At 44.8% G+C, this 70724-nt stretch overlaps 4 protein-coding genes and 1 long non-coding RNA gene across 7 annotated transcripts; 3 read left to right on the top strand and 2 right to left on the bottom strand.

Moving 5' to 3' along the window:
- The first annotated feature begins 28714 nt into the window (after positions 1 to 28714).
- Positions 28715 to 32723, top strand: LOC109784534 (uncharacterized). Of its 2 annotated transcripts, XM_073498306.1 has the most exons (4): positions 28715 to 28948; positions 30027 to 31769; positions 31866 to 32009; positions 32089 to 32723. In XM_073498306.1, the coding sequence occupies exons 2-4, from the start codon at positions 31014 to 31016 to the stop codon at positions 32422 to 32424; spliced, it is 1236 nt and encodes a 411-aa protein (XP_073354407.1). In that variant the 5' UTR covers positions 28715 to 28948; positions 30027 to 31013; the 3' UTR covers positions 32425 to 32723. The 2 variants fall into 2 exon arrangements, with proteins under 2 accessions (XP_073354407.1, XP_020198725.1); XM_020343136.4 differs by lacking the exon at positions 30027 to 31769 and having other exon boundaries at positions 28732 to 28948.
- Positions 32724 to 35354: 2631 nt separating this feature from the next.
- Positions 35355 to 36425, bottom strand: LOC141023081 (uncharacterized). Its single transcript, XM_073499390.1, has one exon. The coding sequence runs from the start codon at positions 36423 to 36425 to the stop codon at positions 35355 to 35357; it is 1071 nt and encodes a 356-aa protein (XP_073355491.1).
- A 2806-nt stretch (positions 36426 to 39231) lies between these two features.
- On the bottom strand, positions 39232 to 42231 carry LOC109784531 (uncharacterized). Its single transcript, XR_002237894.4, has 6 exons — positions 42070 to 42231; positions 40912 to 41124; positions 40687 to 40802; positions 40016 to 40143; positions 39751 to 39896; positions 39232 to 39616 (listed from the first exon to the last, which is right to left on the bottom strand). It is a non-coding gene; the product is annotated as an uncharacterized lncRNA (long non-coding RNA).
- Positions 42232 to 46409: 4178 nt separating this feature from the next.
- Positions 46410 to 49897, top strand: LOC109784529 (uncharacterized). The gene is made up of 4 exons (XM_020343130.4): positions 46410 to 46504; positions 47975 to 49063; positions 49158 to 49301; positions 49390 to 49897. The coding sequence occupies exons 2-4, from the start codon at positions 47975 to 47977 to the stop codon at positions 49720 to 49722; spliced, it is 1566 nt and encodes a 521-aa protein (XP_020198719.1). The 5' UTR covers positions 46410 to 46504; the 3' UTR covers positions 49723 to 49897.
- Positions 49898 to 50898: 1001 nt separating this feature from the next.
- Positions 50899 to 57873, top strand: LOC109784533 (casein kinase 1-like protein HD16). 2 transcript variants are annotated; one of them, XM_020343134.4, is made up of 17 exons: positions 50899 to 51143; positions 51843 to 52301; positions 53132 to 53257; positions 53341 to 53414; positions 53495 to 53564; positions 53650 to 53705; positions 53784 to 53855; positions 53964 to 54058; positions 54237 to 54303; positions 54387 to 54516; positions 54605 to 54820; positions 54910 to 55040; positions 55562 to 55736; positions 55821 to 55911; positions 56472 to 56629; positions 57249 to 57437; positions 57550 to 57873. In XM_020343134.4, the coding sequence occupies exons 2-17, from the start codon at positions 51888 to 51890 to the stop codon at positions 57607 to 57609; spliced, it is 2124 nt and encodes a 707-aa protein (XP_020198723.1). In that variant the 5' UTR covers positions 50899 to 51143; positions 51843 to 51887; the 3' UTR covers positions 57610 to 57873. The 2 variants fall into 2 exon arrangements, with proteins under 2 accessions (XP_020198723.1, XP_020198721.1); XM_020343132.4 differs by having other exon boundaries at positions 50947 to 51143; positions 51835 to 52301.
- Positions 57874 to 70724: the final 12851 nt, after the last annotated feature.

The raw sequence follows: 70724 nt of genomic DNA, 5'->3' as shown, positions 1-70724 counted from the left end.
AATGGAGTAAGTGAAAAAACGTCTTTAATTCACCGACCGAATATTCCTTAAGAACGCTAGCTTTCGACTTCACCCAGTCTGAGGTACACATCCGGATGACCCAGCAGTAACAATCGCAGAGGTGCTCCCTTTATGCCCTAGCCGAACTAATGGGAACGTAGGGCATAAGCACAGGAGCCAGGCAACCCAGCTTGGCCAAAACTTAAGTCATATCGATGCATATAGTGGCGAAGAAAAGGTACATATGGAAGAACTCATATGTGAAGAGCTTAATACTCGAGGAATAATAATAAAAAACTTCTGTCCAAGAAGCCCCCAGGTATAATGGACATACATATTTTAAATATGTGTGTGTCAGGGGTGTGCGGTCTAGCCGTACCAAAGCTTTAAAGCGAGAAAGGAAAAAGTAATCTGAAAAGAGAGAAAAAATAATGGAAACTACAGGGGAGAAGGGGACGAACAAGGAGTTCGACGCTAGGCATAGAATCTTCGGAGTCTGGCCGCGTTCCATGGGTTCGGCTCGAGGCGATTGTCTGATGCATCACAAAGACGGTACGCTCCTCCGGTGAGAACTTCATCAATTATGAAGGGACCCTCCCATTTGGGCTTGAGTTTGTCCTTTTTCTTCTCCGGCAGGCGTAGAACGAGTTCGCCAACGTTGTAAGTCTTGGCCCGTACTTCTCTGCTTTGATATCGTCGAGCCTGCTGTTGGTAAAATGCTGAACGGGCCTTTGCGACGCCGCGCTCCTCCTCCAGGGCATCAAGGCTGTCCTGCCGATCTAGCTCAGCTTCTCTCTCTTCGTACATACGCACTCGAGGTGAGTCATGAATAATATCGCAGGGAAAAACAGCCTCTGCGCCATACACCATGAAGAAAGGTGTGTATCCCGTAGTACGGTTGGGCGTGGTCTGCAGCCCCCAGAGTATGGAGTCGAGCTCCTCAACCCAGTGCTTGTCTGATTCTTTCAAAGACCGCACTAGTCTGGGCTTGATGCCGCTCATGATAAGACCATTGGCTCGTTCAACCTGACCGTTGGTTTGCGGGTGGTAGACGAAGGCGTAATCGAGTTTAATGCCAAGATTAGTACACCATGTTTTTACCTCGTCGGCTGTGAAATTAGAGCCGTTGTCGGTGATAATGCTATGTGGGACACCATAACGATGCACAACGCCGGATATGAATTCTATCACCGGGCCGGACTCAGCTGTTTTGACCGGTTTAGCCTCTATCCACTTAGTGAATTTGTCCACCATGACCAGCAAATATTTTTTCTTATGGCTTCCCCCTTTAAGAGGTCTAACCATATCCAGTCCCCAGACCGCGAAAGGCCAAGTAATGGGGATAGTTTGCAAAGCAGTTGGGGGCATGTGGCTTTGGTTGGCGAAGAGTTGGCATCCGACGCAGCGTTGGACGAGGTCCTGCGCGTCTGCTTGTGCTGTCGGCCAATAAAATCCAGTGCGGAAGGCCTTGCTAACAAGGGCCCGAGCTGCGGCATGGTGTCCGCCTAGCCCAGCGTGAATTTCCGCTAAAAGATGCCGCCCCTCTTCCTCGGAGATACATCTTTGAAGTACTCCGATAGTACTTTTCTTGTAGAGCTCTTCGTCGTGAACCTTGTAGGCCTTCGAACGCCGGACAATGCGGCGAGCCTCATTCTGGTCTTCGGGAAGCTCCTTCCTATTAATGTAGGCCAAGAAGGGTTCGGTCCATGGGGCAATGACTGCCATAATGAGATGGGCCGACAGTGTTATTTTGGTGGCCGAGCCCCCGGTACTGTCTGTATGTTCGGGATTTGAGGTTGTGTTCGGTTCTGGACTGTTGCTGCCGCCCTCCCCTTGCCATACCATGGATGGCTTGAAAAGCCTTTCCAGGGAAATGTTGGGTGGGACAGGGTCGCGTTTGGCGCCGATGCGAGCAAGGACGTCCGCTGCTTGATTGCTTTCCCGGGCGACATGATGAAATTCAAACCCTTCGGACCGAGCCGATATTTTTAAGACGGCATTACGATAAGCTGCCATCTTTGGATCCTTGGCGTCAAAGTCTCTGTTTATTTGAGATATTGCGAGGTTTGAATCCCCGCGCACCTCTAGGCGTTGTATGCCCATTGTTACGGCCATCCAAAGACCATGCAATAGGGCCTCGTATTCGGCTGCATTGTTGGAGTCTGTGTATAGTATTTGGAGTACATACTGGACGACATCTCCAGTGGGAGATGTTAACACGACTCCCGCTCCTAGCCCCGCCAACATTTTGGAGCCGTCAAAATGCATAACCCAATTGGAATATGCGCCGTACTCTTTAGGGAGTTCGGCCTCTGTCCATTCGGCGACGAAGTCAGCCAGTACTTTGGATTTGATGGCTCGACGCGGCTTGTATGTTATGTCAAATGGAAGTAGCTCTATGGCCCATTTGGCTATCCTTCCCGTGGCATCGCGATTGTTTATTATGTCATTGAGCGGGACTTCAGAAGCCACCGTGATTGAACACTCCTGGAAGTAGTGTCGTAGCTTTCGGGATGCCATGAAGACCGCGTATGCTATCTTTTGATAATGGGGGTACCGGGATTTGCATGGTGTGAGGACAGTGGATACGTAGTATACTGGTTTCTGAAGTGGGAATTTGTCTCCGTCCTGTTCTCGTTCGACGATGAGCACGACGCTCACCACCTGATGTGTTGCCGATATGTATAGCAACATAGGTTCGTCAGCGTTTGGCACAGCCAGGATTGGGTTGCTTGCTAGGAGGGCCTTTATTTCCTCCAGTCCGACAGTCGCCGCGTCTGTCCATTCGAAGTTATCGGTGCGCCGTAAGAGGCGATAGAGTGGCAGTGCCTTTTCTCCTAATCTGGAGACAAAGCGGCTTAACGCTGCCACGCAACCAGCTAGTTTTTGGACTTGTTTGAGTTCGGTTGGCGTGGCCAACTGTGACAAGGCTCAGATTTTGGCTGGGTTTGCTTCTATCCCTCTATTGGAGACGATGAAGCCCAGCAGCTTCCCCGCAGGGACGCCGAAGACACACTTTTCCGGGTTGAGTTTAATGTCATACGCATGGAGGTTGTCGAATGTAAGACGTAAGTCGTCTATTAGTGTTTCGACGTGCCTAGTTTTGATGACGATGTCATCGACGTAAGCTTCTACTGTCTTGCCGATCTGCTTCTCCAGGCAGGTTTGAATCATACGCTGGTATGTGGCGCCGGCATTCTTGAGCCCGAAGGGCATAGTGTTGAAGCAGAATGGCCCATATGGAGTAATAAATGTTGTTGCAGCTTGATCAGACTCCTTCATTTTGATTTGATGGTATCCGGAATATGCATCGAGGAAACACAGTGAATCATGTCCTGCGGTGGCATCAATGATTTGATCAATGCGGGGGAGGGGGGAGGGATCCTTAGGGCAAGCCTTGTTGAGGTATTTGAAATCGACACATAGGCGCCAGGATTTGTCCTTCTTTGGTACCATCACCAAGTTTGCCAGCCAGTCCGGATGTTTGATTTCTCTAATAAATCCGGCTTCGATAAGTTTTGCCAGCTCCTCCCCCATGGCTTGTCGCTTGGGCTCGGAAAAGCGCCGCAGTGTTTGCTTGACCGGTTTAAATCCCTTTAATATATTGAGGCTATGTTCGGCCAGCTTGCGTGGGATCCCTGGAATATCCGAAGGGTGCCAGGCAAATATGTCCTAGTTTTCGCGCAGGAATTCTCATAGTGCGGCGTCAACTGTTGGGTTTAGTTGTGCTAAGATAGATGTCGTCTTCTTGGGGTCCGTTGGGTGGACCTGGAATTTGACTATTTCTTCTGCTGGTTTGAAGGAGGTGGATTTTGGGCGTTTGTCGAGTATCACATCGTCCCTGTCCACCGTGGAGCGCAGTGCAGTTAACTCTTCGGCCGCGAGGGCTTCGGATAGTGCCTCAAGGGCCAAGGATGCGGTTTTGTTTTCAGCGCGGAATGCTATGTCCGGATCACTGACGAGAGTGATTATACCGTTTGGTCCGGGCATTTTGAGCTTCATATACCCGTAATGAGGTATAGCTTGGAAGCGTGTAAAAGCATCCCGCCCCAATAGGGCGTGGTATCCGCTGCTGAAAGGGGCCACTTGGAAAGTGATTTCTTCGGACCGATAATTCTCCGGCGTGCCGAATTCCACGTCAAGTGTGATTTTGCCCGCTGATACGTCCATTTTGCATCATGCTTTTATATCGATATTTATTGCATTATGGGCTGTTATTACACATTATGTCACAATACTTATGCCTATTCTCTCTTATTTTGCAAGGTTTACATGAAGAGGGAGAATGCCGGCAGCTGGAATTCTGGGCTGGAAAAGGAGCAAATATTAGAGACCTATTCTGCACAACTCCAAAAGTCCTGAAACTCCACGGAAGTCATTTTTGGAAATAATAAAAAATACTGAGCGAAGAAAATACCAGAGGGGGCCCAACCCTGGCCACGAGGGTGGGGGCGCGCCCTACCCCCTTGGGCACGCCCCCTGCCTCGTGGGCCCTCTGGCAGGCCTTCGGTGCCCATCTTCTGCTATATGAAGTCTTTCGTCCGAGAAAAAATCAAAAGCAAGCTTTAGGGAAGAGACTCTGCCGCCATGAGGCGGAACCTTGGCGGAACCAATCTAGGGCTCCGGTAGAGCTGTTCTGCCGGGGACACTTCCCTCCGGGAGGGGGAAATCATCCCCCATCGTCATCACCAACGCTCCTCTCATCGGGAGAGGGCAAATCTCCATCAACATCTTCACCAGCACCATCTCCTCTCAAACCCTAGCTCATCTCTTGTATCCAATTCTTGTCTCCAAGTCTGGGATTGGTACCTGTAGGTTGCTAGTAGTGTTGATTACTCCTTGTAGTTGATGCTAGTTGGTTTATTTGGTGGAAGATCATATGTTCGGATCCTTTATGCATATTAATACCCCTCTGATTATGAACATGAATATGCTTTGTGAGTAGTTACGTTTGTTCCTGAGGACATGGGAGAAGTCTTGCTATTAGTAGTCATGTGAATTTGGTATTCGTTCGATATTTTGATGAGATGTATGTTGTCTCTCCTCTAGTGGTGTTATGTGAACGTCGACTACATGACACTTCACCATTATTTGGGCCTAGAGGAAGGCATTGGGAAGTAATAAGTACATGATGGGTTGCTAGAGTGACAGAAGCTTAAACCCTAGTTTATGCGTTGCTTCGTAAGGGGCTGATTTGGATCCATATGTTTCATGCTATGGTTAGGTTTACGTTAATACTTCTTTTGTAGTTGCGGATGCTTGAAATAGGGGTTAATCATAAGTGGGATGCTTGTCCAAGTAAGGACAACACCCAAGCACCGGTCCACCCACATATCAAATTATCAAAGTACCGAACGCGAATCATATGAACGTGATGAAAACTAGCTTGACGATAATTCCCATGTGTCCTCGGGAGCGTTTTCCTTCATATAAGAGTTTGTTCAGGCTTGTCCTTTGCTACAAAAAGGATTGGGCCAACTTGCTGCACTTTATTTACTTTTGTTACTTGTTGCTCGTTACAAATTATCTTATCACCAAACTATCTGTTACCTATAATTTCAGTGCTTGCAGAGAATACCTTGCTGAAAACCGCTTATCATTTCCTTCTGCTCCTCGTTGGGTTCGACACTCTTACTTATCGAAAGGACTACGATAGATCCCCTATACTTGTGGGTCATCAAGACTCTTTTCTGGCGCCGTTGCCGGGGAGTGAAGCGCCTTTGGTAGGTGGAATTTGGTAAGGAAAAATTTATATAGTGTGCTGAAATTTAATGTCACTTGTTACTATGGAAAGTAATCCTCTGAGGGGCTTGTTCGGGGTATCTTCACCCCGACTAGTAGAGCAAAGAGTTGCTCCTCAACCTACTGAACCTACTGAAAGTGAAAATGTCTACTTTGAAATTCCTCCGGGTATGATAGAAAAACTGCTAGCTACTCCTTTTGCAGGAGATGGAACATTACATCCTGATGAGCACCTAATATATGTGGATGAAGTTTGTGGATTATTTAAGCTTGCAGGTATGCCCGATGATGTTATCAAGAAGAAGGTCTTCCCTTTATCTTTGAAGGGAGATGCATTGACATGGTATAGGCTATGTGATGATATGGGGTCATGGAACTACAAACGATTGAAATTGGAATTTCATTAGAAGTTTTATCCTATGCATCTTGTTCATCGTGATCGTAATTATATATATAATTTCTGGCCTCGCGAAGGAGAAAGCATCGCTCAAGCTTGGGGGAGGCTTAAATCAATGTTATATTCATGCCCCAATCATGAGCTCTCAAGAGAAATGATTATTCAAAATTTTTATGCTCGGCTTTCTGACAACAATCGCACCATGCTCGATACTTCTTGTGCTGGCTCTTTTATGATGAAGACTTTTGAATTCAAATGGGATTTATTGGAAAGAATTAAATGCAACTCTGAAGATTGGGATCTCGGCGAAGGTAAGGAGTCAGGTATGACACCTAAGTTTGATTGTGTTAAATCTTTTATGGATACAGATGTTTTCCATAAATTTAGCACTAAATATGGACTTGACTCTGAGATAGTAGCTTCTTTTTATGAATCCTTTGCTACTCATGTTGATCTCCCTAAGGAGAAGTGGTTTAAATATCATCCTCCCATAGAAGTAAAAGTAGTTGCACCTATTAAAGTTGAAGAAAAGACTATCACTTATAATGATCCTATTGTTCCTACTGCTTATGTTGAGAAACCACCTTTTCCTGTTAGGATAAAAGATCAAGCTAAAGCTTCAACTGTGGTTCGTAAAAGCAATATTAGAACTTATACACCTCCTGAGCAAGTTAAAGTTGAACCTAATGTTGCTATGGTTAAAGATCTCTTGGCTGATAATATTGATGGGCATGTTATCTATTTCTGTGATGAAACTGCTAGAATTGCTAAACCTTGTGCTAAAGATAAACATAGAACTGTGGTAGGCATGCCTGTTATTTCTGTTAAAATAGGAGATCATTGTTATCATGGCTTATGTGATATGGGTGCTAGTGCTAGTGCAATACCTATTGACTTATACAAAGAAATTATGCATGATATTGCACCTGCTGAGTTAGAAGAGATTGATGTCACGATTAAACTTTCCAATAGAGATACTATATCACCAATGGGAATTGTTAGAGATGTTGAAGTCTTGTGTGGGAAAACTAAATATCCTGCTGATTTTCTTGTTCTTGATTCCCCACAAGATAGCTTTTGTCCCATTATATTTGGTAGACCCTTCTTAAACACTGTTAATGCTAAGATAGACTGCGAAAAGGATGTTGTTACTATTGGTTTGGGTGATATGTCTCATGAGTTCAATTTCTCTAAATTTCGTATACAACACCGTGAAGAGGAATTGCCTAGTAAAGATGAAATTATTGGTCTTGTTTCTATTGCCATACCTCCTAGTGGTCCTTTAGAACAATATTTGCTAGACCATGAAAATGATATGTTTATGAATGAAAGAAGGGAAATAGATGAAGTGTTCTTTAAACATGGACCTATTCTGAAACACAACTTGCCTGTTGAAATCCTAGGGGATCCTCCTCCACCCAAGGGTGATCCTGTGTTTGAGCTTAAACCATTGCCTGATACTCTTAAATATGCTTATCTTGATGAAAAGAAGATATATCCTGTTATTATTAGTGCTAACCTTTCAGAGAAGGAGGAAAAAAATTATTGAAAACTCTGAAGAAGCACCGTGTTGCTATTGGATATACTCTTGATGATCTTAAAGGCATTAGTCCCACTCTATGTCAACACAAAATAAATTTGGAGAAAGATGCCAAACCGGTTATTGATCATCAACGACGGCTGAATCCTAAAATGAAAGAAGTGGTAAGAAAGGAAATACTAAAGCTCCTTGAGGCAGGTATAATCTATCCCATTGCTGATAGTCAGTGGGTAAGTCCTGTCCATTGTGTCCCTAAGAAGGGAGGTATTACTGTCGTTCCTAATGATAAAGATGAATTGATTCCGCAAAGAATTATTACAGGTTATAGGATGGTAATTGATTTCCGCAAATTAAATAAGGCTACTAAAAAAGATCATTACCCCTTACCTTTTATTGATCAAATGCTAGAAACACTATCCAAACATACATATTTTTGCTTTCTAGATGGTTATTCTGGTTTCTCTCAAATACCAGTGTCAGTTGATGATCAAGCTAAGACCACATTTACTTGCCCTTTCGGTACTTTTGCTTATAGACGTATGCCTTTGAGTTTATGTAATGCACCTGCTACCTTTCAAAGATGCATGATGGCTATATTCTCTGATTTTTGTGAAAAGATTTGTGAGGTTTTCATGGACGATTTCTCCATCTATGGATCCTCTTTTGATGATTGCTTGAGCAACCTTGATCGAGTTTTGCAGAGATGTGAAGAAACTAACCTTGTCTTGAATTGGGAAAATTGCCACTTTATGGTTAATGAAGGTATTGTCTTGGGGCATAAAATTTCTGAAAGAGGTATTGAAGTTGATAAAGCTAAATTTGATGCTATTGAAAAGATGCCATGTCCCAAGGACATCAATGGTATAAGAAGTTTCCTTGGTCACGCCGGATTTTATAGGAGGTTCATTAAGGACTTCTCAAAAATTTCTCGGCCTCTGACTAATTTATTACAAAAAGATATACCATTTGTCTTTGATGATGATTGTGTAGAAGCATTTGAAATACTTAAGAAAGCATTGATCTCTGCACCCATTGTTCAACCACCTGATTGGAATTTACCCTTTGAAATTATGTGTGATGCTAGTGATTATGTTGTAGGTGCTGTTCTAGGGCAAATAGTTGATAGGAAATTAAATGTTATTCAATATGCTAGTAAAACTCTAGACAATGCCCAGAGAAATTATGCTACTACTGAAAAAGAATTCTTAGCAGTTGTATTTGCATGTGATAAGTTTAGACCTTATATTGTTGATTCTAAAGTAACTATTCACACGGATCATGCTGCTATTAAATATCTTATGGAAAAGAAAGATGCTAAACCTAGACTTATTAGATGAGTTCTCTTGCTACAAGAATTTGATTTGCATATTATTGATAGAAAGGGAGCTGAGAACTCCGTTGTAGACAACTTGTCTAGGTTAGATAATGTGCTTGATGACCCACTACCTATTGATGATAGCTTTCCTGATGAACAATTAAATGTCATAAATGCTTCTCGTACTGCTCCATGGTATGCTGATTATGCTAATTACATTGTTGCTAAATTTATACCACCTAGTTTCACATACCAGCAAAAGAAAAAGCTTTTCTATGATTTGAGACATTACTTTTGGGATGACCCACATCTTTATAAAGAAGGAGTAGATGGTATTATTAGACGTTGTGTACCTGAGCATGAACAGGAACAGATCTACGCAAGTGTCACTCCGAAGCTTATGGACGACACCACGCTGGAGATAGAACCGCACATAAGGTCTTGCAATCCGGTTTTTATTGGCCCACTCTCTTCAAGGATGCCCGTAAGTCTGTCTTATCTTGTGATGAATGTCAAAGAATTGGTAATATTAGTAGACGTCAAGAAATGCCTATGAATTATTCACTTGTTATTGAACCATTTGATGTTTGGGGATTTGATTATATGGGACCTTTTCTTGCCTCTAATGGGTATAAACATATTTTAGTTGTTGTTGATTACGTTACTAAGTGGGTAGAAGCTATTCCAACTAGTAGTGCTGATCATAACACCTCTGTTAAAATGCTTAAAGAAGTTATTTTTTCGAGGTTTGGAGTCCCTAGATATTTAATGACTGATGGTGGTTCACATTTTATTCATGGTGCTTTCCGTAAAATGCTTGCTAAGTATGATGTTAATCATAGAATTGCATCTCCTTATCACCCACAGTCTAGTGGTCAAGTAGAATTGAGTAATAGAGAACTCAAATTAATTTTGCAAAAGACTGTTAATAGATCTAGAAATAATTGGTCCAAGAAACTTGATGATGCATTATGGGCCTACAGAACTGCATATAAAAATCCTATGGGTATGTCTTCGTATAAAATGGTTTATGGAAAAGCATGTCACTTACCTCTCGAACTAGAACATAAGGCTTATTGGGCTATTAAAGAGCTCAATTATGATTTCAAACTTGCCGGTGAGAAGAGGTTATTTGACATTAGCTCACTTGATGAATGGAGAACCCAAGCCTATGAAAATGCCAAATTGTTTAAAGAAAAAGTTAAAAGATGGCATGACAAAAGAATACAAAAGCGTGAGTTTAATGTAGGTGATTATGTATTGCTATACAACTCTCGTTTAAGATTTTTTGCAGGAAAACTTCTCTCTAAATGGGAAGGTCCTTACGTTATCGAGGAGGTCTACCGTTCCGGTGCCATAAAAATCAACAACTTCGAAGGCACAAATCCGAAGGTGGTGAACGGTCAAAGAATCAAACATTATATCTCAGGTAATCCTATAAATGTTGAAACCAATGTTATTGAAACCGTAACCCCGGAGGAATACATAAGGGACACTTTCCGGAACGTTTCAGACTCCAAAAAGGAATAGGTATGTGGTACGGTATGTAAACCGACTCCAAAACAGTTCTAATGGCAATTTTTCTCCGTTTTGGAATATTTAGAAAAATAAGAAGCAGTCCGGGAAGGACATGAGGGGTCCACGAGGGTGGAGGGCGCGCCCCCCTGCCTCGTGGGCACCTCGTGCACTCTCCGGACTCCGTTTTCTTGCACGATACGTATTTTGGTCGGTAAAAATTCATTATATAATCTCCCGAAGGTTTTGACTCCTGTATCACGCAATTATCTTATGTTCTTGTTTCGAGCTGTTTTCTGTCAGGGTTGTCAAGGCCAGGCATCATGTTGTCTCCCTCCTCCAACAATGGTGACAACGATGCTTGGCTAATGAAGATAGAGCTGAATAGGGAAGAACCCATGGAGATCAACAAGGACGAAGAGGTCAAGAAGGCCACGGAGGACCCAGCTCCGGCAGCAGAAGACACCCTTCAACTTGATCACAATCTTCTTACCCCAACTGAGATCGAAGCTTTAAATATGATTGAGTTAGCTCGTATACAAAACAAGTATCCCACACGTGAAAATATTTTGTTGAAGGAGCATATCGTCGCACTCAAGGGCATTATCCGCAAGTTGGAGGATCTCTTACGCTCGATGTGCGACTACCCATCACCAACAACTCCACCATCTTCTTCACCAGCAAAGGAGACATAATCACATGGGTATGGGCACTCCCCTTGGCAACTGCCAAGCTTGGGGGAGGTGCCCCGGTATCGTATCACCATCACATCTCATATCTTTACCGTTTTTCTTAGTTCGATCCTTTTAGTATTATCTTGATCTAGTAGAATAAAGTTTTTGGTATGATCTAGTTTTGAGTTTTGCTTTATGATCCCTTTATGTAATCGAGTCCGTGAGCTATATAATAAAGATTAGTGTTGAGTCAAGGGCTTGATTATTTTGCCATGATCTTGAGTGAATAAAGAAAAGAGAAAGAATAAAAAGAAATAAAAAGAGATCATATTGATCTTATGGAGAGTAATGACTTCACATAGAAAGAGTATGATGATTAAAAGTTGTTGAGAGTTGACAAACATAGCTTTGGTCATCGTTGCAATTAATAGGAAGTAATAAGGAAAGAGAGGTTTCACATATGAATATACTATCTTGGACATCTTTTATGATTGGGAGCACTCATTAAAATATGACATGCTAAAGAGTTGATGTTGGACAAGGAAGACAACGTAATGGGTTATGTTTTCTTATATCTGAGATAAAGTATATTGTCATGGATCCTCCAACATGTTGAGCTTCCCTTCCCCCCTCATGCTAGCCAAAGTCTTTGCACCAAGTAGAGATACTACTTGTGCTTCCAAATACCCTTAAACCAGTTTTGCCATGAGAGTCCACCATATCTACCTATGGATTGAGTAAGATCCTTCAAGTAAGTTGTCATCGGTGCAACCAATAAAAATTGCTCTCTAAATATGTATGATTGATTGGTGTGGAGGAAATAAGCTTTATACGATCTTGTGATGTGGAAGAAATAAAAGCGACGGACTGCATAATAAAGGTCTATATCACAAGTGGCAATATAAAGTGACGTTCTTTCGCATTAAGATTTTGTGCATCCAACCCTGAAAGCGCATGGCAACCTCTGCTTCCCTCTACGAAGGGCCTATCTTTTATTATTATCTTCTACCTTATGCAAGAGTCATGGTGATCTTCACCTTTCCTTTTTATATCCTTTGGCAAGCACAGGATGTTGGAAAGATCCTGATATATATATATATATATCTAATTAGATGTGGGTTAGCATGAACTATTATTGTTGACATTACCCCTGAGGTAAAAGTTTGGGAGGCGAAATTATAAGCCCCTATCTTTCTCTGTGTCCGATTAAAACTCCGTAACCACAAGTATTGCGTGAGTGTTAGCAATTGTGAAAGACTAAATGATAGTTGAGTATGTCGACTTGCTAAAAAGCTCTGACATAGACTCTTTCTGATGGTATGATAAATTGCAATTGCTTCAATGACTGAGATTATAGTTTGTTAGTTCTCAGTAAAGTTTCTGATTCATACTTTGCATTGTGAATAGATTATTACTTGAGCATAAGAAATTGTATGACAATATCCATATATGTTGCTGTTATAAGATTAACCATGATGCCCTCATGTCCGTATTTTATTTTATTGACACCTCTATCTCTAAACATGTGAACATATTTATCGTTATCGGCTTCCGCTTGAGGACAAGCGAGGTCTAAACTTGGGGGAGTTGATACGTCCATTTTGCATCATGCTTTTATATCGACATTTATTGCATTATGGGCTGTTATTACACATTATGTCACAATACTTATGCCTATTCTCTCTTATTTTGCAAGGTTTACATGAAGAGGGAGAATGCCGGCAGCTGGAATTCTGGGCTGGAAAAGGAGCAAATATTAGAGACCTATTCTACACAACTCCAAAAGTCCTGAAACTCCACAGAAGTCATTTTTGGAAATAATAAAAAATACTGAGCGAAGAAAATACCAGAGGGGGCCCACACCCTGGCCACGAGGGTGGGGGCGCGCCCTACCCCCTTGAGCGCGCCCCCTGCCTCATGGGCCCCCTCACAGGCCTCCAGTGCCCATATTCTGCTATATGAAGTCTTTCGTCCGAGAAAAAAAATCAAAACCAAGCTTTTGGGAAGAGACTCCGCCGCCATGAGGCGGAACCTTGGCGGAACCAATCTAGGGCTCCGACAGAGCTGTTCTGCCGGGGACACTTCCCTCCGGGAGGGGGAAATTTGCTAGTAGTGTTGATTACTCCTTGTAGTTGATGCTAGTTGGTTTATTTGGTGGAAGATCATATGTTCAGATCCTTTATGCATATTAATACCCCTCTGATTATGAACATGAATATGCTTTGTGAGTAGTTACGTTTGTTCCTGAGGACATGGGAGAAGTCTTGCTATTAGTAGTCATGTGAATTTGCTATTCGTTCGATATTTTGATGAGATGTATGTTGTCTCTCCTCTAGTGGTGTTATGTGAACGTCGACTACATGAAACTTCACCAATATTTGGGCCTAGAGGAAGGCATTGTGAAGTAATAAGTAGATGATGGGTTGCTAGAGTGACAGAAGCTTAAACCCTAGTTTATGCGTTGCTTCGTAAGGGGCTGATTTGGATCCATATGTTTCATGCTATGGTTAGGTTTACCTTAATACTTCTTTTGTAGTTGTGGATGCTTGCAATAGGGGTTAATCATAAGTGGGATGCTTGTACAAGTAAGGACAACACCCAAGCACCGGTCTACCCACATATCAAATTATCAAAGTACCGAACGCGAATCATATGAACGTGATGAAAACTAGCTTGACGATAATTCCCATGTGTCCTCGGGAGCGTTTTCCTTCATATAAGAGTTTGTCCAGGCTAGTCCTTTGCTACAAAAAGGATTGGGCCAACTTGCTGCACTTTATTTACTTTTGTTACTTGTTGGTCGGTACAAATTATCTTATCACCAAACTATGTGTTACCTATAATTCCAGTGCTTGCAGAGAATACCTTGCTAAAAACCGCTTATCATTTCCTTCTGCTCCTCGTTGGGTTCGACACTCTTACTTATCGAAAGGACTACAATAGATCCCCTATACTTGTGGGTCATCACCCGCGCACCGTGCCTCCCGGCTGGGAATGATTTCGCGGAAGGTTGTGCTACTTTGCTTGATGCTGCTCCTGTCTATTTCCATTTTTTGGAGTGTGTCCTCATAAATGAGATTTAGTCCGTTGCTGCCGTCCATGAGGACCTTAGTAAGTCGAAACCCGTCCATGATAGGACTGAGGACTAATGCGGCTAGCACTCGGACTGTCCTGTACCTCGGTTCGTCACCGGCATTAAATGTTATAGCCGTGTCGTTCCAAGGGTTTATTGCAGCGATGTGGCAGACTTTTGCGAGGTCGCGAAGTGCCCTTTTGCGTTTGTTGTTAGAAGCGAATGTCTCGAAGACCGTCAATACTCTTGTGTCGTTGTTTTCTGGAGAGTGCTGTTCTTGGATGTCCTTGATAAGGATGTCCTCGCCGCTCTTGGCTACCTGCCGGAGTATCCAACATGCTCTAAGGCTGTGGGTTGCCACGGTATCTGGTGCCGTGTGTATTTTGCATGGGCCATCGAGCCATCCCTCCAGAACGGTGTCGTGCTGCGTAATGGGCTTATGTTTCTTGACTGTTGGGCTGGGCGTGCCACGAGGGTGCGCCCTCTTCGCCTGTAGGAGGAGTTGAGTTGGAACCGACGGTTCCCAGCAAGCTGCCTGAGTTTTCCAGGCGCTTTCCATCGCGCTGTACTTTTGTACGATAGTTACTAAGTCAGCAAACTTTAGTATGCGGCGGCGATTGATAGCGTTAAGGATACCTACGAAGTTGTTGCAGAACGCTGATATCGCGTCCTCGTCGCGGCAATCTTTTACCTTATCTTTGACAAGGAGGAATCTGGCCCAGAAGTGGTGGACCGTTTCCTGAGACTGCTGTTTGATGCTCATGAGAGCATCTATGTCCGGGTGGGTGGGTGGAATTAAATCCGAACCCTGACCCGGCCGATTATCCGGAGTCTGAAGACCTTCCGGACTCAACAGTCCGGGTCCCGAAGTATCTTCTGATTGTTTAGGGCTGCTGTCTGTTTCTATGTTCGGAGGGCTGGTCGCTTTCTTTCGCTGGTGGGTATCCGGTTCTTCCGGATCGGCAATCCGAACATGGTCCGTCTTCGATATAGAAGAAGACTCGCCGTCCTGCTCCTCGACTACCGCTATCTGGTGGGTGACCGATGGAGTTTTAATCTCTCCTTGATCGGTTTTAAGCCCGATCCGATCATAATCTGTAGCGATTCCCAAAGCGGCGATGCGATCTAGGAGCTCGTTCAAGGACGAAAACTCTGCCGGATCCATCTGCTTGGAGTGTTCGGAGTTGATGCGAAGGGGGTTTTCGATGGCCCGAGATGTCATCGTCGGCTCAACGGCCGAACGGGCGATCATGGTAAAGCCGCCCAGCCGGAGGGTTTGGCCTGGGGCCAGGACTCCCCCAGAGGTGATGTTGTCTTTAAGGACAAGGCAAGCCATCGAGCCTTTCGTCGACGTCACAGTGGAACTCTCAATGAAAGCACCAATGTCGGTGTCAAAACCGGCGGATCTCGGGTAGGGGGTCCCGAACTGTGCGTCTAAGGTCGATGGTTGCAGGATACGGGGGACACGATGTTTACCAAGGTTCGGGCCCTCTCTATGGAGGTAATACCCTACTTCCTGCTTGATTGATCTTGATGAATATGAGTGTTACAAGAGTTGATCTACCAAGAGATCGTAATGGCTAAACCCTAGATGCCTAGCCTGTATGACTAAGGTAATGAATATCATATCTGGACTATGCCCTCCGGTTTATATAGACACTGGAGGGATCTAGGGTTACATAGAGTCAGTTACATAAGAAGGAATCTTCATAGTTGGTCGCCTAGCTTGCCTTCCACGCCAAGGAGAGTCCAATCCGGACACGGGTGGAGTCTTCGGTCTTCATGTCTTCACAGCCCACCAGTCCGGCCCATGGATAGGCCGGACGCCCGAGGACCCCTTAGTCCAGGACTCCCTCACTCACGCTCATGTATTGCGTGAAGATTGAAAAAGTTTGAGAACATCAAAAGTATGAAACATTTGCTTGGCTTGTCATCAGGGTTGTGCATGATTTAAATATTTTGTGTGATGAAATAGAGCATAGCCAGACTATATGATTTTGTAGGGATAGCTTTCTTTGGCCATGTTATTTTGAGAAGACATGATTGCTTTGTTAGTATGCTTGAAGTATTATTATTTTTATGTCAATATTAAACTTTTATCTTGAATCTTTCGGATCTGAACATTCATGCCACAATAAAGAAAATTACATTGAGAATTATGTTAGGTAGCATTCCACATCAAAAATTCTGTTTTTATCATTTACCTACTCGAGGACGAGCGGGAATTAAGCTTGGGTATGCTTGATACGTCTCCAACGTATCAATAATTTTTTATTGTTCCATGCTATTATATTCTCTGTTTTGGATGTTTAATGGGCTTTATTATGTAATTTTATATTATTTTTGGGACTAACCTACTAACCAAAGGCCCAGTGCAAATTGCTGTTTTTTGCCTATTTCAGTGTTCCGCAAAAAAGGAATATCAAACGGAGTCCAAACGGAATGAAACCTTCGGGAGAGTTATTTTTGGAACAAACGCAATCCATGAGACTTGAAGTGGACGTCAAGGAAGCAACGAGGCGGCCACGAGGTAGGGAGGCGTGCCCAGGGGGTAGGCGCGCCCCCACCCTCGTGGCTCCACCGACCTACTTCTTTCGCCTATATATACTCATATACCCCGAAAACATCCGAGAGCACCACGAAACCCTATTTCCACCGTCGCAACCTTTTGTACCCTTGAGATCCCATCTTGGGGCCTTTTCCGGCGCTCCGCCGGAGGAGGAATCGATCACGGAGGGCTTCTACATCAACACCATAGCCTCTCCGATGATGTGTGAGTAGTTTACCACAGACCTCCGGGTCCATAGTTATTAGCTAGATGGCTTCTTCTCTCTCTTTGGATCTCAATACAAAGTTCTCCTTGATTCTGTTGGAGATCTATTCGATGTAATTCTTTTTGCGGTGTGTTTGTCGAGATCCGATGGGTTTATCTATGAACAATATTTGGTTCTTCTATGAATTCTTATATGTATGATTTGATATCTTTGCAAGTCTCTTCGAATTATCAGTTGGTTTGGCCTACTAGATTGATCTTTCTTTCAATGGGAGAAGTGCTTAGCTTTGGGTTCAATCTTGCGGTGTCCTTTCCCAGTGACAGCAGGGGCAGCAAGGCACGTATTGTATTGTTGCCATCGAGGATAAAAAGATGGGGTTTATATCATATTGCTTGAGTTTATCCCTCTACATCATGTCATCTTGCCTAATGCGTTACTCTGTTCTTATGAACTTAATACTCTAGATGCATGCTGGATAGCGGTCGATGTGTGGAGTAATAGTAGTAGATGCAGACAGGAGTCGGTCTACTTGTCGCGGACGTGATGCCTATATACATGATCATGCCTAGATATTCTTATAACTATGCGCTTTTCTATCAATTGCTCGACAGTAATTTGTTCACCCACCGTAGATTATGCTATCTTGAGAGAAGCCACTAGTGAAACCTATGGCCCCCGGGTCTATCTTCCATCATATTATTTTCCTATCAATTTATTATTTCTGCCGCCGTTTATTTTGCAATCTTTACTTTCCAATCTATATCATAAAAATACCAAAAATATTTATCTTATTATCTCTATCAGATCTCACTTTTGCAAGTGGCCGTGAAGGGATTGACAATCCCTTTATCGCGTTGGTTGCAAGGTTCTTATTTGTTTGTGTAGGTACAAGGCAACTTGCGTGTAACCTCCTACTGGATTGATACCTTGGTTCTCAAAAACTAAGGGAAATACTTACGTTCCTTTGCTGCATCACCCTTTCCTCTTCAAGGGAAAACCAACGCATGCTCAAGAGGTAGCAGCACGCTTAACGTTCGTTGACGATATAGTGTTATATGAGTTATATGATTTGGTGACCAAATGTTGTTCTGAGTCCCGGATGAGATCACAGACATGACGAAGAGCTCTGGAATGGTCCAGAGGTAAAGATTAATATATAGTACGATGATATTTGGACACCGGAAGAGTTTCAGGATGTACAAGGTAAAAATCATGTCAACAGGAGGGGTTCCGGACACCCCCAGGAGGTTAATGGGCCATATGGGCCGAAGGCGGGGAACACACCAGCCCACAAGGGGCTGGGGTGCCCCTCCTAGGCCGCAACCCGTGGGGACAGAAGGAAAGGGGGGGGGAGCCGGCCTCCACCTTCCTTTCCTCTCCCCCATTTCCTTCCCCCCTCCGGCAAATATGGTAAAGGGGGGCGCGGCTAGGGAAAGACCCCAAGTAGGATTCGGCCCTACTTGGGGTGCCCCTTGGCCTCTCCCCTCTCCTCCACCTATATATATGTGCGAGGGGGGCGCCACACATAACCACAACAATTGTTTAGCCGTGTGCGGCGCCCCCTCCACAGTTTAGTCCGAAGGTCATATTTTTGTAGTGCTTAGGCGAAGCCCTGTGGAGATAGCTTTACCGTCACCATGCTGTCATGCTGCCAGAACTCATCAACGCCTTCGCCGTCTTGCTGGATCAAGAAGGCGAGGACGTCACCGAGCTTGAACGCGGAGGTGCCGTACGTTCGGTACTCGATCGGTTGGATCGCGAAGAAGTTCGACTACATCAACCACGTTATCAAACGCTTCCGCTTACGGTCTACGAGGGTACCTAGACATACTCTCCCCTCTCGTTGTTATGCATCTTCATGGATAGATCTTGCGTGTGCATAGATTTTTTTTGTTTTCCATGCAACGTTCGCCAACAGTTACTGCATTTGTTAGATGGTCACTAAATTACTAACATTTTCAATAAGACATTAGTGTACACTACATTGCCATTTTCATTGTAAATGATAGTTGCGTGCATCACTGCTTTTGACGTCACAATTCATGTAAACACTACAAAACGTGCGTTATTTTGTGATGTTTCACTTGTGACGTTTTCACCCGCCTTGTGACCAGTGTCGTTGGAAGAATATTGGCAAACGAATCAGCATGGACACCAATCACAGAGTCACTGAACGAAAAATATGATGCAAGGCTCACTTGCTTAACTTTGAACCCACGAAGACAAAAAAATCTTCAAGTATGGGGCGATGGCGACTTGGCGAGAAGTTTGCACCACCTGTGATTTCTTCGGGTAGGGCAGCGCGTTGGTAGTTCGTCTCCAAGCACCCCCCATAGCATGGCCCCCTCTCTCTTTCTCCTGTCGACATCGTCGCCGTCAGAATCCGTCCATGGTCCCCTGCCTTCTCTCTTCCCTATAGCCGCCACACGCGTTATCCTTCTCATCTCTTCCTCTCGGATCAGTCAACCGGCAGGTGGAAGGAGTCGAGCAGCCACCCGGTTGTCGGGGCGCAACTACATGTGCTCGCGGCGACAGGACGGGAGAGCCTAGGAGGTCCAGAGGCATATTTGTCTGGGGGCCAGGAAGGCGGACCGGTGGGAGGCACATGATGAGTTGGGAATTAAAGGAGGAAGGGGAAGGGGAAAGTTTCGTGTGACTTGCGAGAGTGCTAGATCAGCGAGAGAGGGTGCTCGTGAGGCTAGATTGTAGCGGGTCCCTTAGCTAGTAACTGAAGGCTTACGTGGCAGGGCTGTTGCACTGGTTGGTCCCGTGTGTAAGTACCTAACAAAACGCTGATGTGGCAGGTGTGCTTAGGTGAATAGCGTGCATGTTAAGAAAAATAAGATAGTAAGAATAAACTTTGAACTAAAACCACGACGGACGGAGGGAGTATTTAGATATTATAAATAAGCTTTTATCTATATCTGAACTGAACTTCAGGATTGGGATCTCTACTTCATCATTCGTAAATTTAAAAGAAGATGGTCTCTACTTTTTATTATCTAAACTTCAGGAAGGTGCACGGTGGCAAACACAATCCGACGTATCTCCAGAAAAGGAAAATTTGTTTTTCGCTGTTTTCTTTTTTTAAGCTGTTGAGAAGTCGGGTTCGACCCAAACCCGGACACGCAAGAGCCCAGATCCACCGCCGCCGTCCAGTCCACTCCCCACGGAGCTGCCGGTGAGCCAGCCGCCGCTGCTCCGACCCGATGGCCATGGACACGCCACCTCGGCTCTACCGCCGGCTCAGGAAGGCATCCGATCTCTCCATGGCCGCCACCGCTTCCTCCTCGTTCAAACGAGTACGCCGCCGCCGCCGCCGCCGCTACCCCTAACCCCCTCTCCCCCCTCCTCCTTTTTTTACCTGCCTGTAAATTTCACGTCGTTTGGAAGCAATTCCTTCTGCCATCGCTGCTAATTCATGCTAAATTACCTGTATGTAAGATGATTGTTTTGCTGCAGTTTATTAGTTTTGCTAAAGCACTAATTTATCTACCTGCTGTCAGAATTGCTCAACCATGATGCCACTTCTCCTGCTCTTAAACCGTTTCCTTGTTTCATGTCATTATATTTAGTTTTCCCCGCAAACAAATGTCACTATTTGGTTTGTTTTAGATAGCAACACTCTTTAAGGTGCTAGTCTCTGTAATATTATTATAGATCTCATGATGATAATTACTCCATCTGTAAAGAAATATAAGACTTTTTAGATATTTCTTTATAGAGGGAGTACTTTTTTGAAAAAAGTCTATTTTACTACCCTGAATAAAGTGGGTGGTTCACTTTACCCCTGATCTATTTTTCGGCTTCTTTTACCCCCCCAAACAAACCCAAACCGGACAAAACACCCCCCTGGTGGTTTTTCTCCACCCTCTGCTGATGTGGCACTAGTCAACAGCGGTTTTGACCTGGGTGGGGCCCCCTTGACAAGTTTCTCTCTCTCTCTCCCCCTCTCTCTCTCTCCAGGCCAGAACCGCCGCCGCCGAAGGAGCTCGCCCCGGGCCGATCTGGGCCCGAGCCACCCGCGCCCCACCTCCCTCACCACGTCGCCCAAGAGCCGCCGCCCTCTCCCCGCCATCGCACTGGCGTCCTGCCAGAGGAGCCTCGCCCCGCGCCGCCGCAGATCGCCCCGCCCCCACGCCGCCGCTGCCTCACCGACCCTGCCGGCCACGCCATCCCGCCGCCGCCCGAGCCCGCCCCGAGTACCCATCGCCGGTGGTTGCCACCACCGCCTCGACCCCGTGCGCCACCGCCTCCTGCCAACCCCGCCTGGCCCTGCTCCGCTCGCCATCGCGCCACCTTCTCCTGTCGACCCTGCGAGCCCGCCCCAAGTACCCACCGCCGGTGGTTGCCACCACTGCCTCGACCCCGCGCGCCACCGCCTCCTGCCGACCCCGCCTGGCCCTACTCTGCTCGCCGGCGGGTGTACCTGGAGAGAGAGAGAGGTGAGACAAACCTGACAAGGGGGCCCCACCGAGGTCAAAACCGCCGTTGACTAGTGCCACATCAGCAGAGGGTGGAGAAAAACGAGCCAGGGGGTGTTTTGTCCGGTTTGGGTTTGTTTGGGGGGTAAAAGAAGCCGAAAAATAGACCGGGGGTAAAGTGAACCACCCACTTTATTCAGGGTAGTAAAATGGACTTTTTTCTATTTTTTTAACACAAATGGCTTACTCATGTTAGTTATCTGTGTAGCCTATTTGGAATCACTGACTATAGTTCCATTATTCTCTGATGGAAACGAAATCAGGTGCGTATGAGCGAGAAACACAGCAGCTGCTGTGAGGACAAGATCAGAGCTTACCTGATGAGATACTGGTCATGATCCTCGACAAGCTAGACGCACGCACAACAATAACCACCACTGTCCTTTCAAAGTGGTGGTTGGATCTTCCTCGGCGATCGCATGCATGCTATGACCTTTCCGTTTATGATATCCTCCCTCCAGGCTACCACAGGCCGAAGAAAATAACTGTCGAGACTAAGGCCAGGTATGAGGCGGTGAAGAGGACAAAATTTGACTGACATTTCTGACAAGTACGAAAGGTATTATGCTGTCAAAGATCGGCGTGAGCGGTTGATGTGGAAAGTCCATCTGCTCACACCTATCCTGCAACGCTATGAGCGTCTGGCCATGCGATGCTATGTTAAACGGGTGAATGCATTCCTTCTACCTCCCGATAATGTTCAGCGGCCGTCTATCCAGAAGCTGAGGCTTCAAACCTTTAGTAGGTGCGGTTTTCAGCAATGGTTTACGGCAGCGGTTGGCAGATGGGGGGTTGAAGATTTAGAGATTGTCGTCGAACTCTTGCCAGCAATTTGGATTCCGTCTATTGGATAGATTCCAGAATGTGAGGCTGAAACGCCTTCTGCTATCCAATATATTTCATTATTATGGACACCCCCCCTTGATTTTTGAGAGGCTCACAACACTTATTCTGTGCAAGGCCAGTTCATGTCTCCACCTCGTATACGATATTATGAGAAATTGCTTGCAGCTGGCGGATTTGAGGCTGAGGGATTGTTCGTATATCGGAGCTCCTTTTCACGTCAATTTTACTACCTCAAGGTTGAAGAATCTGCAAGTGGACAACTGCAATATTTTGAAAATCTGTCTGACTTCATTGCCTTGTCTTGAAACATTTGCTTGTCGGGGTCAGCCAACCAAATTATGCTATGGTGAGGTGCCTCGACTTAGGCATGTGAGTTTGGACTTCTTGGAAATTGGATACAAGTATACTGGTGAGGATTATTTGCTTCCTAGAAAAAAATACCCATCCACTAGGCAGATTCTTTAAAGGGGAGCCGCCACCGGTAGAGGACCTTTTTCTACAATTGAGAGGGCATCAGGTGAGGAGCCATTACTCAAATGATATTGTTTTTATCAATGGTAACCTCGCATTGCTACATAATGTAGTGCTAAATATCACTATATCATGTCTGCAGATGTGGATTGAACCAACCGGCATTCCCAGCCGGCTCAACAATCTGAAGAAGTTATTCATTGCAAACGTGCCAATGAACTGGGATACATTCTGGATTTTCACCCTATTTGCTGCCGCACCCTACTTGCAGTCGCTCCATGTTCATGTCTGTCCCTTGTCGACCAGATAACCTAATAATTATGTTTTCTCCCAAACACGTATCTTTTCGGTTTCCTAATATTTCTGCGAGCAAGTATCCTGAACTCTGAAAATCTGAATGCAGTTTGACAACAACTCGGAGAAGCCGAGTGCTGCTGGATCAGTTCTAGATGTGCAAGTGGAGCAACCACAACACCAGCACCTGAGAGAACTCGTGGTCATCGGCTTTGACGGAGCGGCGTGGCAGACTGGCTTTGTGAAGCGGATCATGAGGGCATCGAGGTGGCTGGGGCGCGTCCATCTGCTCGACGGGCACGTTGTGGAAGACAAGGAGCGGGAGCTCGTCGGCCTGGAGATTGTCCCGCACCGGCGAGAGTGGCACGAGTGCGAGAGGTTGGAGGTGCTCGAAGAACTTACAGACGGGACTGGCTTCCCAATTCACAAAATAATTTTGGAATGAAGTTTGATAATTATAAGCTTGTTGTGCTGGTGGCCTCCTTTGTAGGCCACAGAATGATTATGGTGACTTAGAAGAGAGAGAAAAACGTGTGTCCATATGGGTAACTGGATTTCTTGTGCTTTTGCATTTGCTTGACTATGCAATGGATGGATGTAGGCATGTAGCTGTTGAGATGATTCCGTGGCTGTTCATGGTGTGACTTGACTCAGCAAAAAAGCACCACTTGTAATGTACGCCTAAAGATATTTCGATTTCTTTTTCCCTTTTCGAAAGAACCAAAAAAATATTGTAGGAATCCTTGAAATTGTTGATGACTACGACTTGGTACTAGAATTATAATCATAACGTAGTGGTAGGCATTTCTAGAACTATGATCGTAATGTAGTGCTAGGCATTTATGAATTATAATCGTAGTAGTGTTTAATGTGCAACATTTCATACTAGAGTCCAAAATATGCGATTAATTATAATCGTAATAGTGTTTAAGGGCCAGTTCTTTCGAGGCTTCTTACTGGCGGGGAAATAAGTTGCCCAACACACACACACAAGCTTATTCTAGAAGAACCTTTTTTATTTATTTTAGAAGCTTATTTTCATAGCCAGTCATAAGCCCCCAAAGAACTGGCCCTAAGTTTATGTTGTTTCATGTTTAATTAATGTTCAACATGCAGTACTAGAGTTCAAAATATGCAATGAAATTATGTGCTTATGTTCATGTTTCAAATATTGGGGCACCGGTTTTAGGTGTGCTGGAGAAGGAGAAAAAATTCTGGAGACTAGCACATATCATACCAAAAACATGGACATGGGTCTGCCACACTTTCTAGAGGTGGTGAGGGGGCTGATCGGATGGGCTGGCTAGCTGCAAAATCAAGCAGCGTCGTAAAGAAAGTTGCAAAATCGAGTGCTCGTGGACGTAGTTCGCCAAGCTATCATACCCTGAATTCTCGCTTAAAAAGAACTACACTTCTGCTTCGGTAGACCCCCCTTAAACACATGGACGGCTCAGATTATCCGATACCTCTTCGTTAGTAAGGGCATGATGATCGTATTGGTAAAAGTAACTCGCAGACGTCCTACTTGTACGTACACTTACGTCCATGCCGCGAGGCGTTTTTCTTTTCATCAGTGGTAGGTGATGCGATTTGTTCTTTTACTATCCGCCATACTTGATTTGTTTTTTGAGAAAGTCAAAGAAAGCACCGCATGCAGAGTCGAACTAGCGACGTTTTTCTCAGAAGCGCATTAGCAAATGTGAGATAGCCACTATGGCCGACGTGCTCATTATGACATATTCTAGGTGTTTCGTCTTTCATTGCTTTTTTATTGCCGCACCATGGCCGCGATATTTGTGTTGCGTGGCACGACAATCACGGCTGCATCCTTGGCGCGCTGCCGGTTGCCTGCCGCTGCCGCCTCGCCTACCGCGCCACTTCCATTGCTGCATGCCACCTCGCCCACCCCGCCATTAAGTCGTTGCGTCGCGCCGCCTGGCCCCGCATTCCCAGCGATGCGGCGCCTTCCAACCTCTTGCCGTCGCAGCCCCTGTCTATAAAAAGTCGGGGCCGGCCAGCCGTCAAACGTCGCCCCCTCCACCTCCTCAGTCCCCAGTCGCCCCTTCTCTTCTCGATAGCTTCCTTCGGATCTGATAGTGGCGACAACTGATCTTGGCCGTCGACTCTCTCGTGGCCGCAGGTGGACTTGAGCCACTTCGGGTTGCTCGCTCCATCCTCGGCGTGGTTGCTGAAGGATTGGCACATCACCACCGACGGATACGTAATGTAGGGACCCGACGTAACACCGGATCAGCTCCACTCCCATGCAAAAATGAACGAATTCTAAGGCCGAGCACATTGCAACACGTCCGGCCTCTTTTTGAGGGTTTTTTCACCGAGAAAAAACATAGGAAATGCATAGAATGTCATAAATGAACGAAACTTGGCATGCATGCTGGCCATGGTGATGCCATTGTGTCGAAACAATTTGGGTACGTTTGGTGAAGGTGTAAAAACGTGCATCGAGACTTGTCCTATCGGCAGACCCGAATTGTCCCGGTTGAACATGGTGTATTTGTTGTCATGCACAAAATGACATCAAAATTTGCCAGCATGTGGGCATGCCCATGGCAGCCCCCACCCAAAAAATAAACGAATTCGGACAGCGAACGCATGTTGCGTCACGTCGGCCCTTTGTTTTAGGGGTTTTCACATAAAATGCATAGAATGGAAACTTGGCATGCATGCTGGGCATGGTGATGTCATTGTGTGGAAATGTTTTGGGTACGTTTGGTGGAGGAGAAAAAAAAGTGCTTCGAGACTTGCCCTACCGTCAGACCCGAAAGGTCCTGGTTGAACATCGTGTATCCATACACAAAATGGCACCAAATTTTGGGAGCATGTAGATTGATATTAATTTGTGTTCAACATCAATTGTTGTGAATTTGTTAACAAATCTAGAATAAGTGTTCAAGTTTATAAAGTTTTCATACACAATTTAAAATTCTAAAATTGTTGACAAATTTCAAGAAATGGTGAGGATATAATAAAATGTTAATGTTGATTGATAATGATGAAAATTGCAAATAACCGAAGCATTTAAATTAGTAAAATCTACATTGAAACCACACACTGACTAGTCAGTGTACATTTTCGTTCGTTCCTTGAAACACGGCTCATTATTTGTTTTGCATTTAATTATAAAAAATTCTGAGGACCGACATGCCGACTCGTGGGACGAGAACCTGTACATCATGTGTACAAACAAAATGGAATGGATCATCCATCCATCTTATGCATGCGGATTTTTCCTTCATTGATTTACTGAAACGCGTTCACCTTTTGTATTTGATATTTTTTTTATTTGCGTTAACTGTGTGTGTTTAACGTCACGCGCGTGACTCGTTTTGTTAACACTGGGTAAGAGAAGTAATTAGCCATGACAAGGTAGCTGTCCTAGTTGGTTACACTCCGTGGAATTGAACTGAAAGGTTGGGAGTTTGAATCCTATCACAAGCAACTACTTTTTGAAGGTTAAGAAAAAAAAGAAAAAAAATGGGCCAGCTCAAGACGGTTTGTGTGACGGCTGGCTGATCGGTTTGTGTACGTATACATACAACTTGTATACAAAGGTAGCTATACATTATGGTCAAATGACTATCCTGCCCTTATACGGTTTGTGAGGGGGTCTACCGAAGCAAGGCTCAAAGAACTATTGTACCTTGAAGCCTGCCCATGCGTCATGCATGGAACAAAGGAGGTGTTTGGTGACCCGCATGTTTTCTCAGTCTGTTTGGTAAACATTCAGGCAGGGGAATGGGAGTTTGCACAAGGGTGTTTATGAAGGGATTAGGCATGGGAAGTAGATTTTTACTCTCATTCCCTTGTTTGGCATATGATGGGAATTGGCGTGGGATAGAACTCTGCTCACGAATTAACAGGGTACCCCCTGGAAAGAAATCGGTGAGAATTGGCTTCCTCAACTCCCAGTCCCTTTCCCACTTAAACTCCCATTCCCTCTAATCAAACAGTGGACTTTTAATCTCCTTACCCCTCAACTCTCATTGCCCATCTCTAATAGGCGATATAGGTTTAAAATCAAGTTGTGCAATTTATTTGGTCTCATGCATCCTACCAAGCCTAACTGAGAAAAACACACACATGGTTATTTGGTAACAAGCATTTGCTCCACAAATGCAACTTGCTGCTGTTCGGTTACATGCTCACAGATGATTTATCTCATCTATTATTCATGTGAATATGTGATGAACTTACCTCACGTGGGAGCCGGGTGCTGAAGGAAGAAGAGAAGGGTTAGCTCAAGGTAGAAGAAGGTGTGGTAGCCCTAGAATGCTCATTCAACTGTCACAAAATTGGCCGGGCGCGAATTGGTTTTCAAATGACACCTAGGTGTGACACTTTTATACAATCAGTAGAAAGACGTAGATCTACTCATCTACGACCATCAAAGTAGAAAACGTACAATACCAAAAGTTGTGTGAAACTGCGAGATGAAGCTAGTGGTCTAAGAAAATTGCAAACGGTCGATCGGGTACGGAAATTTTGTCAAAATTCATCGGTTCATCATGCACGCATGAACATGTTTGTGTAGTCTACTAGGGGATATAGATCTAACTCGTCTACGATTCACCAAACAGAAAATATACAACACAAAAGTTGTGTGAAATGGAGAGATTAAGCTAATGGTCAAATAAAATTTCAAATGGTCGACCAAGCACGAGGATTTTTTTTTCAAAATTCATCAGTTCATAACATGCACATATGTACACATTTGTGTGGTCTAGTAGGAGATGTAAATCTATTCATCTATGATCGTTAAAACAGAAAAAATCATGTGAACCATCGTGATGAAGCTAGTGGTCAAAAGGAAATTTCGAAGGGTCGACCGGGTGCTCAGAATTTGCCGAAGTTCGTCTAAAACCCCTCCAACATTGACATGAAATTGAAAAGTTACAGTCCATGATATTAGTAACCGATCGTCTCAATGAAACCATAACGCGGGTGTACACTATTTCGTGTACTCCCTCCGTCCTTAAAAGAGTATATTTCTAGAAAGAGTTAAACTTTTTTATGGTTGACTGTATTTATACAATAATATACCAACATTTATGCCATCAAATTAGTAGCATTAGATTCATGATATAATACATTTTCATCGTATACCTATTTGGTTTCACAAACATTGATATATTTTTGCACAAACTCGGTTAAATTTTGAAATTGTTTGACCCTCCAACAAAGTTGAAAGTACACTATTTCAAGGACGGAGGGAGTAGAACTTATTTCGAATCGAAGCACCGTTGTGTAGATTAGAATTGATTATGTGAAGAAGATTAAGGGAGGTTTTTTTTTTAGAACAGAAGATTAAGGGAGGTGAGTGAAACATGATAGTGCATTTTTTTGAGGAAAGTTTTTTTTAAGGAAAGTGAAACGACAATTTATAAGGCTAGGGGCACCGAGTGGGCTCGAGCTGCATAGCGTTTCTCCGGAGGCCGGAGCGATGCCCATGTGTGCTTTAAGCAGCGTGTCATTCAGGCCCGACAATATTTGCACGCAACAAACGGCCCGACAATATTTGCGCGCAACAAACGGCCCAAAATCGCCTGAAGACTGTCACTCACTGATGTGAGCCGGCCAAAGGGCGCTCGGCAGCGTCGGAGTCGGATTCGTCCCCCAATCCAAACCCTCCCGGCCCTCCTGAATCAGCCCCGCACCCCATTGCCTCCCCGCGAATCCGCCGCCGCCGCCAGTCGACGCCGGCCCCCGGATCCGATGGACACGGGCGCAGATCCTCCGCGCTACCGCCGGCTCAGGAAGGCCTCCGACCTCCGCACCGCCGCCGCCCACCCGCCCCCGAAACGGGTACGTACGGCATCCATCCTTGCGATTTCTGCCGAATGTTTTGCATCCGGCCGTTACAACCATCTATTCGCAGCTCACGCCCAAATGGTGTCAGTTTGTTGAGAAGTACTGGTGCTGTAGGCTAGGTCTTGTGCATAAGCTAGCTGTGCAAATGAGCCTCGTGTAAGCAGCGGCGCGGAGAAGCATCTCTATTTTTAACCACCTGTTTGGAATGGCTTCTACCAATTGAGCTTATTTGGGAGTATCTGGTAGCTGTGTTAAGTCTAAAACACCCATATACATCAACGAAGAACAACACAAACACTGTATTGCAGTGACACATCAAAAACAAGAGCTACCAAATCATTTCGGCAGTGCAATAATCTGAGATCCATGGTAGCGCAAAGTACATTTCGGAAATATGGCACTGCTCCTGCATACATCCATACAACGAAATTGAGAAAATAATTATAAAGGGGGGAATTTAGAAGCGAAATGTGAAAAGGAAAAAAAGAGCTTGGATTGGGTCGTGGCGTTGGGTCTTGGGGATGCCCGTGACCTCGGCCGGGGGGTACGGAGAAGCTCGAGAAGCCTTTCCTTTGTGGCTTCCTGCTACATACATGAAATGGGAGGGGCTCGCCCTGGCAGCCACATAGAAGCTTTGCCTTAGGGATAGCTTGAGGCTTATTTGGACCATAAGCCATCCCACAAGCTGTTCCTAACCCAGTGGTAGGTGGAGACAATGCAGTTTGGTGTGTAACTATGTATGTTGCTACTGATTTTCTCTCTTATTAGTCTACAAGTTTATTGTTAAAAAATTGGGCAACTAGAACGCCTGTTCCTGTCCATCTTATGCAGCAGAATGGAGTACCTATATAGTATGATACATATATGCTCCTAAAATTGTTGCGCCTGCTCACGTCATTATTTAGGTTGAATAGGTGGACGCACTCTTTCATTTGTTTTGCTAGTTCGTGCACTATTTTTGACTAGGAATGTTGTTAATGCTTACTTTTAAGGCAAATTGCTCAGTTATCTGTTTAAGCTATTTGGAATTCCCTGACTGTTCTTCATTTATGTCTCACCAAAATAAAACTAGATGCGTCCGAGCGAGGAACACACCAGTTTCTGTGAGGACAAGATCAGCAGCTTACCCGATGAGATGTTAATCATGATCGTCGATAAGCTAGATGCACGGACGGCGATAACCACCAGTATCCTTTCAAAGAGATGGCGGGATCTTCCTGCACACTCGCACACATGTTATGACCTTGGCGTTGATGACATCCTCCCTCCACGCTACCACAGACTGAAGCAAATGGTGGTGGAGGCTAAGGCAGGGTATGTGGCAGAGAAGAACGCACTGAACTTGGCCGGCTGTCGGGGATATACCCCGCAGTATGACCCGGCTGGAGATATAACCCGGCTAGGATTGGGTGTTTCATTAATGACCCGGCAGACTATAAGCCGGCAGGAACAGTTAAGTAGGTTAAGCTCGCGGGAACAAGTTGAGCATTGTAACCCGGCAGACACAGTCATGTAACCCGGCACATGTTAAGCCAGATCGTAAGCCAGACGGTAAGCCAGATCGTAAGCCAGATGGTAAGTCAGATCGTAAGCCAGATGGTAAGTCAGATCGTAAGCCAGATTGTAAGAAGCCCAAGACGTTAAGAAGCCCATGGTGAGACGTCAAAGGAAGGTTAAATCTTAAGTCCGAGTTGGACTCTACATGTAACCCGCCCCTTCAGCTTATATAAGGAGGGGCGGGGCACCCCAAGAGGGGACAAGAAACAATCGATAGGGCTAGACACCGAGAGCCGGTTCCCGGCGACTCTCCCGTGATCATAATGAGACCTAGCCTCAAACAGCATGTAGGGTTGTTACCGGATGATGTTTCCCGGGGCCCGAAGCTGTCTAAATCCTTGTCTTGTGTTGCGTCTCTCGATTCCGCTCAACCCCTCTCAAGCTACCACATAGATGCGTTGGCCTCGCGACTAAGTCCTGACACTAAGGACATCTGCCGTGACAATTCCACGACACCGGCAGTCATGCTTTTAGAGACCGATTCTTTGCCGTCAATGACTGGATGTGGATAGTCCAACGGCTGACTACCCACCTGCAACGTTATGAGCGTTGGGCCATGCGACGCTATGTTAAACGGCTGAATGCGTTCCTTCTGCCCCGCACCAATGTTCAACAACGGTCTATCAAGAAGCTGAGGATTCAAACCTTTGGAACGAGCAGTTGCAATGATCAATGGATTACGTCAGCGATTGGCAGATGGGGCGTTGAAGATTTGGAGCTTGTCGTTGACAACTCTTCCTGGTGCTATGACTTCCGGCTATTGGATAAATGCGAGAATGTGCGATTGAAACGACTTGTGCTATCCAATTGTTATCATCATGATGCACCCAAGTCCTTGACGTTTCAGAGGCTCACAGCACTTACTCTGTGCAAAGAATGTTCACATATTTCACACGTTTGTTGTTATATTCTGAGAAACTGCGTGCAGCTGGTGGATTTGAGCCTGAAATATTCTGGTCATAACCGAGATTCTCTTCATATTCGTGTTCCTAAGTCAAAGTTAAAGAATCTGCAATTGGACAACTGCAACGTTGGGCAAGTCTATCTGACTTCACTGCCTTGTCTTGAAGCATTTGCTTGTCGCGGTCAGCCAATCGAATTACACTACGGCGAGGTGCCTCGACTTAGGCATGTGAGTTTGAACTTCTTGCAAACTGGAGATAATGCCAAGGATGGTTCCTTATGTGGACTAAGCAAGTTGTTTTTAGGGATTCCGCCACCGCTAGAGTACCTTGCTCTGCAATTAAGAGGGGGTCAGGTGAGTAGCCATTCCTGAAATGATATTGTTTTTTTATTGATCATAGCATCACATCGCTACATAAGATAGTACTTAATTATCACATCATTTATGCAGATGTGGATTAAACCTGCTGCCATTCGCAGCCAGCTTAATCATCTCAAGAAACTATTATTTGCAAACGTGGCAATGAACTGGGATACATTCTGGATTCTCACCCTACTTGCTGCCGCACCTGCCCTGGAGTCACTCCATGTTCATGTATGTTTACCCTACTTTTTTTTCAAGCACTATACTTTTTGGGGTTTGAAAGATCTGAAACTCTGAAATCTGAATGCAGTTTGTCAACAACTCAGAGAAGGTGGGTGCTGCAGGATCACTAGATGTACAAGTGGAACACCATCAGCATCACCATCACCTGAAAGAACTCATGGTCATCGGCTTCGGCGGGGTGGCGTGGCAGACCGGCTTTGTGAAGCGGATCATGCGGGCGTCACCGATCCTGGAGTGCGTCCACCTGCTGGACGGGCACGTCGTGGAGGGCGAAGATCGGGAGCTCGTCGGCCTGAAGATCGTCCGCCGCCGCCGGGAGTGGCACGAGTGCGAGAGATTGGAGGTGCTCAACGAACTGACAGACGGGATCCGTTCGCCCCATCTCGAAATAGTTTTGGAATGACTTTTGGTAGAAGTGTTGCTGTGCCAGTAGCCTTCCGTTCTGTAGGGCTTGCAGCTGTATGCCATGGCCTAATGATTATGTTATGCTGGCTTGTGAGAAAGAAGAACATGTGTTTGTATTGGGTATCGTGTGCTTTACTTTTGCTCGATTATCCAAAGGATTGATGTAGCTGTTGAGATGATTGATTCCATGGCTGCTCATGGTGTGGCTTGAAATCACCAATTGTACGCCTAAAAGATATTTTTCCTTTGCCTTTTTGAAAGAACCAAAAAGTTCACAAGAATCCTTGATATTGGTGATCAGAGCCTGTAAACCCTTTCAATCACCATGTGGTTAGAGCCCCATTTTTTTCGTATTATATTACTTTGGCCAAAAGCAAATGAACCCTTTTTATTGTTCTAGAACCCTGAAAATAGAGGTTTGAACTAAAAGTATTTATTTTCCCTAGAAAATAACAATTCATTAAAATTCATTTATGAGGTGTATTACATACACTATCCATTCAAAAAAAGTTATTTTTAAAGATATATAAGTATTTATTATAAATCATTATCTAAAAGGGAATAAATTGTATTTATATGTTTTAAAATATTTATTTTCTCTAAAAAAATCCTCAAAAATCACCCAAGTGTTTTTTGAGATTCCAAACCACTTGGAGTGGAGAAACTTTGATAGTAATGTTCAAAATATTTGAGCATTCTCAATCAAACACCTTCCTTTTTTCCATATCTTAAGTTCGCTCAATCAGAGATATTCATAAATATCCCAAATAATTCCTGGATATGCTTCGTATTCTGCCCAATATTTTTTTGAGACATTTCTGCCCAATATAATTGACATAATCTCCCAACTTATAAAACATTTGTGTGTGCGTGTTTTTTTTTTTTTTTGAGGAAATTGTGTGTGCGTGTGTGTGTTCGTGGCTTCACGCTATGCCCGTTGCGACCCATCAGAGAGCAGCGTAGGCTCAGGCCTGCTACCGCCCAGGCAGGCAGTCAGTCAGTAAGCGAGGTGGTTGGGGCTTGGGGGCTTGTCGGATGGGCTGGCCCAGCTGCAAAATCGAGTGCGTCGTCGCCGGAGTTCCTCAACCCCTCGTGCCGTCGATGTTTAATGCCATTCATCATTCTGTAGGCCGATTTAACAGTGAACAAACCCCTTCTGTCATAATGGCACGCCCAGAAATCAGGCTGTATCCACGAGCTCAGTGGGATATTCATTATAACTTCAACATCCGGCCCAATAAAATGCTCCATTAGCAGCTGCTTGTTCCAAGTTCTGGTCGTCGCATCAATTAATTCAGAAACGTGCGTGGATTGGCCGATATGGGGCATATCGGTCTCAACTTGTAGTCCCGGGGAAGCCAATTATCTTCCCAAATGCGCGTCTTCTAATCAAGCCTAGGGTCAGAAGATCCCTGCCCTCAACCAAAGATCGCCATACCTGGGACGGATGGGCTCCCAAAACTGCATCAAGGATGTTGCCGTTTGGGTAATACCTCGCCTTTAGCACGCGCGCACTTAGTGACTTTGTATCCTGCAGCAAACGCCACACTTGCCTTGCAAGCAATGCCAGGTTAAAGAGCTCGATATCTCTGAATCCTATCCCGCCCATGTTTTTTGGTTTGCACATCGTCTTTCAAGACACCCATGCAGGCTTTCTCTGGCCTTGTTTGCTTCCCCATCAAAACTTCCGAAGAAGACTGTTTATATGTTCGCTGAGGCCTCGGGGTAATTTGAAACAGGACATCGAATATGTCGGAATAGATTGTGCGACGGATTTAATTAACACCTCCTTCCCCCTGCAGACAAGCATTTCTCCATCCAGCCTTGAATATGTTTCCAAATCCTATCCTTCAAATATCGGAAACTGCCTTCCTTGCTCTTGCCTACATCCGTGGGCAGGCCTAAATATTTCCCTGAAAGTGACTCGTTCTGGACATCCAAAACATTTTTTATCTCATTTCTAGTGGCTTCCGGGACACCCTTACTGGAATAGATTGATGATTTATCCGTGTTAATTTTCTGTCCCGAGGCATCACAGTAGGTTCTCAAGAGGTCACGAACCGAGCTGCATTTTCACCGTTGGCTTCAAAAAAAAGAAGACTATCGTCTGCAAAAAGGAGATGATTAATAGCCGGTGCTGTATCTGCAACAGAAAGTCCTCGAACACCTGCACCTTGGTCTTTCAACAAGCATGATAAGCCTTCTGCAGCCAACAGAAATAGATACGGGGAGGTCGGATCCCCCTGCCTCATTCCCCTCGTGGGCCTAAAATCTTGTAGACTTCCCCTTTAAACAATACCGCAAAGGATACGGAAGTGACGCACCTCATTACCGTTTCAGTGAATCGTGGACTGATGCCAAGTTGCAACATAACTGCTTTAAGGTATGACCACTCCAACCTGTCATACATTTTCATCATATCCAACTTCAGTGCTACAAATCTGTTTCCTTTGACTCTCCTTGTTTTCATATAGTGAAGACACTCGTAAGCAGTTATAAAATTATCCGTGATCAGACGACCAGGCACAAAGGCCGACTGCTCTTCAGAAATTACCTCGGGGAGAATGATCTTCAGCCTGTTTGCTAAGACCTTAGATGCAATCTTGTAGATCACATTGCAAAGACTTATAGACCAAAATTGTCCTAGAATTTTCGGACTAGCGATCTTGGGAATAAGAACGATGAACGTACGGTTGATATCCTCCGGTGAGTCCTCTCCATTGAGCAGCCTAATTATCATGCTGGTTACCTCCTCTCCACAAAGCTCCCAATCCCTTTGAAAAAAGTGTGCAGGAAAACCATCGGGCCCCGGGGCTTTGGTCGGGAACATTTGAAAAAGTGCTTCTTTTACTTCATCCTTTGTATACTGGGCTTAGCATTCATACCTGCATCAACCCTAACTGGTATGTGTGACAGTACTTCTTCAATTCATATGCAGCCCTCGGATGTGTATAGATTCTTGTAGAGATCGTTTATCATCTCAGCCAACTCCCCTGGATCCGAAGCCATAGTACCATCAGGTTTTTGGAGCTGGCTAATTGTGTTCTTGGCTCTCCGGCCACTTGCCTTCCTCTGAAAATACTGCGTGTTGCGATCTCCTGCAGAGAGCCAGTTTATTCGAGACCGCTGCCAAATCATGATCTCCTCGCGGAAGGACAACTCCACGATCTGATCCTGCACTTTCTTCTCTTCCTCCCCCGGCCCCACTCTATGGGGATCCGCTCGCAACTCTGCTAGTTGATGGCGCAGCTTTCTCAGTTCTTGTCGTATAGACCCGAAAGTCACCCGCCCCCAGCGTTTCAGCGACGAGCCCGCAGAGGACAATTTTGAAGCTAGCTCTGCCACTGTGGTCACCGGTTGTGTTTGGTTCCATACCTGCTGCACCTTTGCACCGAAAGTACTGTCAGTTTCCCACATACACTCATAACGAAACGGCTTCTTCAGAGCAACTCTCAAGTTATTTGCTTCCAACTCATTCAAGAGTAGAATGGGGCTGTGGTCTGACTTGGCCGCCGTAAGATGTTCGACAGTGGCAAAAGGAAACATAGCCGACCAACTAGCCGTAGCTAGGGCACGGTCAAGTCGAACTCTGCAGTACTCCCCCCCCCCAGCAACTCTCTTCTTAAACGTCCAGTCTAGGCCTTTGTAGCCCAGATCAGCTAGTTCACACACGTCCACAGCTTCCCTGAATCCTTCTATTTGTGCACTGTCCCTCTCATTTGGTCCCATCTGCTCTTCCTGTCGCGGTATCTCGTTAAAGTCTCCCATGCAGACCCAAGGTAGATCATTTTCTCCACGTAAGATTTTCATGGTATCCCATGTTTTATACCTCATGCTCCTGTTTGCTGCACCATAGAAAACAGATAACCTCCACGCTTCCTTGCCCGGTTCTTTAACCACCGAGTCAATATGATCTTGGACGCAGCTATAGGCCGGGCCATTCAAATAGAGAAGCTGAGGGGAAATCTTGGACGCAACTATGGAAGGTGCAAGTTCCATCAAAGGTCAAGATTTTTGTTTGGCGGCTGGCACATATGTCTCTACCAACGGGTTCAGCACGACATGAACGTAAAATGGCGACAACTACCGCATGCAGCCTATGTGCAGAAGAGTTTGATTCTTGGCGCCATTCTTTGTTTGAATGCAGGATGGCGCGATGCGTGTGGGCGCTCGGAGATGAGGAGATTCTTGAGCATGTGATATCTAACAACAGTGACGATGCGAGGCTCTGGTTGTTCTGACTGTTTGACACGATGAACCAACATGACCTTGCGAGAGTTTTGATTACCATGTGGGCAATATGGTGGGCTCGTCGTAGAGCGATACATGATGATGAGTTTCAAAGTCCCATGTCCACGATGTGCTTTGTTAACCGATACTTGCAAGACTTGGAAATTGCCACCACAAGGACACCGACGAGACAACCACAGGCTGCGAAGCCAAGAGCTCGTACATGGATTCCACCGGGAGTAAACGCGGCGAAAATCAATGCTGATGGTGCTATTTCCCACCAGGGCACGACGGGAGCTTCAGCCGCAGTTTGCAGGGATCAACACGGCAACTACCTTGGAGCATCTGCGGTGGTATTCGATGGGATGGTCGACGCTCCATGCCTTGAAGCTCAAGCATGCAATGAGGCTCTTGCCCTAGCGCAAGACTTGATTTTGACACATGCGATAATAGCATCTGACTTCTTACAGGTTATTCAAGACATTAACGGAGCTTCGAGTTCCTCTTCTTATGCTTTAGTTTTGAATGAGATTAGAGATAGAGCTACAAATTTTGTTAGCATTACTTTTTGTTTTGAAGCACATGCCTTGGCAAAGGCGGCTTCGTCACTCCCTGCTGGGCGCCACATGTGGCTAGGGAATCCACCAGACATTATTTGTACTAGTAGACTGCCCGTGCGTTGCCACGGGCTTTTCATAATTTGTATTGGTTGCATGTAAATTTCATATAGATAGAAAATATAGCCAAAGTAATTGTAATGTACTTCGCTTGCAATGTATTTCGATAATAAAATGTAACTCTACCCTATACACAAAAGGGTTATCATATATGATGCACAAAATAAAGGTGGTACACAAATATTGACCTCTTTATTGTGCATTGCATTACAAATGATAATAACACTTGAATGTTTTTTTATGCTTAAGATCGATTGTCTCGTGAAAGCGTGTGCATTGCTATTCTCCTTTAATTAAAATTAACACATGGATGATTTTGTTCCCTTTTAAAAAATGTTCCAAGAAGTTACAACCAGAAACTTAATTGCAATGTGCAATTGGCTGGCAAACTATTGCATATGAACTTAGGCACTTGAAACCATACAATTTACCATTTAGAAACTGCTGCAGCAAAACACATCTTCTAGAACATGCTACTCCCAGCTATCTTGGGAGAGGTAGATACATCAATCTTTGATAACATTTGTTGATTAAAAATTTATTGGCATTTATTTATATTTTTATAGTAATTTTTAGTTTTGTTAGAATTATGTAACTTCAGATTTGGTGTATCGGCTCAAAATGAAATTCACGTAAGACTCAAAAGGAAATGTGTGTGTTGTACTATGAACTATGATGTAAAGGGAAGCGACCAACTCCTATTCAAATACCAACCGGAGAAAAACCCTAATTATACATACACTAAGACATTAAAATCAAAAATAAGGGTGAAAGGGCGATTGACATGCAGCATCAATTGTGAATAAGCAGGTTAAAACTTGCCCAGAGAATATTGCTCACGACTCACAAGTTTACAACATACTTTTTCTGTATTAGCACAAAAGTCGAATAATACATGGTAGGATTGAGGAGGAGGAGGTCTATAATATTAGTCTTATCGATTGTTCATTATTCTATTAGCAACTAAGAGAGAGAGAGGGGGGAGGGAGGGAGAGAGAATCGGATCACCAAATTGTCTCCATGTGTCTACGCTATCTGAAAACCGCCATATGTGAGAAGTAATGGGGTCAGGACGTCTCAGGGCAGCACGCTAGATCAGGCCGGATCACATCATGCTGGAAAAAAAAAAAATAGTTTTCTAAAATATTGCAAGGCATCCCGAAGATATTGACGTTACAAGTTGCTACGAGCTTACATGCTTAAAACAATCAACCGAAAATACCAACATACTTCTCCATTTTGAGCTAGTCCACCTAACGAGGACTTCTTCATTAATACCCACAATCGTTCCAGATAGCCAATAGGAGATAAAAGTTAGTAAATGTTGTACTCCCTCTGTTCCTAAATATAAGTCTTTTTTGAAAGTTCAATAAGGACTACATACAGATATATATAGACATATTTTAAAGTGTAGATTCATTCATTTTGCTCCGTATGTAGTTCACATTGGAGTCTCTAGGAAGACTTATATTTAGGAACGGAGGGAGTACAAATAATAATTTCAGTTGAGTTGAAAGACTTAAATTAAAAACCAACAAATATATGCAGGGTTATTTCATACTGTTATTTTAATGGGCACCAATAACGTCCTTTTCAGCATCATAATATATAATCCAAAATCATATTAACAATTTTGGGGTAACTTTATACTACTTATGAGTATAAATAATATGATTAATTAACAAATCTTGGATTGTAATAGATCTGAAAAAACATTTATATGTTTCAAAGAGTCAGATGGTGTGAGTATCGTCTGAAAGCTTTCTGGATAAATAAGGATATATGGAGTTGTTAAGTTCAAGAAAATAGAATGGCTCTCCTTACACAAAGTCTAAGTTCACCACCGTTAGATTTATAAATGGGGAAAAGATGCTATGAATAAGAGAAACAAAAAATAAAGATAGAAAGGTGTTAAGTTCACCACACTCTTTATTTGCTTACTGGGTTGAGTAGGTAACAATATGTTTTAGAAGATGATGACTTCCTAATACTTTAGCACATAACTGTACTCTACTGAACCGTGGGGGACGAATCGGAGGTACAGTAGAAGAATGAACAAATAGATTTTATTTATATTATCCACACCCTACATGTACAACACTGAGAAGCTCCTCGTGAAACAAGCTTACAACAGTGAGCATTGAACAATCATACTCTCTTCTTGCTAGCCGGTGCTGAGAACACTTGTGCAGCAATTAGTATATCAATGTCCTCGTAGATAGGTTGATGAAGATTGCCAGCAATGAAAATATCATCCAGTTCATAGGCCTGAAAATTTCACCACTGGCACTCATGGGAATTAGTTAGTACTAAAAAGAATGGTATAGCTCTCGCAAGAAATTACATACAACTCCATTGCTGGTTCTTCAATGTCAAAATTTCAGCCTATATGTGAACATTAAAAAGACTTCACATACCTAAATAAATTATGAAAAACACTCATGCTGCAGTGCGGCTCCCGTGTCCTCGTCAGTTTTGACGCCCTACCACGTACTTGCAGCTTGGGGCGCGACCCCTACATCCTTGGTGGCGGCCACAGCGCCCACATCCACCTACATCCACGCTTTGGCAGGAACCATATAACAAAAAATATATTGTGGACCAAATGTTCATGGAATTTTGCAGTATGATATAGACTACAAATGGGTATGATAGGCAAGAATCCTCAAATTTCCATTATACCATAATGTCTAGCTTAGGGATTTTGTTCCGTATCTTCTTATTTGGCACTACACCAACATTTAGCATGACGTCAACGACCACATAACGCCTTCATCACTGGTTAGCGATCTGATCATGTCTCTTACTACCTGAAAGCATAAATATTAAATTCTATTGTTAAAGATATATTCTTAACATGTCAATAAGAGGGAAAAGCAATATGGCAATTCAATGTCTCATCGACCCTGCAGTTGGCAACATCCCAAGTGATGATCAATTTTAAACATAATATTTAGCTACAAGAATGACTACAGTACAATTCATCATTTCTTTGTTCTGGGCATTTTTGCCCCTGAATACATGATAATACAAGGACAAACTTAAAATATGCTGATACGATGTAGTGCCATCAAGCATGGATAATTATGCAAGGACAAACTCATGTTCTAGGAATTTTTTACCCTAAACGATGCATGAAACGACCAATAATAAACAGATTAGAAAAATTGTGCGTATCTCTTTGTCCATAATAAGTTCTGTTGCTTCTTCCAAGTCAGTTTATTATTTAACCATATCGTTCGGCCACCACTCTGTCCATGTAGGGCGAGCGCTAGCATTAGTAGCATTTATCTAAACTCTGATTACCAGCACGTACAATGATTAATACGAATGTTGGTGCAAATAGAACTCACTTGTGGTGAGAAACTGAATAAGTGTTGTCGAAGGGTTGAGGGAGCTCGAAGGGGTTGGTATCACTGCACAAGTTGTTCGTCAGTACAGCCCCAAGAAAACTTTAGAAAGGATGTTTCTGTCCACCTACATAAATAAAGAGATAAATCTGTGATCGTGCAGCAAGCCTGATAAGCCACATAAATAAAGAGATAAATCTGTGATCGTGCATAAAGTAATTAACAAACCCGGTGTTGTTCTCTTCTGTCCACGGTCCGCCCGCTCCCCACCCCCGTTCTACCTCACGCCCCGTCCATCCGCTCCCAGCTTACTCCCTAGCTCCATGTTGCTCATGCTCGCCCATGTGTGCGCTGTCAGCCAGCTGGTGGCCCCAACTCGTACGGCTCCATCCGCTTGGTGCCAGATGATTAGCACATGGATGCATCCGCCGGCCGTACCACCTGCACATCAATGAACAGTGGATTACTACGTCGACAGGGATAGAAAAATATAAAACTCACACAAACGGAATTTACAGATATCAGCAAACACTAATCTGAATACCTTCTAAATCTCACGTAGTGCAGGGGGTGCTCTGAAAGTCTAAATATCATTGTGTTACAGAAACAATGTTCCTTTCTCAGTCTACTGGGTGCCCTTAGACAGGGCCACCTCATTGTCAACCACTCCCGCATCCCTCACCCTGTCAAACCGGGTCGCGGCTTACTCGGAATTCACGAATGCCCGTGTGGCGTCATCGAAAGAGCTAAGCAAATTCTCGCCAACCGCATCGCCTTCCAGCAGATGGTCATTACGAAGGATCGATGCCGCTGCCCCTATTCCACTTTTAATATGATGCATCCAGATTCTTTTTATAATAACTTCTCACATGTTTCAATTGAATAATTTGATTATCCGAACCAATTAATGAACCAGAGATGGTTTTTTATTGCTACCTTCCAATTAATGAACCAGAGATGGTTTTTTATTGCTACCTTTAAGTCATACTGTATGTTTCAGTGGTGCTGTTTTTTCTTTAGGCAGCTTGCAGAATGAATGATGAAGTTTTTTGGGCCTGCATCGCAAATGGGTTTGGCCAGATGCTCGACTGGTTTTACGACCAACTATAGAAGTGTATTCATCATTTCCATTGGCATGACCGTAATTTGTGAATCAGAAAAGATAGAAAAGCAAACTTTAATGTTAAATATAAAACAAAAGAAAAAAAGAATCCAAGTAATTAGATTTGTAAAAAGAAATACATTCGAGATGTTTCATCGATACAATAAGCACATCAGTAGGACATTATAATCATGGTATAAACTTGCTTCCTTTTTTATGACATAGATACACGCATACTGGAAAATTTGCAACAACAATAGATAACAAGATTATTTTTAGCTCACCTTCTGATTCCATTGTCGCTTTATCATCAGTTCATCAAAAGTGAAATTAGCCTACGAAGATAACCATGTATACTGAACACACGAGAAAAACACAAGTTTAATCCATCGGCTTTAGAGATCCTTGACAGATGCCATCAGGTTGAGAAATTTGATGTTATGAATAAAGCATGAAGAGAATTGTCTGTTGGTCAACATTTGCAGAAGTAAGCTAGATCAAGGATGAGTTTTCGCCATCGGTAAACAGGGACCTGTTCAAGTACAAGCTGTAGGAATAAACTTTAGCATTAATTACTGAATAGCATACAAAATTGTCTAATGTACTGCAAACTATAGAGCAAAATCACATCCCTGGTGTTGAAACACCAGTGGCACAAGGCACTTTGTCCAATTTGTGCTTCCAAGGGTAGTCTCCGAACTCTGACACGGTGGCACCATCACCAACTTACACTTGCTTGTCAGCGCAGCTGTGATGGCCCTTGCTGGGGCTCATACCTCCGAGTCATGCTCCTCTTTCCAAAATTTGTCCAAGGTGCCTGAAAAAAAATACTTAATTAACCTCCAATGAAAATAATAATACAGCATGTCAGCATGGATAGCTATATGACTGTATTAAAAATTACTCTAATGTGAGACAATGGTTTGAGTTGCTAGATATTGTGGGTCATCTAGTTAAATTCAGGTCTTACTTCCTGCTTGCTGCACGAACTTCCTCGGTGGTAAGCATCGCAGTCGTCAGCATACAGGTTCACCACCTGAACTTACGCGCACAAGACATGACCTGATGCCCGATGTAGCCACATGCATAGCAGAACCACGGCAAGCACCCGTACTGAAGTTTAAGCCCCACCCTTGTTCTCTTTTCCTTGATCCTTGCTATCATCGCAACTGAAATTTCCAGCGCCCGCTATATACAGGAAAAGCAACCCGTACACGAACAAAGTTTCCTACCTACTCTCCCATCACGTAGTTCAATTTGGAGGATTGTTCTCATGTCCTTGCATAGAGCACGTACCATTACATCTGTTCTCCAATTCATCGAGACATCAAGAATGTGTACCCATATCCACAGCCAAAGTGCACAAAGTACTTATTGCCTCCCAAAAACGTGAACGTCAGATCCTCTTTGTCCTTAGCCTCCAAGCATCTTCTAGCTCATCAAACAGAAAACATATTTGCAGCGAAAAGTGATTCAATATATGAGCAATTAGGACAAGATTAGTGCTTTGGGAATTGAGAGAGTTGTCCTCCGTACTCATCCTTATGATAACATGCTTTGGGAATTAGGCAAGCTCGTGATTCTGTGGAGATGTTCGATAACATGCTTCTAGAAAGCGTCATGTTACACCACGCCCATCCTAGACACCACAGTATGATGTGAGGTTGACTCGTGCACCACATTTGCCACCTGGTCTGGCCGCCCTGCCAACCCAAGATCGTTCCAAGCCAATATTTCGCTCGGTGTTCTGAAGATCTGCAGAAGAGGTTGTAAAAATCATCAGGTGTGTAACCTGCATACAGAAGAAAGATTGATACGTGCATGTAAAACTGAGAACCAGCAAATCTGATTCAAACACAAAAGAAAAAGGGCAAGCTTAATTATGCTATCTTGCTGAGCCACGGCCGGCACTACCCCTCGTCGTTTCAGGAGGAACAGGAGAGCACGAGCAGAGGATACGGATTCAGGGGATGAGAGGGGTGGGGTGGGGATCACGAGAGCTTATCCATGTCTTGGGGCGGCCATCCATGCCGAGCGGCAGCAGCGAGGTGCCATCGTGGTGGTGACGGGCGATGCATCCAAGGCGCCGGTGGCGCCGGCGTTCTCGTGATCCATGATGGCCGCGTCTGCCCGGATGGTCGTGTCCGTCGAGGTCGGACGGACAGGGCCGCACGGGCCTTTGTAGAGGGGGAGGGTAGAGGGTTGGCAGATGGGGAAGGGAAGTACCAGGGATGTGGTGCCGACTCGTTGGTCTCAGATCACCGCCGGTCGCCTGTATCCGAGTCGCCGCGACGTATCCGAGGCGCGGCGGTGAATTAGTTGTCAGATCGGAGCACGAGGAGCGGGAGGCAGCGGATCACCATTGAAGGCCGAGGAGTGGGACGGGTATGTTGGAAATATGCCCTAGAGGCATTAATAAATGGCTATTATTATATTTCTTTGTTCATGGTAATTGTCTATTATTCATGCTATAATTGTATTGTCCGAAAATCGTAATACATGTGTGAATACATAGACCACAACCTGTCCCTAGTAAGCCTCTAGTTGACTAGCTCGTTGATCAACAGATAGTCATGGTTTCCTGACTATGGACATTGGATGTCATTGATAACGGGATCACATCATTAGGAGAATGATGTGATGGACAAGACCCAATCCTAAGCATAGCATAAAAGATCGTGTAGTTTCGTTTGCTAGAGCTTTTCCAATGTCAAGTATCTTTTCCTTAGACCATGAGATAGTGCAACTCCCGGATACCGTAGGAGTGCTTTGGGTGTGCCAAACGTCACAACGTAACTGGGTGACTATAAAGGTGCATTACGGGTATCTCCGAAAGTGTCTGTTGGGTTGGCACGGATCGAGACTGGGATTTGTCACTCCGTGTGACGGAGAGGTATCTCTGGGCGCACTCGGTAATGCATCATCATAATGAGCTCAATGTGACTAAGGCGTTAGTCACGGGATCATGCATTGCGGTACGAGTAAAGAGACTTGCCGGTAACGAGATTGAACAAGGTATTGGGATACCGACGATCGAATCTCGGGCAAGTAACATATCGATTGACAAAGGGAATTGCATACGGATTGATTGAATCCTCGACACCGTGGTTCATCCGATGAGATCATCGTGGAACATGTGGGAGCCAACATGAGTATCCAGATCCCGCTGTTGGTTATTGACCGGAGAGGCGTCTCGGTCATGTCTGCATGTCTCCCGAACCCGTAGGGTCTACACACTCAAGGTCCGGTGACGCTAGGGTTGTAGAGATATATGTATGCGGAAACCCGAAAGTTGTTCGGAGTCCCGGATGAGATCCCGGACGTCACGAGAGTTACCAGAATGGTCCGGAGGTGAAGAATTATATATAGGAAGTCAAGTTTCGGCCACCGGGAAAGTTTCGGGGGTTGCCGGTATTGTACCGGGACCACCGGAAGGGTCCCGGGGGTCCACCGGGTGGGGCCACCTGTCCCGGAGGGCCCCGTGGGCTGAAAGTGGAGGGGAACCAGCCCTTAGTGGGCTGGGGCGCCCCCCTTGGGCCTCCCCCATGCGCCTAGGGTTGGGAACCCTAGGGGGGAGCTTCCCCCTTGCCTTGGGGGGCAAGGCACCCCTTTCCACCCCTTGGCCGCCGCCCCCCAACCCTAGATGGGTTTTGGCCGGCCCCCCCCTCCCAAGGGGGCCTATATAAAGGGGGGAGGGAGGGCAGCAACCTACAGCCTTGGGCGCCTCCCTCCTCCCCTGCAACACCTCTCTCTCTCGCAGAAGCTCGGCGAAGCCCTGCCGGAGACCCGCTACATCCACCACCACGCCGTCGTGCTGTTGGATCTCCATCAACCTCTCCTTCCCCCTTGCTGGATCAAGAAGGAGGAGACGTCGCTGCACCGTACGTGTGTTGAACGCGGAGGTGCCGTCCGTTCGGCACTCGGTCATCGGTGATTTGGATCACGGCGAGTACGACTCCGTCATCCACGTTCATTGGAACGCTTCCGCTCGCGATCTACAAGGGTATGTAAATGCACTCCCTTCCCCTCGTTGCTAGTAGACTCCATAGATGCATCTTGGTGAGCGTAGGAAAATTTTAAAATTATGCTACGATTCCCAACAGGGTAGAGATGAAGGCCGGAGGGAGGGAAGAAAAAGGGGTGGGGGTGCGGCCGTGCATGGAGGAAGATGTGTGGCAGCCATGGGTCATGGAGTTCGGTGGCGGCGGCGTCTTCCGGAGTTCGGCGGCAGGGACTGAAACCGCCCTGCCCTGGAGAAGCGGCGACGGCATCTCCCGGAGTTCGACGGCTGCGGGATTCAAACCGCCCTGCCTTGCAGAGGCGGCGGCGGCAACGATAGATGGGATCGAGAGGACGGCGGCGGCGGTGGAAGGGGATCGAGAGGAACGCCGTTCCTTATGCGGGGTGGTTTTCTTGGGTGCGTGCGTGGGTGGGGTGAGGTGGGGCGGGGAGGTGACGAAAAAAAACCAGCGAAAAAACCAGTCGGAAAAAACCAGTCGAAAAAAAACCGGACAAAAGTGGGGGACTATTCAACCAACTCGTCCATTAAGAGTAGAGATTCCTTCTGTGATTGATGAATAAATCCCTAGTTCACCTAAGAAAAACAGGCGGGGGTGCGGCCTCGGATCCGATGGACACGGGCGCAGATCCTCCACGCCACCGCCGGCTCAGGAAGGCCTCCATCTCCGCACCGCCGCCGCCTACCCACACCCGAAACGGGTACGTACGGTGCCCATCCCTGTGATTTTTGCCGAATAGTTTCCCTGTGATTGCTCCAGCAGTACTGGTGCCGTAGGTAGGGGAAAAGCAGTTTGGTGTGTACATATTCTGCTACAGTTTTTTATTTTTTTACTATTTAATCTCTCAGTTTGTGTTTAAAATTGGGCAGCTAGAACACATGTTCCTGTCCATCTTTTGCAGCATAATGGAGTGCCTATGTATTAGTATAGTGCATACATGCTCTTGAAATTGTTGCGCCTGCTCCTGATTACCAGTCCCTGCTGGGCAGCGGCTGGATCGATGGTTGCCTTGCTTGGTTTGGCCATGCCTTTGCTGGTTCGGCTTCGGCCATGTGTAATTAGCATCTGTGAGCCAGCTGAGCAAGTGGCCTCGCATTCCAGCACCAACAAAGCCCCAATTCCTGCAGTCATGGATAAAGTCTAATCGGGCGTGCACAATCACATATTAACACAAAATTCCTGGGTGAATCACACAACAACAATTCTGACATAAGCAATCTCTGAAACCTGTTCGGTGACTATGTGACCATCCTTTAAAGCAGTAAACTATGGATGCTACAATCAAACATGCAAAAGACACGGTTTGATTGGGTAGAAGAAAGCAGTAAACTATTGGTGCTACAATCAATCATTTCGGCAGTGCAATAATCTGAGATCCATGCTAACGCAAAGTAAATTTCGGAAATATGGCACTGTTCTTGCATACATCCATACAACGAAATTGAGAAAGTAATTATAAAGGGGGAATTGAGAAGCGAAATGTGAAAAGGAAAAAAAGTGCTTGGATTGGGTCTTGGCGTTGGGTCTCGGGGATGCGCATGACCTCGGCCGGGGAGGTAGGCGGCTAGATCTGGGCAGAGAGGTGGGACGGAGTCGATACGGTGGCGGCGGGCTGTATGAGACGGCGGTGACAATTGATGCGGGGGAACAGGAGAGGGTGGTGAAGGAGACAGACATGAGAACAGAAGCATATTTCCTAGCGAAGAGGGGCACGAAGAAGATCGAGAAGCCTCGCTTTTGAGGCTTCCGGCTGCACACGTGAAATGGGAGGGGCTCCCCCTGGCAGCCACATAGAAGCTTTGCCTTAGGGATAGCTTAAGGCTTATTTGAACCATAAGCCATCCCACAAGCCGTCCGTAACCCGGTGGTAGATAGAGACAATGCAGTTTTGTGTGTATGTTGCTACTGATTTTCTCTCTTTTTAGTCTAGTCCATCTTTTGCAGCAGAATGGAGTACCTATATAGTATGATACATAGTTGCGCCTGCTCATGTCATTATTTAGGTTGAATAGGTGGACGCACTCTTTCATTTGTTTTGCTAGTTCGTGCACTATTTTTGACTAGTAATGTTGTTAATGCTTACTTTTAAGGCAAATTGCTCAGTTATCTGTTTATTCTATTTGGAATTCCCTGACTGTTCTTCATTTATGTCTCACCAAAATAAAACTAGATGCGTCTGAGCGAGGAACACAGCAGTTGCTGTGAGGACAAGATCAGCAGCTTACCTGACGAGATGTTAATCTTGATCATCGACAAGCTAGATGCACGGACAGCGATAAGCACCACTATCCTTTCGAGGCGATGGCGGGATCTTCCTACATACCCGCGCACATGTTATGACCTTACGGTTGATGACGCTCTCCCTCCACGGTACCACAGACTGAAGCAAATTGTGATGGAGGCTAAGGCAGGGTATGAGGCAGAGAAGAATGCACTGAAGTCGGACGACAGTTATGCTTCTAGAGACCAGTTATATTCCTTCAAAGACTGGAAGTGGAAAGTCCGTCTGCTAACACCCATCCTGCAACGTTATGAGCGTTTGGCCATGCGACGCTATGTTAAACGGGTGAATGCATTCCTTCTGGCCCCCAACAATGTTCAGCAACAGTCTATTCAGAAGCTGAGGCTTCAAGCCTGTGGGACGAGCAATTTCACTGACCAATGGATTACGGAAGCGATTGGCAGATGGGGCGTTGAAGATTTGGAGCTTGTCATTGACAACTCTTGCTGGCGCTATGACTTCCGGCTGTTGGATGGATGCAAAAATGTGCGACTGAAACGGCTTGTGCTATCCAATTGTTATCATCGTTTTGCACCCAACCCCTTGACGTTTCAGAGGCTCACATCACTTACTCTCTGCAAAGAAAGTTCACGTATGCCACGCGTTGATGATATTCTGAGAAACTGCGTGCAGCTGGTGGATTTGAGGCTGAAAGATTCTAGTGGTTGCCAACCTGCTTTTCATATCTTTGTTCCTAACTCAAAGTTAAAGAGTCTGCAATTGGACAACTACAACACTGTGGGTGTCTACCTGGGTTTGGTGCCTTATCTTGAAACATTTGCTTGTCGTGGTCAGCCAACTATACTACACTATGGCTTGGTGCCTCGACTTAGGCATGTGAGTTTGAACTTCTTGCAAACTGGAGATGACGGCAAGAATGATTCCTCCGGTAGCAACAGGACATATCGACTAAGCAAATTCTTTTTAGGGTGGCCGCCACCGCTAGAGTACCTAGTTCTGCAGTTAAGAGGGCGTCAGGTAAGTAGCTTTTCCTGAAATGATCTCTTTCTTATTGGTCATAACATTGCATCGGTACATAAGACAGCACTAAATTATCACTTCATTTATGCAGATGTGGATTGAACTAACCGCCATCCCCGACCAGTTCAATCATCTCAAGAAACTATTCATTGCAAACGTGCAAATGAACTGGGATACATTCTGGATTCTCCACCTACTTGCTGCCGCACCTGCCTTGGAGTCGCTCCATGTTCATGTGCGTTCATCCTACAATTTTGTCAAGCGCGGTACTTTATTTTTGGTTGGTTTTGAGAGATTCCTGAAACCAAGAATTCTGAATGCAGTTTGACAGCAAGTCAGAGAAGGCAACTGCTGGATCACTGAATGTGCAAGTGGAGCACCATCAGCAGCACCATCACCTGAAAGAACTCGTGGTCATCGGCTTCGGCGGGGCGGCGGGGCAGACAGGCTTTGTGAAGCAGATCATCCAGGCATCGCCGATCCTGGAGCGCGTCCGCCTGCTGGACGGGCACGTCGTGGAGGACGAAGAGCGGGAGCTCGTCGGCCTGGAGATCGTCCGCCGCATCCGGGAGTGGCACGAGCGCGAGAGATTGGAGGTGCTCGACGAACTGACAGGCGGGATCAGTTCGCCTCATCTCGAAATAGTTCTGGAATGACTTTTGGTAAAAGTGTTGCTGTGCCGGCGGTGGCCTTCCGTTCTGTAGGGCTTGTAGCTGTATGCCATGGCCTAATGATTATGTTATGCTGCCTCTAAAGATAGAACAACATGTGTTTGTATCGGGTATCTTGTGCTTTACTTTTGCTCGATTATCCAAAGGACGGACGGACGGATGCAGCTGGCTGTTGAGATGATTGATTCCGTGGTGCTCATGGTGTGGCTTGACTAGGCAAAATTACCACTTGGACGCCCAAAAGATATTTTTCTTTCCTTTCTGATAGAACCAAAAAGATATGCAGCATCCCTGATATTGTAGACTACTGCTACTTGTTGGACCTGAACAACAACTTGCTGGACCTGATATCACAACAAGCACTGGTTTAAATTCATATAGCTGGCCAAATTTTCAAAACCAGAAAAGACACAAACATGGTAAGTACACGGATGAAGTTTCAACACCGTCTATATGTTTACTCAAAGAGGATTTGTGGCACACGGGTGCGGGGGCATCGACCCCATTTTTGTTTTGGCCTTTGAGTTTCAATATTTTGTAAAAGTCCAAATTGAGTTTTGTTTCCATGCTCGTCTTTCTTGTGAGAGGGCTTTCGAATATGACTCATTTTGAGTACATTTCGACGATTATTTTAAAACTTTGTGCAGTTTCATCTGCTGAAACTTGATGCAAAGAACGACAAAATGTCCAAACACAAAGACACCGGTTCAAATTTACGCGAATAAATGTTTCCACACTACGAACATGTTTTTTTTATAAAAGTACACACTACCTAGTATAGGGCTTCCTCTGTAAATAAACATAAGAGCGTTTTCATAAAATAGTGATCTAAACACTCTTATGTTTCTTTACGGAGGGAGTACATGTTAACCAAGGATCCATTCAAATTCACACGGAAATTCATCGCTTCCTACGTGCCCGTGACATTTCCAGAAAGCCCTTGAAAATCCGCCCACGCAAATCCGTCTCCCCCTCCCCGTAAATTTAAACCTCGGGCGAAACGCTGGGTAGACCTCCGCGGTGCGCGCAGGCTGTATCCACCCCAGCATGCAACGACGCCATTCCCAGGTCCAGCCAGGTGCCCCCCACTCCCCCACCCCTCCCTGCCACCCGGGCCCACCCGTCGGCGACCGCGCCCGGGCCCACCCCCAGCTGCGTCAGCTGCTGCGGCACACCGAGCACCAGCACTACCACCCCCCTCCCTCCCCCAACCTACACCCTCCAGGACAAAGGCCCGAGACGGGAGCGCTCCCCCCACAATTCCTGGCCCCCGGTCGCGCGCCCCATCCTCCCTCCCCTCCCCCTCCCCCCCCCTCCGCACGGCCCCCGAGGCGCCGCCGCCGGCGCATCCGCACCCGCATCCGCATCCGCCGACCTCCCGTCCGTCCGTCGCCGGCGTCCCCGATGTAAGCCTCCCGCCGTCCCCTCCCCCATTTTGCACGGTTTTCTGTTTCCCAATCCGGCGGCGGCGGCCGGCGCCGTTCCTCGCGATCGGGCCGCGCGGCGGGCTCCCGGCCGCGATCCGATGGGGTTTCTCTGGTCCGATGCGTCCTCCGGCGGCCGATTCGCGCGCGGTCTTTTGCGTGTTAGGCTCGTGGGTAGGACGGCGCGTACGGCGCGTATTGTTTGTTGGATTTAGGAGCGATGCGTGCTCCGCGTGGGATTGGCGGCCCGCGGCTCGTCCCGGCGCGATTCGGCGCCCGATTGGCCGGAGCCCCGCGGCAAAGGCGGGATTTTTCTCCGCCGTGGGGGGAGATCCCCTTGTGGGGGAGGAGGCATCGGGCGACGGAGATGCCCGCCCGGCTCCCCTTTTGTGGTTGTGGTGGCATTCGATTCCGGCTAGAGGGCTGCGGTGGTAGGAACGCAAGCCATGTCTGCAGGACTGCCTCAAGGCCCCAGCGTTGATTCCTCCCCAGATTTTTGTCTGTCATGTCTGTCTGTCTCGGCTGCTCATGTTTGGTTTGGTTTGGTTTGCATAGGCATGGTGAAGGAGCAAGTTGTGAGCTGAGATTTTCATGTGTGTATGTATGAGTGCCTGTCACCGTTTCCTTTTACCGGTATTCATTGTTTTGTGTTTGGTTTCTTGTGCATGGGGAGATTGCCAGGAGCGCCGAGGGGTGTAACGGCACGCCGGGTTGCATGGACGGATAATGCCAGAGCTGCGAAGTGGTGTTCGGAGAGCTCGTCTGAGGTCCAGCAGGCTTGAAGACATCCAGGCTGCAGATCAGGTAGCCGCTCCCGTGTTGCCAGCTCCCAGGGGGAGGGGTGGGAGGCGTGGTGGTGGTGCAGCTGGCAGAGGCAACAAGAAAGCAGCTGCCACGGGAAGAGGAAGGCCAGCTCCAAAGGCTAGAGGAAAGAGGGTCGAGGCTATTGACTTGACTGACCAGCCTTTTGAGGACATCCCTGAAGCTATCGTTGGAGAGGCAGTTGCAGTCACCGCCCAGCAGGACCTTGCTTTGAACAAGGTAGCTGACAGGGCCGCCAACTTCAAAATGGAAGGTGCAAGTGGTGACAGACTTGCAGCAGCGGAAGATGAAGCCACGACGACGCCTGTGCCTGAGAGGGTATGACTTCCTGTTTTTCCCGTGCACTTCTTTACGTCGACTATCCTATTTCTACACTGATTACACAATTATTTCTTCCCATTCCTTTATGTTTGTTATGTTACTTGCTTATGATGTTAACTTTGTTTGGTAATATTTGTACCATCATGCGGAAATGCATTGTTCTTTTGTTGTATCATGCATACCTATCTATCTCTCCTTTGGCAACTAGTGTGTCCTTCTAGAAAAGTTCTCATGATGTAATAAGTAATAATCGATTGTTGTTCATCTAAAGAATGAACACGAAAAGCTAAGCATGTGCATCAGAGATCGTGTTTATACTTCCATGAGAGTAGTCAAGACTGAGTGGTTTTATTATGGTAGTTTTGTTTTGTAGCAGAAAGCAAACATCTAATAAGATATTGAAATATAGACCAGATGGACTTGAAAAGAAGAAACTAATTTCACATCCCTCTGTTCAAACAACATAAATACAGAAGTATTGTTGTTTTGGCTGCAAACCCAATCAATTTTCGTACTCTCTCTCTCTCTCTGGCAAAAACACTGCATGTTTGTCTTCCGCTGGGCATTGCTAATTATAGCAGAGTAACACACATTTCCTGAGTTCCCTAATTTGATGACTTTGCTGTGAATAGTACATATATATAGGATTGGTTTCCTTTTCACATAAAGCTTCAAGATAAAAATATGTTTCTCATTTTCTGTAGTGCTGTTTTATTTGCTCTCGTGGTGATAGTATTACTGATCCACCAATACAGTTTTGCATAGTAGAGTTCTGTTTACATGATATAAGCTCCTAAAAATCTGAATGTTATATCTAATTATTGCAGGTTCAAGTTGGTGGCTCTCCAGAATATATAACTGATAGGAAGTTGGGCAAAGGTGGATTTGGCCAGGTCTATGTTGGCAGAAGAATAACTGGTGGGGCATCTCGTACGGGTCCAGATGCATACGAGGTTTCTTTTCTCACCTGCCTCAGTTGGACACTAGAGTCTGCTTCGTGATCTAGTTGAATCTTATATGGATTAATATGCTGTAGGTTGCACTCAAACTCGAACATCGGAGAAGCAAAGGATGTAGTTATGGCCCCCCGTTTGAGTGGCAGGTTTATCAGTAAGAACTATACACAATCAGCCCTTTTTACATTTATGTTATTTTCTGTGGAGCATGGCATGCTAAACTTTCTGTGACAGGTCTCTTAATGGTTGTTATGGCATACCATCAGTCCACTACAAGGGTCGCCAGGGAGACTACTACATTCTCGTGAGTTCAACTATAGTTATGCACTACAGACTGCCTCTTAATACGATCTTTCATAGTCAATTCAACCTGCATTTCAAAATTTCAGGTAATGGATATGCTTGGTCCTAGCCTCTGGGATGTTTGGAATTCAATGGGACAGGCGTGAGTATTTTACCAATCTTTTCACCTTGTCAGCATGTTTTTATTACACCTTGCTGAAAGCACCAATATCCCGAACAGGATGTCTTCTCATATGGTTGCTTGCATTGCCGTTGAGTCCATATCAATCCTTGAGAAGCTTCATTCCAAAGGGTAATTTTCTAAAGCCATGTGTCTCTGTCAATGATCCTGGAGTCCATGGACATCATTCTCCTATTCTTTGTTGGTATTAACACTTCCTCTGCTTCCTATTATTGTCAGCTTTGTCCATGGAGATGTAAAGCCAGAAAACTTTTTGCTTGGTCAACCTGGATCACCTGATGAGAAGAAGCTTTTCCTAATTGATCTTGGTTTAGGTATGTTCTTGTTTAAGACAGTTTCATCTTAATATGTAGATATCCAGTTTCATATTTTCAGTGAACTGTGGCCTTCAGTCATAAGAATCGCTACATAATAGGATGTTGATGGTTTGACACATTTTATGCGCCACTATAACCTTTTTCATGTGGTTCTGTTAATATCTAAATTATGCAGCATCCAAGTGGAAAAAAGCATCATCCAGTCAGCATGTTGAATATGACCAGAGGCCAGACATCTTTAGGTTGGTTCTATACTATATTCTTTATGTGCAAAACTAAAAATTGTTCACCTATTAACTGACCTATTTCCTTTTATGATTTCCAGGGGAACAATTAGATATGCTAGTGTCCATGCTCATTTAGGCCGTACAGGCAGTAGAAGGGATGATTTGGAGTCACTAGCGTACACCCTTATTTTTTTAATAAGAGGAAGATTACCTTGGCAAGGCTTTCAGGTAGCCTTAGATGCGCTCATAAGAGTTTGACTAATAATTTACTGTTTGCTCTTGAACCCATGTTAATGTTAATTGCTTATTAATGCAGGGAGACAACAAGAGCTTTCTTGTATGTAAGAAGAAGATGGCTACCTCTGCGGATGTTCTGAGTTGTTTCTGTCCACCTCCATTCAAACATTTTCTTGAGATGGTCACTAATATGAAATTTGATGAAGAGCCAAATTATGCAAAACTTATTTCTCTCTTTGATAGTCTGATTGAAGTGCCTGCTTCAAGACCCATCAGAATTGATGGTGCTCTAAAGGTTTGTTCTGCTGTACCCAGTCTGTACCTATGCTCCGTCGTTTTTTTTTTGTATTAAAATTGATCATGCATCTGTTTTATGTATTGTAGGTTGGGCAGAAACGTGGAAGAATGGTTGTAAATCTTGAAGAAGAGGAACAGCCTAAGAAGAAAGTTCGGTTGGGGAGCCCAGCAACTCAATGGATTTCGGTTTATAATGCTAGGCGGCCCATGAAGCAGCGGTAATTGTCTTAAAATATGAATTTAGTGCAGAGTTCTTCATTCTTATGTCTGCTTGCCCAGATATTATTTCTTCTATGAATTCTCATTTCCTTGCCCTTGAAAAATTGGCCTGTTCTAGTGATTCAGGTGCCATTTAAACTGACATAAGTTGTCTCTTGCACACATTATTGGCCAAACTTAGCCTAGTACACCCTCCCCTCTCTTCCTGACACATAGTCAGCAGTCAACTGTGTTGTGGTGATTCATGTTGAACATGCGATTGTTCTCAGTGTGAACTCACACTTTGAAGTGTCATTTACCTTGTAAAAGCTGTGATGCGAATTACACTATTATTGATTTTTGTAACTGAACCATTCATGGTAGCTCTAGTGATGGAAGGGGCTTGGTTTGTGTTTATTATGATTTAAGCTTGTGAAGCTCCTGTTTGGTTACTCTCGCTTTCTTGAGCCTGAGATATTTATCGGTCAATTATTTATCATCCTTCGTAAATTGATGTATTGGTTATTTGTCCTTTTTACAGATACCACTACAATGTAGCCGATTCAAGGTTGCACCAGCATATAGAAAAAGGCAATGAAGATGGCTTGTACATTAGTTGCGTAGCTTCTTCAGCAAATTTTTGGGCTCTCATAATGGACGCTGGGACCGGGTTTGGTTCTCAAGTGTATGAGCTTTCACAAATTTTCCTGCACAAGGTGCGCCACGGTCTCTGTCCTCGCTAGTTGGAATTTTGATAATCCAGAATCTTGATGCTATATTGTTTATGACTTTTTATATAGGATTGGATTATGGAGCAATGGGAAAAGAACTTCTATATAACAGCAATAGCTGGAGCAACCAATGGAAGCTCATTGGTTGTGATGTCCAAAGGTTTGTAAATTACCTGTTCTTTCTTGGCAACTGCTCATTTGTTGAAACTGCTCCCTTTGGTGAAGATCGCACGTTTGACAGAGAACTGCTATACGTATAACACGAACTAGTATGCTTTTACTGATGTATCACATAAATGTTTGAGCACATAACTTGTGATCAGAGTGAGGAAAATTACTATATTAGATCATCTGTACCAAATCTATACCTGATTTTATCGTATGTGCAGTCGTTCCCTTTTAAAAATGAGCAGTTATCTGGAAACTAACATTTAGCAGAACCTCCAAGCCACCAAGGTTATGATAGAGGTCATCAGAATTGGTGTGTGGAGGTTGCCACAGCATTGTTGGTACAGGATACATCAGTCTGTCCTTGGTCACTGTTCTGATAAACTAGCGCTGAGCAAACATTGTTACTAGTTTTCTGTTTTTAATATTTACATACGAAGTTAAACAAATTATCAGCATCTGTCTACTGTCTAGATCCTTGATGTTTTGTATAGCCCGCTGTTCCCTTTTCCGTGATTTATACATGTAATCTGATCTTCGATATCATTACAGGAACTCCGTACACACAGCAGTCATACAAAGTCAGTGAATCTTTTCCTTATAAGTGGATTAATAAAAAGTGGAAAGAAGGTTTTCATGTAACATCCATGGGTACTGCTGGGAACCGTTGGGGAGTTGTCATGTCGAGGAATGCGGGCTACTCTGACCAGGTCAAAACACATGCTGCACTTCTTTGTGATAAATTATTTGAAAATATAATTTTCATGAATTTGGTGGTCCCTCACGTATATAATTTCTCATGTGTTTAAACATACATTTGACGACTGCATATGTTATAAAAAAAGAGGAAAAACAATACTTCACATATGTCTCCTTTTCAGTTCTGTAGATCTCTGCAAGCTAAACTCTTTTGAAAATTTAGATGGTTCACATCTGAAACCAGCAATTAGAGCATTGCATGTAAAATACTCCCTCCGTTCCTAAATATAAGTCTTTGTAGAGATTCCACTATGGATCACATACGGATGTATATAGATGCATTTCAAGTGTAGATTCACTCATTTTGCTCCGTATGTAGTCAATAGTGAAATCTCTACAAAGACTTATATTTAGGAACAGAGGGAGTATCTACTTGTGAAAGCATATGCTGCTCTTCAAGGTTGGCTTCAGTTAACCTTGGAGAACTGGGTTCTGTACCGTTTTGATGAGTAATTATGTAGAGTTGTGCCAAGTCTGAATTTTCTTACATATAGGTCATAAGGTGTGGCCAGTGTGGTGTTGCCACATAACCGACCAGTGATGAAACTGAATCTGTGTTGCAACCTGCAGGTTGTAGAGTTGGATTTTCTGTATCCAAGTGAAGGACTCCATCGGCGATGGGAGAGTGGTTACAGAATAACTTCATCCGCAGGCACACCTGACCAAGCTGCTTTTATCTTGAGCATACCAAAGAGGAAGCCACTGGACGAGACCCAGGAAACCCTTCGAACTTCTGCCTTCCCCAGTAACCACGTGAAGGTACATCGTGCATTTTTGTCTGCCAAACTACAAGGACATGCAAAACCATATGTGTCACATGTGCTGATTAGTGCCTTTACTGAACCTAACCTTGGTAACCGAAATTTTTCAGGAAAAGTGGGCGAAGAACCTGTACATCGCCTCAATCTGCTACGGGCGAACCGCGTGTTGACGGCGTACTTGAGCTCGTTGGCGAAATCACCCGAGTTTTATGACTGGAGCCAGAAGAGAGTTCGAGACGGGACAAACTCAGCGTCAACCTTATTATCTAGGTTTCGAGCGCAATTGGCTGGGCACTGGCACTGGCCCGGCCTCTTTTGGTTGGCGGCACGCTATTCTAATTGTAAAGAATCTCGCGAAGATCCTTGGTGTTGTTGTATCAGTCCTCATCGGATGGATATGAACCTGTTGATAAGCGAAGGTCATATTATTGGCAGATTTGCTGTTGCTCATTTTCGCAGCTCTCCTGTAGCAATATCCTATGTGACGAGATGAAGCTGCAGTGGTTGCTGTCAGTCCATGATGCAACTTTTGCTAACAGACTCCAAAAGGTTTGGCACACAGCACAGCACACCTGGATCATGATTCAGTTGCTGTCAATCCATGATGCAACCTTTGGTAACCGACTCCAAAAGGTTTTGGTACACAGCACACCTGGACGGACTAGTGCCATGCCCATGCACCTGAAATGGGACTAACCTAATTGTGACGTTCCTTTTCCTATTGTTTGCTAGTTGCTGTGGTGGTCTGTTACGGAGCGTAAGTTTTGGGTTCGCTGTGTCACCCTTGACCTGTTGGTCTTCTCAAGTAGTAGAACGGAGATACTACTACCGATATAGTAGAGCTCTAGAACCAGAATCACGGCCAAAATAACCTATCTGACCCTTTCTGAGAAGTTTTAGCACAAAGTGACCATATCTGAAAAGAAATATCACGGTCTGACCTTTTGGTTCAAACCCATGGTTCTTGCCTTCTTGGTGTTGTTGCTGCACTGAGCCAGCAACGCCATAGTCGCCGGCCATTTGGTACTACACTAAAGGGTTAGTTTTGTGATTTTGGCCGGAAAAGTCCATTTTAAACAATAAACTTGTAGAGGTTGGCCGAAACTAACCCCCAAATCAAAATCCCTGTCGATTGGACTTGAACTATGCAGGCCCGGTCTAAATCGAACCTTGAGGTTATTTCCCAAACAGGATTGTCAACGTGGCCAGGATTGATTTTTTTTTTTGAGGGGTTAAACCAAGTTTTATTGCTCAGAATCCACATGGCGTGGGATACAAAACAAATCATGGAAAACATGTCGCCCCTGATCCAAAGAGTGAGAAAACTTGGCTAACTTATCTGCATCTGTGTCCGAAGCTCTAGCTTCAAAAGTAAATTTATAATTAAAAGCTAATGACCTAAGCTTAATCTCGCTAATAATAGCTCCATAAGATCCACGATTGCCTTTGTCAATATCACTCACCATCTGTTTTGAGTCCCAGGCTATACTGAAGACAAGCAATCGCTTCCACCGTCGCCACATCAGTTATGCCAGTGATCACCAGGGCCGAGCTACCCATAAAGTTACCCGACTCATCTCGACACACTGCCGCAGCTGCACTCCTTGCATGGGCTCTAGAAATTCCCGCATCAATGTGAATCTTTGCAAATCCCAGCGGTGGAGCTTTAGGTCTAGCCGCTGTAACTCTTGGTGGTGTTGTTCCTCTAGCTTCCGCTCTCAGCATTAGTTGAAGCTCGATGATGAACCGTGTAATGAATTGGTGGGTTCCTGAGGGGCTTTGATAAATCTCTTCATGGATGGCCGGGATTGATGGCATTTCACAAACAGCGACCACCCTGCTCCCCGCTGGGCCGACTCGCTTTAGTCTATTTTCCTATTAAAATGCAGGCGCACACCCTGCTCCCTGCTGGGCCGACCCGCTTTAGTTTTTTTCTGTTAAAAAATTACCAGCGGGGTTGGTTCGAACCCGATACCTCATGTTTTTTTGAGAGCATGTTGTGGATAGACGGAAGCTGGACACCACATCTGTTGTGTCCACTTGCTTCCTTTTTCTTCTTTTTCTTCTTTCTTCTTTTTTCCCTTTTCTTTTTCTTTTTTCATTTTTTCTTGAATTCGTGAAGGTGCATATTTGCAAAAAAATAAGCGCAGGGGTGGCTCGAACCCTGAGGTCATTTATTCTAATTTGCATATTTTTTCAAATCCTGTGATTTTTTTATTTTTGTGAATGCTTGAGTTATTTAAACCATATAAAACCAGTGGACATCTTAGTAGGAAATAGCAAACAAAAATAAGAACCTCGTGAACCAGATTTTGAAAAGAATATAAAGTTGTTCATGAAATAGATTTTAAAATTGTTTGGAAATTTGAAAGAATGTTCCTTATTTTGAAAATTTGTTTCATATTTCTGTGCCATATTTTGACAACTTTTTAAAGAAATGTTTGGGATTTCAAAAAATGGTTCCGTTTCAAAAAAAATCATAATTTTTTTTTCATGTGTTCTAATTTTGTTCTGGAGTTCCAAAAAACATTCCTATGTTTCATAAAATTCTAAAATGTTCGAGTTTGGTAATTGTTCACAGATTTAGTTTGGTAATTTTAAAAAATGTCATGTTTTTGATAAATTGTTCGCCTTTTATAAAAAAGAAGTTTCAAAAAAGTTCCGCATTTTCAGAAAGTAGTTCATTGCTTTTCATAAAATGTTCTAGTTTTTAAAATTTGTTCAAATTTTTTGAAAAGTGGTCTCTCTTCATAAAGCACTCAATTGTTTTAAAAAAAAATCCCGTTTGAAAATTTTAAAATATTTGAATATGGAATTGATTCTTATTGTTTTGTGCTGCTATATAACCAAATTTGCTCGGTAGCTCAACTTGTAGTACCACCGCATCTGTAGCGCGGTAGGCTTGCACTACAGTACCGGTTCGCTGTTGGTCGCTAGTTCTCATGGGTCGTTAGAAGAAAGAGGGGATGCCTTCCGGGGTATCCCCAAGCTTAGTTGCTTGGGAGTCCTTGAATATTACCTTGGGGTGCCTTGGGCATCCCCAAGATTAGGCTCTTGCCACTCCTTATTCCTTCATCCATCGTGATCTCACACAAAACTTGAAAACTTCAATCACACAAAACTTAATAAAACCTTTATGAGATTCGTTAGTATAATAAAGCAAATAACCACTTTAAGTACTGTTGCAAACCCATTCATATTTTATTATTGCATTATACCTACTGTATTCTAACTTTACCATGGCTTATACACCCCGATATAATCCATATATTCATCAAAATAAGCACATAATGTAACGAAAATAGAGTAAGTAAAAAACAGAACAGTCTGTAGTAATTTGGACTTTTAACAATTCTGCTACTGGACACAAAACTTTCTGTTAATGCATAGAATCAAATCACCCCAAAGGCTTAACTTGGCACAAACACTAACTAAAACACAATCATAACAGTAGCATAATTGTATATTTTTTGAAAAACAGGTTTTTTTAAAAGATAACTATTGGATTTCCTCCCAACTAGCATTATTGTTTTACGCCCCTAGCTAGGCATAATGCAAAGTTTCAAGTGTTGTCATCTTTATTTTTGTTCCATAGGTGGCCCTCATGATTGACTGATATGGTGGCTTAATTCTAGTTCTAGGGAAATGTTCCATACCCTTCTTTAACGGAAACTGAAATTTAATATCCCCTTCTTTCATGTCAATGACGGCACCTATAATTCGTAAAAACGGTCTACCAAGTATGATGGGGCAAGGCGAATTGCAATCAATATCAAGCACAATAAAATCAACAGACACATAGCTCCTATTTGCAAGAATAAGAACATCATTAATTCTACTCAAAGGCTTTTTAATAGTAGAATCCGCCAAGTACAAATTAAGAGAACATTCAACCATATTGGTAAAACCTAGCACATCACATAGAGATTTCGGAATTGTGGAAACACTAGCACCCAACTCACATAAAGCATTGCATTCATAATTTTTAATCTTGACTTTAATGGTGGGTTTCCACTTATCATATAATTTTCTAGGAATTGAAATCTCTAATTCTAACTTTTCTTCTAAAGCTTTCATCATTGCTTCTGCAATATGTTTAGTAAAAGCTTTATTTTGTTCATACACATTGAGTGGATTTAACATGGATTGCAATAAAGAAATACACTCAATCAAACTGCAACGTTTGCTCATAGAAGAACGCGTGCGATAGGCCTTCATCTGGCGCAGGTACGGCGGATGAATTGTGTGAGATATATTCAAGCTTCGCATATAGTTTTATAGGGACAACTGTATGTGTTCTTAAATCGAATCACATACAGTCGAGGAAAAGTAAATGTGTGTGATTATCTGCTAATCATACACGTTCTATAATCGTGAATTGTTTGTGATGGGGCGCGCACCGTAAATGTAGCACCACAGAATACCGACTGTGTCACAGCCCTAGAATTTGCCTGCAAATAGTTGCAACTGCATCCATGCATCATGTTTAAATGTTTGAAACTTGAATTAGGGGTGATCAATCCCTAGCACCAAAAGAACTCAACTAGGTTCAACTTAAAAACATTTTCAATGAACCCAAAGCGCCTCAAGAAAAGTTCATGATTTTTGGTTAAGGTAGAAACCTCTGCCAAAAATGATGAATATATTTCTAGGACATTTTTGGATTTTTGAATTAACTCATATTGTATTTGACTTGGGGTTATAAATTCCTATAAATACTTTTATAACTCCAATCATTCTGAAAAATACTGTGGGGCTTTGGGCTAGTCCATATTGCATCCACAAATAATTTAGCAACAAAAATGGTTTAGTATTATTACTAAATCAAAACAGAGCAAAAATAAATAGAAAACAGGAAGAAAAATGGGAAAAGAGAGAAACTTACCTGGCGCTCACCTGTAGCTTACCGGCCCAGCCCACCTGGCACTGCCAGTCATCTCCCTCCTCACGCCAGGGGGACAGGAGCGCGTGGCCGCGGCGCGCTGGCACGCGCCTGGCCACCTCCTGCTTGCCGCCGAACGCCTAGCGCTGGCTATGGACGCCACGCACTCTCCCGCGCGTCCCTCGACCGCTTGCTCGTCCCCATCCCCTCTCTGACTCTCTCTCCCGTGACCGACCGTACGCACCCGAAACCGTAGACGAGAACCACCACGGCCACAGCTACCCCCTTGCCCCTCTGTTGTGCCCACGAGCTTCGCGTCGTCTTCCTCGTCATCTCCACCGAGCCAAGCCAGCCGGGACGCTCCGTAGCATTGTCATCGCCACCGTCTTCAACCTCGGGAGCCGGTCACCGCCGACGTCGATTCGCCGTCGCCAAGCCGTCCCTGAGCAAGCCGAGCCCCTCTTCGTGATCACTGTGAGCTTCGCCGTCGTTTCCCCCTAACCCCGCGGCCTAGCGCTCGCTGTAGCTGCATTTTTCATTGATGCCCGAAGCACGCCGCCGCACGAGCTCGTCGCCGACGAGGCTCCGGTGGCCATTTGGTCCCGTGCGTGCCTCCGTTGGGTTCGTGAGCTCTCGTAGATAAGTAGGTACAAAACGCTGGTCCTCCCGCGCGCCGTGTCGTCGATTCCGTGGACGCCAGAGCTCCGGCCGCCGCCCAACTCGCCGCTGCCGCCGCTACAGACCACCTCGCGCCCTCTCACTGCCACCGCTGGATGCGCACGAGCCCCAGCTCGCCGTAGAACCCAACCGTGTCGCAAGGCGTGCCCTGTAGGCGAAACCCGAGGTGCCCCGCCGCGTCTGGCCTCGCCGGCAGGTTTGACCGAGTTGACCAGGGTTTGACCCCCCTGGGTCATTAACATGTGGGCCCGAGGCCCTGCTAATTTAGTTTAGATGCTAATTAAATTTTAGCTAACCCACTGACTCGCTGACTGTGGGCCCCAGCCCTTCTAATTACTTCAGTTAGGATTTAACTAAACCCTGGTTAGCACCGAGTCAATGACAGGTGGGCCACACCTGTCAGGTTTGACCTGGACGGTCCTGTTGACCAGCTGACGCCAGCATGACTTAATGTTGACGCAGTAAAGTTTTCTAGAATTAAAATAAATCAGAAATGATTTATAAATTTCAGAAAATACCCCAAACTTCTAAAAATCATAGAAATTCAACCGTAGCTCAGAATGAAATGATTTATATATGAAAAATGATCAGAAAAATCCAATCTATCCATCTGTATTAGTTTCATGCATGAAAAAGCAACTTAACCTTGTTGTTTAGATCAAAACATGATAATGCATTATATAAACTCATAACTTGAGTTTGGATTTGAAACCTTGGTTCAAATTAGCTCAAACCCTTCTGGTTTTAGTTGCATTAGCTCAAATCACATCATATTGCCATGTCATGTTCATGCATCATATTGTTGCATTGCATTGATTGTGTTATTCTCTGTTTGCCGGTGTTGTTCCCTCTCGGTAGACGTTCGTTCCGACGATGAGTTTGATGACACCGATGAAGAACTATACTATCTTCAGAAGTGCCAGGCAAGCAAAACCCCCTTGTTCATTTTGATACAATCCCACTCTCTCGCTCCTGCTCTCTTTTACTGCATTAGGACAACAATGCTTCAACTGTTACATGCTGCTGTAGTTGAACCCCTTTCCTCTGCATGACCTGTCATTGCCACAGTAAATAGATGAAACCCACTAGCATGAGTAGGAGTTATTTGAGCCCTGAGGTGCCTACTCATTCATGCTTGTTTGTCATGCCTGCTATTGCTTAGAGTTGTGTCAGGTCTGATTCATTGGGGATGAATTGGGAAGTTGTGAACATGTCCTACTGTTGAGAGCTAAGTGTGTGAACACGATTTGGTAAAGGTAGCGGTGAGAGGCCATGTAGGATTACATGGTGGGTTGTCTCATTGAAACCGTCCTCAGGAACTGAGTTCTGTGTTTGTGATCCATGAACAGTTACTACCACACATTCGGTTCCGGTAACTCGACCCCTCTCGACTTATTAATCAACTTGATCTCTGTCCAGGAGTTGCAACTAGTTTCTGGTGTTTGTAGGTAGTGTTAGTAGTCTACCAAGTGGCACCCGGTACAGGTGGGCTTGGGACAGACTAGGCACCGTGGCCGGGTATACCAAGCGCCGCCCGTTTGGTGGGCTTGGAACCCTGTACACATCGTTTGGGGCCGTGAGCGACACCCCGGCCGGATCTCCTTGCGGATGGAACCCGAATAGGCGATAAACCTGGACGAGAGACTTGTGTGGTTAGTCAGGTCGTGGCCGACTCCCTCGCCAGGCTTCCGCTTGAAGGTTGCTGAGATACACGACGTGTACATGGTGGTAAGTGGCGAGAGCGTGTGTGAAGAAGTACACCCCTGCAGGGTTAACATCATCTATTCGAATAGCCGTGTCCGCGGTAAAGGACTTCTGGGTTGCTTGTACAGTTCATAGACAAGTGAAAGTGGATACTCTAAAATGCGCAAGATAAGCGTGAGTGCTATGGATGGCGTTCTCGTAGGGAGACGGGAGCGGATCCATAGTGGTGTATTGATATGGTGAATATGTGGACTCGTGTGCGCCACCTCAAGAGTTACTTGCAGTCGTAGTTCAGGATAGCCACCGAGTCAAAGCTGGCTTGCTGCAGTTAAACTCCACCACCCCTTTGTTGATACCGATGTATATGTAGATAGTTCTGATGTAAGTCTTGCTGGGTACATTTGTACTCACGTTTGCCTATTTTATGTTTTGCAGAGAGACGTCAGTCTCGCTAGTAGTTCCATGTGGACTTCGACGTTTAGCTTGATACCTCAGCTACGATCTTGTGCCCTCGGCAGGATCTGGTAGATAGTCAGGCTTCTTAGCCTTTTTCATTTGTAGATGTCTGTACTCAGACATGTTAAGCTTCCGTGTGTGCTTTGACTTGTATGCTATGAATGTTGGGTCATGAGACCCATGTTTGTAATATCTCGCTCCTCGGAGCCTAATGAATAAATACTTTGAGTCATAGAGTTTTGTTGTGATGCCATGCTGTATTTACACATATCGAGCATATTGTGTGCATGATTGAAATGCTTGGTATGTGTGGGATCCGACAACCTAGTTGTTTATCCTTGGTAGCCTCTCTTATGGGGAAATGTAGTCTTGTGCTTCCATGAGCCATAGTAGTCCGCTACAGCCCGGTTCACGGGAGTCCTGCTAGCCCAGCACTACTGCTCCGGAACACTTGACTGGCTGGCATGTGATTCACTTCGTTCCTGTGTCTGTCCCTTCGGGGAAATGTCACGCGGTGACATCCGGAGTCCTGCCTAGCCTGCTACAGCCCGGTTCACCGGAGTCCTGTTAGCCTAGTGCTACAGCCCGGATTCGCACGCTGCTGACCGACATGCTCGATGTTGATTCATGTATGCCTGTCCCCGTAAGTTAGTGCCACTTTGGGTTCATGACTAGTCATGTCGGCCCGGGTTCTCTGTCATATGGATGCTAGCGACACTATCATATACGTGAGCCAAAAGACGCAAACGGTCCCGGGCCATGGTAAGGCGACACCCGTGGGAATACCGTGCGTGAGGCCGCAAAGTGATATGAGGTGTTACCGGCTAGATCGATGTGACTTGGAATCGGGGTCCTGACAGCTTTGGTATCAGAGCCTGACTGCCTGTAGGATTACCAAGCCAAACTGGTCGAAGTTGAGTCTAGAAATGCTTTAGTTATTTAAGGGAATTGATTGTGGAAGGGAACATAAGGCTCTTTTTACTCCTTATACCTCATGGCCTTCTGATCTGAGTCAACCTCTTCTCTTCTACGGGGATTAAGAACTAGGATTCTTGTCTTTCTATCAGGATCACGTGTTACTAATCCGTAGAATCTTAGGATTGATGGATTCAAGGCTCAGTTCAGTTTCTAGTACTTCCGTATGTTGACAGTTGATCTCGGAACCTTGTTATTGTGATGTTGAGTGGTTATGCCACCATTTTGCAGGATGTCTCAAATCTTTTGAGCATTTACAGCCGTTATGCTGTCCGAGTCATCCCAGGTTTCTAGATAGTCTGATGCACTTGCAATCATTCCTCCATGTTCCTGATGTCCATTTGGGCCAGATTAATCACACTAATCGGTGAGTTGAGGTACTCTGTTGCCTCGACATATATGTTGGAGCTATTATTATGACCCTAGGTGTTTTAGGGAGTCACCTAGTAATCTAGCCATGTTTTGTGTTCCCGGTGTGATGATTTTGGCCACCATTCTCGAAAGCATCCCGTGATGCCATTTAGTAGTAGGTATTCTACTCCTGGGTTCTTGACCCAAGATTCACTCTACTTACCTCGTGTTGATAGTGTTGCTCGTACCTTTAGGATATTAGTAAGCTTTGTGATAGTCTTCGAGGTCCGTGGTATCTCATTCTTCCAATACCATGAACCATCATGGCAGAAGTTCCTTTGAACCAAAAGATTACAACCAGGGTGCTCTTGAGGAGTACTCCATCCATATTGTGACTCTGCCAATCCTACCCTTCCGCATGGGTTACCCGGAAGAAATGTTGAGCTTCGCTCGACATACTAATCTATGCATCCACAACTCAGAAAAACATACGTTCCTTTGAGTTGTCTCTCTTTAGTTGTATTCTGACCTTTGTCTATCAATTGATAGTCGGGACTAGTTGTGCATTCGTGTTATCGATGCCTATTATTCTTGTGGTCCGTCAAGCCATTCTATTCCGGAATGACTAGGGAAACAAACTCCAGTACCTTGTCCATTTCTAGGATTGGGTCAAAGCAGTTGTATTCCGTAGATCAAAATGCCAATCCAGCTTTTGTCCTGTTCTACCCTGGAGTATTACCCTCTTTATGTCAAGAAGGTCATAGGAATTGCACACCATCCTATGAATTCTTGGTGTAGTGATACTTCTCGCCATCATCGTTCATTATTCGGTCTCCATGTTATTGTAACCGGAATACCGACAAGTGAATTGTGATGTGTGAAATCAATACCCCTAGCAACCCCGTTGCTTGGTAGTTAATGGACAACACTCTCATTCTTAGTGTGCCGGTTATTAAATCATCATCCTAAGATTGATCGTGCTACCTAGTCCTTATTTCTGGTGCACTCCTCGATCAATGAGTTAGGATTTTGTCAAACCCTTGCTCTGTTGATCATATCGTCTTGCCCTGAAAAGCAAGAATTTTCTCGAGCTTAGTAACATATCGGTGGTCCGTGATTTTCCGAATATCTTCTCGGAGGTATCACCAGGTTGTCACCTGATCGCTATGTTGAGTTCGTGATCAAGTTGGTTTCTTGTAGCCACCCTTTTCTCCAAGAATCTGTGTTGGATACCCCTGAGCTAGTTGGTTAAGCTTAACAACAACTTGGAGAGTTGGAAGATAAAAGCTTGTCCTACCACGCTCATCCCTAAGGGATATCTTGTATCTGTGTTGAAGAAAGATGATATCTTCATCGATTGATCCACGTGATCAGTTGTCGGCGCTATTGTCTTATCAATCCTTTGATTTGAGTGTGGGCTATCGTCAAATCAAATCAGAACCAACGATGTTTGTAATGTTGTCTTACTCGTGGTTGATCCCTCGAGCATACACCGTTACATCTTTTGGTCTGACCAATGCTATCACCGTGTTCACATGATGGTGGAAGTCCAGTGATATGGAAATTCCGATGAGTTGCTGTTGAGCCCATCAGCAGCATTTTGTCTCCCCCATGATTCATGTTGAACATTACACTAGTGTTGGAAACTTTATAAGCATTGCCCTCATGTCCCGTTCATGAAGGATATGTCCGGTTGAAAGATGTGACTTCCTCTAATTCATGTGCATCTGACGCAAGTTGCCGCCGTGGATTCGAGAAAGCTTGTTGTTGCTTCCTCTGGAATCATCCCAAGTCAGTCATGCATGTGCGAAGTATGCTATAGTTTGACAGGCTCGCTACCTCCATTCCATATGTATCTCCTGGTACACAAAGCCACTGATTGATTTGTTCAAGGATAAGAAGTTCAAATGCTATTCCCGAAGGGCCCAGACAGACATGCACAAGACTTCGTTATCTTCAATGATGGTTCCCCACTTGAACTCAGTAGTGTTTTATTGTAAGACTACTATGTGGTCATGCTTGTCTGGGACAAAGTGTTCACATGTGTGTAGCAGAACCCGCTCATGCTTTGGAGCTTGCTACCGTAGTTCATTTCCCGAGAATCTTGCAACGTCATCTCGTCGGTTTGTGTTGCTAATTTTCTTTTCCAGACATGCTGTCTGAAATATTCTGTTCCTAACCAGATCTGAATCTCAGGAAGATATGATGGCTGGAACTTTTCCAAGATCTATGATGTAGGTCCCGACAAGGTTGATGTTCTGACCGACACACCTAGCCGGAAGGTCTATTATTGTAGTATCTTGATTAAGCAATTTGATCATTCTCTCCATGAGGATTTCGTGTGACTTATTCTAGAAGTTGCTCCTTATGGATCCTTTGTCTTCCCGAAGTCCGACCTATACTTGATGGCCACGTTAATGCTTTATGTATGACTATGGTATGTAGAACATCAAGGAGAACATTAGAAGCGGAGTGCTAAATGTCTCTCGGTCGATCATCCAGATTTTGTTCCCTTGGCCCAGTCTTGGTGAAATTGAGAAAGTGTTATCTTCCTTTGCATCTGCATCCTCCATCATTATCCATCATGGTAGTATGATGTGTTGCCAGGATCCTCGGCACGGATGTTGGTAAAACCTTGATGAATACGGAAATGCTCAAATTCTTGAGAGCACGCTCAGACACTAGGTTATATCCTCGGTATCAATTGGAATGTGCCTTCCTTTTTGATGGGTTGTTCTATAACCGTAGTCTCTGTTCCAAATTGGGTATGACATTATTTCGAATTCCTTCAAACGATCAATTTTGAATTGCCTCAGGCTGGTATGAAGAGTTTCAATGATATATGGATCAAAGTAATTCTTTTGCCACTTAAGGGAAAAATTCTACGAGTCACCTCCCCCGAGGTGTCCCGTTATGGAATCTTGACAATTATCTCCTCGCTACTCTGAAACTAGTGCACCATCTTTTCAAGCGTGGAATTCTTGCCTACCAAATTAAACCTTCGTCATCAGATTCTTACCATCATCTCTGATGTGTGTTTGTGTCTCAGCTCAAGAGTTGTTCAACGTCTCATTCCGTGAGTTGATCGTGATTTGCTTGATCTTTGTGAAGATTGATTCCTCTAGAGTTTCTTTTTGTTTTTTTGAATATTTACTGTGAGGCAAAGCCCCACAGCCCTTTATTAGATAAAGCACCACTGTACAAACAAAATACATACTATACAAGGAAGGAAAACAAAAGGGAAAATAGTCTACCTATGGCTAACTAACTGTACTGGCTTTACAACAAAGAAGCAATCCAAGCCAAAAGTTTTGGTTTGTTACAGTCCTTCACCCTATGAGCAAGCAAAGAAATATCATGCATGAATTTACACTTCCAAGCACTGAAAGTAGCTCTTTCAGCTCTGAAGGTTCTGCCATTTCTCAAAATCCAAATATTCCATGCTGCTGTTAGCATAACTTCAACGAAGAAAGGGTGTGTGAAGCTGGACCTGGCGTGCAGGATACATTGCAGAATATCTGAGCCTCCAGACCAATCAACACCCAAATAGCTCCAGACTCTGTAGCTGAAGGTGCAGTTAAAAAACAGATGTATTCTATCCTCATACGCCAGCTCACTGCAGATGAGGCATAGATTGACATCCTGGTTTGAGCGCCAGTGTCTCCTAACCAGCATATCCTTGGTGTTAAGTCTGTCAAAGAATAAAAGCCAGCCGAACACCTTGATCTTCATGGAGCACTTACTCTGCCAAAGCCATTTACAAGGTTGTATTGTAGGTAAGTGTGAGTGCATGATCATGTAAAAACTTTTCGCAGTGTACCCTCCTGATTGACCCGGCCATATCCAAACATCAGGTAAGGTGGGGTCTCTGTCTAATTGCATGATCCAATCTTCCAGCATGTGCAACTCAGCAGCAGCCTCATGGGAAAGGGGCAAATAAAACATAGAGTAAAGATCCTGGGATTGAAGAAATTCCCTCACAGAGATCCTATCATTATTGACAAAAGAAAACAACCTTGGCAATCTCCAACATAGTGGTCTAGCAGAGCCCCCAATGTGCCAAGAATTAGTCCAGAACAGAGCAGAATCACCCATGTTGATATGAACTGAGGCAATAGCAGTGTAAGCCTCATGCAGCTTCAGAACATCTCTCCACCAGAAAGATCCAGCATTAGCTGTTGCCTGTGGAACCCCATGATCATAGTAGCTGTTCCATATCAGGGTCACCCAAGGAACATC

Source organism: Aegilops tauschii, chromosome 5 (genome assembly GCF_002575655.3).
Source record: "Aegilops tauschii subsp. strangulata cultivar AL8/78 chromosome 5, Aet v6.0, whole genome shotgun sequence".
In the NCBI taxonomy this organism is placed as follows: domain Eukaryota; kingdom Viridiplantae; phylum Streptophyta; class Magnoliopsida; order Poales; family Poaceae; genus Aegilops; species Aegilops tauschii.
Note: the sequence above shows the minus strand (reverse complement) of the source record. Positions and strands in the feature narration are given on the sequence as shown.

What these genes read in the sequence shown, in the direction of transcription:
- LOC141023081 (XM_073499390.1), bottom strand. Translation starts at nt 36,425, where the DNA reads ATGGAACTTGCACCTTCCATAGTTGCGTCCAAGATTTCCCCTCAGCTT.
- LOC109784533 (XM_020343134.4), top strand. Translation starts at nt 51,888, where the DNA reads ATGCCAGAGCTGCGAAGTGGTGTTCGGAGAGCTCGTCTGAGGTCCAGC. An exon ending in CGGGTCCAGATGCATACGAG is followed by an intron (nt 53,258 to 53,340) that starts GTTTCTTTTCTC and finishes AATATGCTGTAG; the next exon opens with GTTGCACTCAAACTCGAACA. An exon ending in AGGGAGACTACTACATTCTC is followed by an intron (nt 53,565 to 53,649) that starts GTGAGTTCAACT and finishes TCAAAATTTCAG; the next exon opens with GTAATGGATATGCTTGGTCC.
- LOC109784529 (XM_020343130.4), top strand. Translation starts at nt 47,975, where the DNA reads ATGCGTCTGAGCGAGGAACACAGCAGTTGCTGTGAGGACAAGATCAGC. An exon ending in TGCAGTTAAGAGGGCGTCAG is followed by an intron (nt 49,064 to 49,157) that starts GTAAGTAGCTTT and finishes TCATTTATGCAG; the next exon opens with ATGTGGATTGAACTAACCGC. An exon ending in TGGAGTCGCTCCATGTTCAT is followed by an intron (nt 49,302 to 49,389) that starts GTGCGTTCATCC and finishes TTCTGAATGCAG; the next exon opens with TTTGACAGCAAGTCAGAGAA.
- LOC109784534 (XM_073498306.1), top strand. Translation starts at nt 31,014, where the DNA reads ATGTGGATAGTCCAACGGCTGACTACCCACCTGCAACGTTATGAGCGT. An exon ending in TGCAATTAAGAGGGGGTCAG is followed by an intron (nt 31,770 to 31,865) that starts GTGAGTAGCCAT and finishes TCATTTATGCAG; the next exon opens with ATGTGGATTAAACCTGCTGC. An exon ending in TGGAGTCACTCCATGTTCAT is followed by an intron (nt 32,010 to 32,088) that starts GTATGTTTACCC and finishes ATCTGAATGCAG; the next exon opens with TTTGTCAACAACTCAGAGAA.